Source organism: Erpetoichthys calabaricus, chromosome 1, assembly GCF_900747795.2.
Source record: "Erpetoichthys calabaricus chromosome 1, fErpCal1.3, whole genome shotgun sequence".
Lineage (NCBI taxonomy): Eukaryota > Metazoa > Chordata > Cladistia > Polypteriformes > Polypteridae > Erpetoichthys > Erpetoichthys calabaricus.
The window spans coordinates 173,474,234-173,546,322 of record NC_041394.2 but is presented as its reverse complement, the minus strand read 5'-3'; the positions used below and the strand labels follow the sequence as shown (position 1 = coordinate 173,546,322).

The window sequence follows — 72,089 nt, the reverse complement described above, 5'->3', positions numbered from 1 at the left end:
CTGAAATGTACAATTCAGCAATACATACTACTGCATTTGTGAGCAAAGCACTGAAATTAGGAAACTCTTCCATTGGTTCCCCATAAGTTGTTGCTGACATTGTGTATGGAAAGAAGTCCTTGTAAGTGTAAATGGCAATTATTACAATCACAGTATTGCACAGAAGACTAGGGAATGTACCAAAATACAAAGATGCTAATTTTCCTATTTTGGAATAAGCGTTCACTGATTATAGAATATAAACCAGAACAGTTTTGATGTCCAGTTGGTAAAGTTGCGGAAGAGCATAAATAGACAAAAAAAAAAAAACAAATATTGTAAGATTCTTGCATATATAAGGAACACCATAAAATGTGTATTTAGAAAGTAACAGGCAAGTAACAGACTCCATGACCATTGGTGTTCATGTTTACAGTATATTTTTAAAGAAAAGTGGGTGGGGGATCTTCAGCTTGTGACTTCTTGTCAAAGGGTTTATTCTTCTTCCCTTTGTAGAACCATTGGTATACAGGAGATCTGGTGAAAAATCATGTCTCTTTCAATTTCTGATGAGGTGTCAAGGATTTTAGAGAAGTGTTTGCTCATTCTTAAAATCAGGGACACAATAGTAGGACTACAGAACTAAGGACATAGTTTATTTAAATATTGTTACTGGAAGTTGCAAATGGTTTCACAGAGCAATACTATTTCACCATTAGTGTAGTACAGAGTAATTTCAGGCTGGCCCATTATTAGCCAAGAAGTTACAGACCACAAGGAGGTGCTGTGGTCCAGTTGTTGTAAAAGAATCCCTTAGGCCAGGTTAATACTTCACGTGACACATGCTCCAGCGGACGCTCCTGCTATGCAAGCGTCCATCCATTTACCAACCCGCTGAATCTGAACACAGGGTCATGGGGGTCTGCTGGAGCCAATCCCAGCCAACACAGGGAGCAAGGCAGGAACCAATCTCGGGCAGGGCGCCAACCCACCGCAAGACACACACACACCCACACTAGGGCCAATTTAGAATTGCCAAATCACCTAACCTGTATGTCATTGGACTGTGGGTGGAAACCGGAGCACCAGGAGGAAACCCATGCAGACACAGGGAGAACATGCAAACTTCACGCAGGGAGGACCCGGGAAGCGAACCCGGGTCTTCTTACTGCGAGGCAGCGCTACCACTGCACCACCATGCCGCCCGCTACGCAAGCGTTTTACTGTTTATACTTGTGCGCCTACTTTACGTAAATCTGGAGGAATCCAGCAGGTGACAGTGCGAGATATTATCATGGTGAGAACAGGTTCGGCTTCTCTGTGTTTGGAATTGCCTGCAACAGCCATTAAATTCCGAGGACACCTTACCGCAATATCTCTGAAAAGGATGTTTAATGATTAAATCCATCAGTCCAGGGATGTGTCCAAGCATTGGGCACGAGGCAGAAACAATCCCTGAACGGGGCATCAGTTCATCGCAAGGTGAATACAAATACATACACTGGCGCCATTTTAGTGTCACCAAATCTGCATATGTTTGGAAGGAAACCGGAGCACACTATGGAAATCAAGCAGGAAAACATGCAAACTCCACGCAGGGAATACCAGTGACGTAACTCCATGCGAGACGGCAGCACTACCCCAGCCACTGTGTCACTTCCATGTGTGTAATTATTAACAGTATTTATTATTTAAACGAAATTAATGATTTATCTGTAAAATGTAACATACATTCTTTAATGCATTTCATCATGAAAGTGATATCAAGTGTAAATCTAAGGATTCTTAAATGTGCAGAGAGTTGGAATATCATAAATGTAATGTGTTCTGTGTGATGATCTATTGCTATTTGCCGCTGCTCTTCGGTCATGAGGAAGCCACAGAAAAAAAAGACAGCACAAAAGATGGTGTGAGACTTTTAAAATGAATCGTGTCATTACGATCGGGAATATGCGCTACGAATGCATCTGTATGTCGACATTTTGCTTCACCACATCGAATCATTCATCAAACATCAAAGCACACACATCAATCCTGTAGGATCCGCATAGAGGCTTTCTGTCACATGTAGATAGTAAACAGAGACTCTGACGTCACATTCCAACTTTTATCACACTGCGCCCCCCCCCCCCCGACTTTTTGCTGGGGCTTGTTTATACTTCACGCTCAGAATGCGTACCCATCATGGCTGCCACACGTTCCCAGCGTTCATTTGATGCGTCCTCTGCAGGTCCTCAGAAATTAATGCGATGTGTGCGTGAGTTGCAGTACCTAGCTGGAATGGACACATCCCTGGATTGATGGATTCAATCATTAAACATCCTTTTCAGAGATATTGCGGTAAGGTGGCATCGGAATTTAATGGGTGTTCCAGGAAATTCATAACACAGCGAAGCCGAACCAGTTCTCACCTTGATATCTCGCACTGCCACCTGATGGATTCTTCCAGATTTACGTAAAGTACGTGTGCATGTATAAACAGTAAAACGCTTGCGTAGCAGGAGTGTCTGCTGCAGCATGCATCACGTGAAGTATAAACCTGGCCTAACTCCACAAGAACTGAGTAAAACTCATCGAAATTTTAAAAGGTGTTTCTTAACAATAGAGTATAGAAATTGGAGTAAGTTAAGCATGAGTTCCATAATGGGAAGAAGGCAGTCAGGAACAGTGAGAGAAGCAGAGTTTGGAGTGCATGTGATAAGCAGCCCAACAGCCTTCATTGCTAGATGCTATGTATACTCAGCAAAGAATAAAGTATCTCAGGGCTTTAAAGGAAGTGTGTGTGTGTGTGTTAGAAACAACCTTATTTATTAATAAGAATCCTTAAATAACATCTTTTTGTAGTTCTGTATTTTATTGCAGTTCGCAAAGGGCTGCTCTGTTACAATGGTTTTGAAGTAGTATAGAATACTAGCCAACCCACGGCGTAGCATACGCCGCATAATTATGTATTGATGGGTGAACACTTCCTGAACGACACAGTTGTCCAAATGGGGTGGGTTTGTGGATACCACTGTGAGTGAATGAAAAGATAGACCTCTGGAGAGAGCAATATATAATTGTCCGTGACTGAAAGTGGGATCGTCTGTGACGAAGAAGGCCACGCTGATGAAAGTTACTTCGTCGGTAGGGATAAGTGTCAGTACTTGTAGATTAAGGTGTAGCGAGTCTTTGTTGTTGACGCTTAATATAGCTTGTGTACTGAGATGTTCCGGAGTCACAGTTGAGAAACACTTTTTTAATGTCTTTTAAGCACGGGAAAAAATGAACATGTGAAACATCCGTAATGTAATAAGCCACCAAGAAAAGTAACATTGCAACAATGCTATCTACGACCCGATCTCTGTAAACAGAAGTGAAAACAAAATCGAGCCCGGTGTATTCTTTAACTGCCTTGTGGCGCTGTAGTAGTGCTGCTGCTTTGCAGTAAGGAGACTGTGGAAGATTGTGGTTTCGCTTCCCGGTTCCTCCCTGTGTGGATAGCGCTTTGAATACTGAGAACACCGCTATATCAATGTAACGAAATATTAACAGGAAATTGTCTTCGTGTAATAGTAAAAGGCAAATTATCCACGACAAACAAACTGTTTTACACGCTGCATACCAACCCGCGGCGTAGTATACGCTGCATAATCACGCCGCTTTTTAAATGTTTTTTAAGCAGAGGGAAAAAAATGAACATTTGCAAAATCCGTAACGCTGCTTTCAGTAAGTACAATGCACACTCGTTTAATTTGTCGGCCACATTTTGCTAGCCGTCTTTTCTGGTTTGGGATGCTTTTGCAGTGTTACCGCTTGTGCATATTAAATCTTGAAATCCTTCGAGTAACTAATTAACTAACTAACACCAACCCACCCACACACACAGCTTGTGTGAAACAAATGCGCCCGTACTTTCATAATTTTGTTGCAGCCTATAGTGGAGTCAGGCACAGAGAAGGTCAGCTGCTGAGAGAGCGTCTCGACTGTTGCAGGGCCTGCATCGGTGAAGCAGGTGAGACGCTAATGAAACAGAGGCACAGGGCTTATTGGTTTTTAAAGACTGCTTCCTTCATTGTGTTTTAACCTCAGTTTTAAAGGATTGTTTTAAGGATCCCATGGGATACCCCTAGCAAACTGTTTTAGACGCTGCATTCAGCAATTTATATCCACGACAAACATGCCTCTTCTTACATGGTCCTGCTTTGGTGGGCGGGGAAACGTTTTCCGTGTTCCTGCAGGACCATCTAAGAAGACGCATGTTTGTCGCGGATGAGGTGGACGCAGGCCGGGGAATAAAGAGTGTTGGTGGGCGGGGGAAACGTTTTCCGTGTTCCTGCAGGACTATCTAAGAAGACGCATGTTTGTCGCGGATGCGGTGGACGCGGGGCCGCGGAATAAAGAGTGTTGGTGGGCGGGGGAAACATTTTCCGTGTTCCTGCAGGGCTGTCTAAGAAGACGCATGTTTGTCGCGGATGCGGTGGACGCAGGCCGGGGAATGAAGAGTGTTGGTGGGCGGGGAAACGTTTTTCCGTGTTCCTGCAGGAATATCTAAGAAGACGCATGTTTGTCGTGGATGCGAATTGCTGTATGTAGCATGTAAAACAGTTTGCGATGTTGCACGCGATCGTGCGTTGTAACCGAAAAGTCAACTTGGCTCAGAGCTGCATGTGGACTGTAGCATAGACAAACAGAGATGACGGCATGTTTTCCGAGGCGTCGCGTCCGAGTTGGTGGGCGTGGCTCTGCAAGTTTTTGTCGTATCCAATGGTCTTAGAGTTGGTGGGCGTGGCTCCTTCCTGTGTGCTTTCATGGGTGTGGGCGTGGCTCCTTCCTGCGTGCTTTCATGGGTGTCGTGCCGCTCTGGCGGCGGCTTAGAGAATTATATATATATATATATATATATATATATATATATATATATATATATATAGATAGATGTGAATTATAATATGTGCACAGAAAGGAATCACAAATATACTACACTGTAGATGAACAGCAGGTGCTTATTAGTGTTTGGACTGATGATAGTATTCAGTTTGACTTGGACACATAAGGAGAGACCAGATAGAGGAATATTAAAATGTTGAAAGCAGTGAAAATTGTGTGCAGCATAATTTAATTAACTGTATTGTACCACATATTGTTGGAACCATTTAAGGCTTTTTCTCCCCTAACATTATGTTGAAAACGTCCACGTGCAGTTGAGTAAGCTAAAGCAATGAAAGGAAATGCATGATTGGCAAGAAGTTCAGGTAATATGCGGAATTCAGATGGTGATCTAATTGTTCCAAGACATCACCACCAACCTCTGCCTGTATTAAATAGGATTCAATAGGATGGATCCATGGACGCTTAAGGAATCTACCATATCCTCCTCCTTCCATCAGCATGAATCACCAGGAAGAATGGTTCCATCAGCCCTTTTTTCTATTAAGCTGTTTCTTTATACAACCATGACACTGGCATGCATGAATATCCATGAAGTATGAGTGCTTCTGATATAATGCCAGGTTATGTTGTCAATTGTTTCTCTGAGCAACACATGCATATGATCTGTTGATAACTACCTACTTGTGTTAAATGACTGGAGTATATTGCAAATATATAAAATGTATAAATAAAAATTCTACTGCAAAAATGTATTCATGCCACTATCCATGGGATATTGGAATTCATCCAGTGTGACCGTAACAAATGCTAGTTTCCTTGTAAGCCACTAACACATGAAACTTTAAACATGTATACAGGTATATTCAACAGCTTCATTTATTGGACTTGGGTTGCTAGATAAGCAAATGGGTGGTTTGGATTGAGAAATGTTTAGCAAACAAACCTATGCTGTAATTGTTGCAGTTTCAATGAGATAAGAAAAGGGTTTATGCAGATTTAAGAGGCCACTGAGAGTAAGAATTCCAGGTTGCTGGTGATTGAATGTACTGTTGATCTTCTGTGTGCAAAGTAGCTGTTTATAGAGATGAAAAAAAGGCATAGCAGCACCAGAGAAAGTCCAGGAAAGAGCAACTGGACTTAATCTCTGACTGCAGAGTAGAAACTGTGAGCAAAGACTGAAGGAGTTGCATCTATTCAGTTTAAACAAACAGAGATGAAGAGGTGACATGATCTTCACTTTCAGAATTATAAAGGTTATTAATATGGTGAGTCCTAGCTGTTACATTAAAATAATGTCTTCAACAAAAAACCGAGACACAAATATAAATTAAGGGTAGATTTCATGTAAATGATAGAAGTTTTTTATCACAGACAATAATTAAAATTGGAAAGAGTTACTAAGTAATGTGGTAGAAGAGTTAGGTGAATTGAGACAGATGCGCTATGTTGTGCTGAATGACCTGTATTCTGAAAAAATACATTCATAATCAAGAGAAATCTAAAAATATGCCCCATTCTTCCCACATTTGACAGCTGAAGGATAGAAGATAAGGAACAAATAAAACACAAAATCGGCACTTGCACAATGTAACTGTGAAGAAACTGAAAAACAGATTTACAACAAGGAACACCTGAAGCTGGGATGAGGTAGGTTAGCTAACTTGCTGAATATTTTTTATGGAAATGTAGGCTTTGTCTTTTTTTTTTAATATTTAATATGTTGTGCCGCCTATGATTCTGATGTAACAGAACCCAACTAGTTGTTTGGATTGTAGTATAGATAACATGTAAAATAATATTACAGTAGTTGTGGAGTAAAAACAATGAGAGAAAAAAGAAAAAGACATTTAAATACAGTGGACACTTGGAAGCAGTACTTCTGGGTATGATTGTAGAAGCAAAAAAGTCAAAAGTGTGATAAAACAAACACAAAGAACAAAAAAAGAATGGGTTCAAGAAAAATAAGCAACAACATGATGATGGCCATTAGAAAACATGGGAACCGAGTAACATTCAGCCTGCAGACAGCAAACTCTCCCAGTTATGTAAGCTGATCTCTTTGTATGTGTTTATTTTATTCTGAGTATTTTATAGGCCATCTACAACTAAAAACAGTCGGACAGAACCATCCAGTACCTATAAAATGGGGGGAGCAACAGCTTGATGAAGGTGCTAATGAAAGACAAAGGAGAGAGAAAGATTTTGTGCTCAGGTCACAGTGAGGAAGATATGCATAACAATAACAGGAGAAGCAAAATAACAGGAAAAGATAAGAGACAAATAAAGAACCAATTGTGGTTGGGCCCTGCCAATGCTTTTTTGGTTCAGTCTGGACCTAGAGAGGACTTGTACTGGGTGAGGTAGGTAATATACACTGGGAAAATAACAGGGGGCCTAAGACTAAGAAACTTCATACTCAGAAGGAGTTTGTTTGGAGAGTTGCCTATTTATATTTACAAAAGTAAAATCTCCCAGTTAGATAAAAGAAAAATTGTTCAGTGTTCAGCCCCAAATTTTATAGATTTCCCTTAATGCTTTTTACACTTCAAGAAATTTGAACATTGGATGTAGTGATAATGTTAATAGCAAGGTGGAAATTTTTTATGCTAAGGTTAAGAACTGCAGCTGACATAGTCACCCCTGAAAAGACAGTTAAGAAATCCTTCAGCACTATTATACCCTGGAAAACCCAAAGAGTGTGTGATTTAAAGAGAACATGTCAGAGAGCTGAGCGTAAATGGAGAAAAACTAAATTGATAGTCCATTATGTAATATTGAAGGCTGAAATAACTGAATATAACATTATCCACTTTAAGAGGCAGTCCTATTTCTCTAGAATTATAAATGATATTGCTGGTAATCCAAGCGTTTTACTCACAACTATTGATCATCTTCTAAACCCAGCTCACTCAATGGAATGCCTCCTAAAAACTAAAAAAAAACTAAACTAAAAACTACTACTGCTATATTTTTTAAACACAAAATGAATGACATTAGAAATAATATAGTTAATTTCCCCCAAAGTGAATCCACCTGAACCTCAGTGTTCCATTTTAAGTGAGTTAAATTATTTTGCCAGAATAGATCTACCCAAACTATGTAGAATAATTTCTCAACTGAAACCCCCCATTTGTGTCCTTGACCCAGTACCAACAGGCTTTTTCATAAAAGTCTCAGTTGTGCTAATTGAGAGTGTACTTGACATAGTGAACTCATCATTAGATACAGGGGTCTTCCCTGACTGTCTTAAGACTGCAGTTTTCAAACCTCTGCTCAAGAAAAATAATCTTGACTCCAATGTTTTTGACAATTTCAGACCAATATCTAATCAACCTTTTTTAAGTAAAATTCTAGAAAAGGCAGTAAACATGCAACTAAATGATTACTTGAATAAACATTCTATTCTTGAGAAGTTTCAGTCAGGTTCAGAACAAATCACAGTACAGAAAATGCACTGGTTAAAGGAGTAAATGACTTGCGGATTAATGCGGACTAAGGCCATATGTCTGTTCTTGTTCTCTTAGACTTGAGTGCAGCATTTGAAACCAATCACAGTATTTTTATAAATCACCTTAGTCAATGGATGGGTCTCTCTGGCAACATCTTAATTTGGTTTCAGTCTTACTTAACAGGTAGAAAATTCTTTGTTCGTTGTGGTGATTATACATTGGAGACCTATGATGTTTTATATGGCCTACCATAAGGATCTATTCTGAGTCCACTGCTCTTTTCGATCTCTATGCTTCCATTACCACAGCTATGTAGATGGCACCCAGATGTGTTTATCAATAGCATCTGATGACCCTGACGCTCTTTGCTCTCTGATCCTGTGTCTTTCTTGTATTTTCGAATGGGTGAGCAGTAACTTTCTGAAACTAAATAAGGAGAAAATAGAAATCTTGATTATTGGCAAAAATTGATATAGTGAGGGTATTAGAAATAAACCTGATCCCTTGGGCTTAAAAGTCAAGTCAGAGGTAAAGAATTTAGGGTTAACTATTGACTCTGACCTACATTTTAAATCACATAGTAATCAGATTACTAGGACTGCATTTTTTCACTTAAGGAATATAGCTAAAGTTAGACTTCTCATAACTTTACAAGATGCTGAAAAATTAGTTCACGCTTTTGTTTTTAGTCAAAATAGATTACTGTAATGCATTACAACAGGACTACCTAAGATAGATATCAATCGGTTAGAGTTCGTGCAGAATGTAGCAGCAAGAATTTTAACTAGAAAAATCTGAGCACATTTCACCAGTTTTAGCTTTGTTGCGTTGATTACCTGTGTCATTTAGAATTGATTTTAAAATACTACTAATGGTTTACAAAGCCTTAAATAATCTCACCCGTCCCATCCTATATATTGGAATGTCTGTCCCTTTACATTCCAAGTCGTAACCTCCAATCTTCAACTAAAGAACTGCTTATAATTCTAAGAGCCAACCTGAAAAGAAGTGGCAAAGCAGCCTTTTGCTGTTATGCACCTAAAATTTGGAATACTTTTCCAATAGAAATTCGCCAGACTAATACTGTAGAACAATTTAAAAAAAACTACTAAAACCCATTATTTTAAAATGGCTACATTTTAGTTGTATCATTGCTATATGGGCATTCAATTATCATTTTCCTCTGGGTTCTGCAATTCCCTATTAATCTGTATGATTCTATGCTGTATTTTCTGGTTCTTCTGTGGTGGCATGTCGCCGCCACCACCACCAGATCTAGGTACCATGCTGCCTCCTGAGTTTATGGATTGAATAATGGGTGTCCACATGACCACCATCATCTTCAGGTTTTTCCATGTGAAGTCTGAAAACCATAAGGACTGATTTGGAACATCTATGTTAGGCAGAATGCCCAGTTGGGGCTGGGTGGTCTTTTGGCCTTGGAATCCCTGCATATTTTTTTTTCTCCAGGCTAACTGGAGTTTTTTGTTTATTTCTGTCCTTCTAGTCATTCGAACTTACCTTTTTCTTTGTTACATACAGTATAATATTATGCCTAATCTTGTTTAACTTCCTTTTATTTAAATTTGTATAGCACTTTGAGCTACATTTTACATGAAAACATGCTATAAATAAATGTTCTTGTAGTGTTAAATGAGCTCTGAATTGCAGTTCTTCAAAATTTGGTTTGTTCCTAACATTTTATTAATTGAATTGCTTCTATATCTTTTCTGTTTTCTTGAAGATATGGTTTTGAAAATGGATTGACTGGAATATATTCATTCTCTTTTTTTATGGTGGGGGTAATTTTATGTATGGACTCCCATTATAGGGATGACAAAAGTGGTACAGCTAACTTAGTACCATTAGGTGCAATTACACTGTGGTTGAATTTGATCAGATGACACCAAATCAGAAACTGTGTATTTAAGATATATCAAACTGTCATAATGTGTACGCAGTATGATGAAACAGTTACTTACACATCTTCTCAGAATAGTGACATTAATATGTGCTTAACATATATCTTGAGTATGCCAATCAGAGGTGGCATAGGGATTTGCTTCATTCTTCAGCCTTACTGCAAAGATTAAGTCAGCACTGGATTGAGTGTCTTTTAACTTAATTCATGTAAACATTGTTAAATAACAAAATCAACAGCAAGTAAAAAACAGTATTTTTAGATGTCATAGGAAGTATGGTGATGCAGTGGTTAGTGCATCTGCTTCAGTGACTCAGTGTCCTGGGTTCTAATGCCCCATTCATTCTATGTTTGTAATCTGCATTTCCTCTTCCTCCAGTTTTTTTCATATCTCAAAATCTTGCATGTTAGGTTAATTGTCTCCATTTGGGTGTTACATTAAACTCCAGATTAAATGCTACTACAGCATTGATTCAAATCAGAATTTGTAATATAAGTATGACTATAGATAGATAGTTTTTTATTTGTCTCGAGGGGCTGTTTAGCATTTTACAGAACCTATTTAAATAAATAAATGCATAAATAGGTAGATAAATAAATATATATACACTCACACTGGAGTAAGAACATACAACAGAATGAGTAGAAAGAATTATGCAGGTACAGTATATTACTGTTGGTATAAAAGAGCCCCAACAGCATTTCTTGACACACTTCTGCTGAATAATTTTTTGGCTGAAAGTTCTTAGTGGTGTGTCAGAGAGAGGGTGTACAACATTGTTCATAATGTTTTAATCTTCTTCTTTGTTAATACCTCCAAGGGGTCCAGAGTACATGCTATTACTGAGCCTGCCCTTTTAGTTAACTTGTTGATTCTGCAGGGTTCTCTTGAAGTGATGTTGCCAGCCCAGCACACTACAGCATAGAAAATCACACTGGCTATCACAGAGTTGTAGAGGAGGTTAAGGATGCCACATTAAAGGAAAGCAGTTTTCTAAATTAAAAAAGCCAGCTCTGCCCTTTCTTATATAGTTCCCGTGTTATGAGATGAGTCTAACCAGTCATTGATATGGTCCCCAAGTACTTGTAGTGAACCACCTCTACATCCTGAATAGTGACCAGATACAGAGGCTGTTTGGTGCTGCAAAAGTCAATAACAAGTTACTTGGTACTTGGTTATCATGATGTTAAGTTACAGACCATTCTCTTTGCACCAAGAAGCAAAGTTCTCCACCTGACTCCTGTACTCTGTCACACTCCCCTTATCAGTTCACTCCATAAGTTCAGAGTCATCTGAGAATGTCTTCCAGTGGCATGATGTGTACAGAGTAAAGAGGAAAGGAGAGAGGACTGTTCCTTGTGGTGCTCCAGTGTTGCTCATATCCATATCACAAACACAGTCTTGAGACTCACATAGTGCTGTCTGTCTGATAGTCTATTATGCAGAACACCAATCCACCTGCGTATTTCTGAGCTTACCTGTTAACAGAGATGACTAGATGGTATTGAAGGCATTGGATAAATGAAAAAATGTAATTGTCACAGTGCTGCCAGCTTTGTCCATATTAATTCTTTTATAAAATACATAAAAAAGAGTGGAAATAGTTGAGGAGACTAATTAGCGGTAATGCTATTTCACAGAAGTAATTCCAAATTTCAATATACATACCTCATCCTAGTGGTAAATAAACAGAGCTTCATGAAAGTTAAACAGTCCCTTTGTAGGAGATGAACTGATCAACTGTGGGTGTGTGAAAATAAAAAGCTGTTAATTACAGGGAATCAAAAAAACAATCTGCCTTAATTGTTTCATATCTAGTGTGGGACAAGCATGACTGTCAGGCCCTTATTTATCTTTGTCATGACAAGCTTATCCTCTTAAAGAATAAATTCTATGTTTTTCAAGTTAGTTATTTCTTCAGAAACTTGCCATATGTGCATTTGCTACACATAATTGTGTTCTGAAGTTAATTGGTTTCTATACATTTAAAAATATACCTTGCCTGCATTGATATTTGATACTTTACATTGTAGTCTATTGTGCTTGGATAAAAAGCTTAAAAACCTACCAAATACATTAATTTTCAAGCCAAGATAGTTGTCAAGTTTTGGTCCGTGTCTTGTGATTGCACATACATTGTAAAATAGTTTATACATATAAATTTTGAACAAAATACCCCACCAATATTATGAGATTCAGCCATTTTAAAAGAAGACCAGCCGTGAACAATAGCTCAGCACTTTCTGTGCATCAACCTTTCATCCCCCTGGTGTGTGGCTTCCCTCTAGACAGACCAAATCATATACTTTTTGTGCCAAATGGTTGGTTTTGTTTTGATTTGATTTACTCCCATATTTACGTCAGGAGTGTGCGATATGTGTCCTCTGCAATAATATCTTGATTGTTGTTTTAACGATGTACGAGCTGATATTACCAAGTATGTCACTCACTGTGCAAAAAACAATCAAAAACATTCCTCGAGAGTCCACGCATTCACTGTCTCATGTAACCTAACAGGACAGACTACTGCATGTGCACAAAGCAAGTGCCTAGGCGTGCATGGGCATAAAACAGCCTTGCAATCTACGTCGTTAGATGTAATTGCAAGACGTGGATCATCCTCACTTGCTTGGAGGTGGTTCAGCATTGAAAAGATTGCACAAGAGTCCTGTTTGCTGAAAGGATGATTCTCTGCATAGAGGAAAACACTGGAGTTGTGCAATTTCTCGTGGATGCTGATCAGTGACCAGGGATGCAGAATGATCAGAATATTCCTGCTTCACAAATAACAGATGTTTAACTCTTTTTATAGTTAAACGGCCTCAACTTCAACTTAAAAAACACCAAACTTATCCTTTGAAGGCTGTTATTTTTTTTCCCCTATGAAACCTACACACTGCCTCTAGATGGTGCTGTAACATTACATTTTAATAACCTGCTGGTGTAAACTGGTGCCTAGCTCCTAAATCAATTGTGCCTATAGTAACCTAATTTTAAAATTTTCATGGTGATTGTTGTCATTCAGATTTACTGAGAGTAACAAGAAAACACTTTGGAGTTAGCATGTTGGGGCAGTACCTTTTCTCCCAAGGTGCATCCTCTTCTGCATGTTTACAGGTTTCCTCATGGTATTCCAGTTTTCTCTTACAGTCCAAACTTGCCTATAAGCTGATCGGTTTCACTACCCTGGTCTGACCTGTCTGAGTATAGGCATATGTTAGTTTTGACATGTGAAGTGCTCACTGCTGATGGATATTAAGGAATGGTAGCAGAGATATTAAGGTAAGGTCCATGGTTGGCTTAGCTCCACAAACAATCTTTATTTAACACAGTACCTTTCAAAAGCTTCTGTGGCCTCCTGTCACACTGTCTAAAATTAATCATTAGCATTTATCATAAAATATGTTTAGGGGAGGTTAGGGTCAAACCTGAAACCCCTAATAACCATAGAGTGACTGTATTGCAAAGGATAGGAACACACAGTTGAGCAATACGTTTTACTTTAAGAATGGTATGATCTAATTTCTACAGACAAGAAAACCATATTGATAAATAACCACTTAAACTGGCCAGAGAAGAGTATGCATTTTGTCTCTGAGGTTGATTAAGGTTATATGAAGTGTATTAAAGTGTTCAAAGGAAAATTAGGATTTTTTTTAATCAAAAATGTAAATGCATCTCACGGTAAGGTTTGTCTTTTTTATATTACTGATAGATTAAGTTGGTGTAATTAAAAAAAAAAATAACATTGAAGAATCGGATTAAATATTAAAATCAATAAAACTTTAATTTTCTTATGCTGGAAAAAAAAATCCCACCTTTAGCATTGCCTTAAATGCCTAAAATCAGAATCGGGTGTCTCCGCGCTGACACAAATAGTTACAACATCATTAGACATTTATATGAAATACCCCAAAATATATAAACATAGAATGGCTGTGGTGTGGTTTGGTTGTAGCAGCTGTCACGATCAAAAGAGCTCTTTGAGGGTTTTAGAAAGAAGATTATTGATGCCTAGGAGTCTAGAACATGTTTTAAAGCCAATTCCAAGCAATTTGTAGTTGACCACTGTTTATATATGGAGAAAGATTCAAATGCCAGTTACCAAGTAATCACTCCTAATTCAACTTAAGAATATGCATGGCTGAATGTTACTCAATAACACCGAGGTAAACAGGCTTACTTGAACAGTGTATTCTGGGTGAATGAGGCAAAGTTACAACTGTGTGGGGCAGCTTTAGTGTTTCTGAGCCAGCATGCAATCATAGAGCCAACCTTGAATTCCACTTTGTACCACAGTCTTTGACAAGAATGTGACACCATCTGTGGAAAAAAAAAACCGAAGCTGAAACAAAAGTGGACGTAACACTAGAATAACTAGTAGTTATTCTAGTGTTACGTCCACTTTTGTTTCAGCTTCGGCTTTTGGGTAGTTATTAACTACCCAAAACAGTGTAACAAATCTACAATATAAAAGAGTGTCTCAAAATGAGAAAATAGAGGGTTATATAATAATACAGTCAAAGCCCAGATCTTGACCCCATAAAAGTACTAAGGGGGATGTGAAGCAGGGAATACAAGCCAGAAATATCATGATCTGCTTTGAATTTTTTTTTTTTTTTATTAAACTTTTAATTTTCAATATGGATTATGGCTGGGGATTTGATGACCAAGAAATCAGTATTAGTGTTGTATTTTAAATGTTGAAAAAATTTATAAAAATGTAAAAATTAACCAGTCTCTTGAGATACCATTTTATTTTTTTTGTGTGGGAGTTACCGTTTTGGAGATGTGTTGCTAAGACACCAGTCCTATTTGCTAGTCCAAACACCCTTAAGATATTTCACATGACATCACTAGTTTGTTGTTTAGCTTGTCTCCATTTCCATCCGTGTGTATTCATCAATCACTATTTGGTTTAATAAAGTACTTGGAAGGAAACTGAAGAGAAAGTGAAGAACTGAATATTACTCATCTAGTAGCACTTAGATGCTAACAGAAATGGAAGGAAAAAAAATTACAATATAAGAATGAACTGACATGGCAGAGTTAAAACATTAAAAAGCCATGAAATGAAATATCAGTTATTGGGGAGGATTGGCTTCTAATTAAGCAACTGGGTTGGAACAAAAACCTGCAGCTCTCCACGACTGACATTGATTACCCTTGATTTGCCATGTACAATATATACAGTACTTTATAATTTCTGCTTATTACTATGATTGTTAGTTTTTGCTTTTCTTTTTTATTATGCACTGTTGGCCCTTTATTTTTTTCTTCTGCTATATAAATGTGTAAGGATGCATTTCTTAGGCCCTACAAGGAGAATGGCCAAAAAAGTTTTCCGGACACTTCTGGAACAAGGTGATAAATCCCCAAGATAGATACTAATAGCTTTACTATAACAAAATAAAATTATTGTAAATTTTCAAATAAGGAATTTTTGAAAACCCACAACTACTGGACCCTGGACATCCTGGGGCACCAGATCTGGCTATTACGTTAGTCTCTTGACTTTTATTGTCTATAAACAGTGATGATTGTAGATTTGAATGCTCAAAGCTTAATTACTACAAGTCAAGTCAAGTTGGACAGCATGCACTGGTACAGTGCGTTGCCGCACCCACCACACAGCAAAACAACTCAGGATCTCGGTTGGCAACCCCCCAGGGCAGACATGTGGTCCAGTCCCGCACTCTGGAAATGACCCTCTATCTGCCGCAGCCAGGTGTTATATGGGTGACCCCTTGGCCTGGTCTAGCCACTTGGGTCCCCATCAATGAGGATCCTACGAGCTGGCTCACCCTCAGGAAAACACGCCACATGAACGTAGTGCTGTTAACTGACGCTCCCTCACAATGCAGGTAATGTGCCTCATTCGGGACTCCATGAGCAACTGCTCATTCGACACAAAGTCAAACCAGCTACAAGCAAACTACAAAATTACCATTTGTATCCTAACTGATTTGAGTTGTTGTAGTTATTTTAATTACTGTTGTGGCTTTGAGACATAACTGTAAGCAAATTTATCTTTTCGCGGTGCTATTCTCAGCATTGAAATTGGTCTATCCATGGAGATTATCATCTTAGCTACAAATACAGAGTTTTTTTTAAAATGTCAGACCCATTTTGATGAGAACAGATCATTTAGTCTAACAAGCACACCAATCCCATTTACCTTTTCTCTCCCAAGTAACAATAGGGACATTCAAAACGACTCAAAGTCCTGAGTCCCACTTTATTTGTAATTCATTCCATACTTCTATGGTTCTCCATGTGGGAAAAAATTGAACAGTTGTGTAGAATTTGGCCTTAACAAGTTTTCGTGTTGCTGCATTATTTTTGAAGAATTCATTTTAAAGTAAGCTGAAATTTCTCATAATTTTCAATCTTGGAGTCAGTGTTGTTGCTCTTCATTGGACTTTCTTTAGCACTACTATGTCCAATTATCCTTCTTAATTGTTTCCGGAAGTAGGTTATAGGGTGCATATCCATAACATCACACTTATTATGCTGGCTGCTGAAGCTGTCTTTATCTTTAATAGACTTGCCCTTGCTCATTCATTTCCTTAAAAGGCATGAAACTATCATAATACCTATTTAAATACCTGGAAGTGATGTACTTAACTTTTTTTTTTTTTTTTTAATTCCTTTGCCTTCTTCCTTTCCAGGAGACTTAATTTACTTACAGGAAATGCTGCACATGTCTGCAAAGCTCCTCCTACTGTTTATGTTTGAAAATTACATTGATTCTAAAGCACGCAAAAGTGTACTGTAATTTGATCTAAATTAAAAGAACAAAACAAACATCAACTACACTGAACATATTTTAAAGTTTACAAAACCATGTGCAGTATGACAAAAAAAAACCTCAAAACTATGGATGTTTTGACAAGCCAATGATTTCACAAACGACTCCTGTATTACAACTCATAGTGAATCAAAATGCTTTATAGAAAACAAATATTTTTTCAAAACACCTTCAGATCACAGAAGACGTTTATATTGCTACAGATTGTTCAAAATGGTTGTAATTCAGCATGCAATAAATAATTATTCATTGGGAATGTCAATGACCAATTCAGCTTCCTCTCCCTCTCCTCTCTCTTCCTCTCGATCACTTTCACCATCACTCTCTTCCTCAGGTGCATCTCCACTCAGCATTTGCCGTGGTACAGAAGTGAAAGGACGTGGTGGCATTGGAGGAGCTGCCACAGGAAAAGAAACTGCAGCTGAAGTCGGTGGAGTAGGGACAACAACCTAGATACACAAAAGTTCAAAAAGTCAGACCGAATAGTTGGCTCTCTCTACTTATTAACAATAACCTCTAATTACAAGCAGAAATTAGATGCAATATGCCAGTACCTAAAGCAAGAATTAGAATATGAAGAGTCAAAACACTACTAAGACGCCATTAAAACCCATTAACACTGAATTTCTACATTCTAATTTTAAAGCAGCTAACCAAATGAAAACACATCCAAGCAGCTTATAAATGATCTTGCTTTTTAGTGCCTTGTACATAAAGCAAAATGAATGGATGTTTCACTGTACACAAAGGATTTATAAAAAAATTCCCAAGAAAATAATTCACAATAATGCTATATTGATGGCTGGGGCAACCATCTGCTACTAAATGCAATCCAAAGCATTCAAGGTATAAAAAAAAAAAAAAATTATGCTATGAATGAGGACACCAAAAGGTCATAATATTACACCCAGTGAAGAATATCAGATTTGGAGATAAAATTTAATTATACATATTCTGAGCTTTCTATATTTATCATCCATATGCAGATGTATATACAGTCATATGAAAAAGTTTGGGAAACCCTCTCAGCCTGCATAATAATTTACTTTCAACAAAAAAAGATAACAGTGCTATGTCTTTCATTTCCTATGAACATCTGAGTACTGGGGTGTTTTCCTAACAAAGATTTTTAGTGAAGCAGTATTTATTTGTATGAAATTAAATCAAATGTGAAAAACTGGCTGTGCAAAAATTTGGGTACCCTTGTAATTTAGCTGATTTGAATGCATGTAACTGCTCAATACTGATTACTTGCAACACCACATTGGTTGGATTTGCTCGTTAAGCCTTGAACTTCATAGACAGGTGTGTCCAATCATGAGAAAAGGTATTTAAGGTGGTCAATTGCAAGTTGTGCTTCCCTTTAATTCTCCTCTGAAGAGTGAGGGATCCTCAAAGCAACTCTCAAAAGATCTGAAAACAAAGATTGTTCAGTATCATGGTTTAGGGGAAGACTACAAAAAGTTATCGCAGAGGTTTAAACTGTCAGTTTCAACTGTAAGGAATCTAATCAGGAAATGGAAGGCCACAGGCACAGCTGCTGTTAAACCCAGGTCTGACAGCCCAAGAAAAATACAGGAGAGGCATATGTGCAGGATTGTGAGAACAGTTACAGACAACCCACAGATCACCTCCAAAGACCTGCTAGAACATCTTGCTGCAGATGGTGCATCTGTACATAGTTCTACAATTCAGCGCAATTTGCACAAAGAACATCTGTAAGGCAGGGTGATGAGAAAGAAGCCCTTTCTGCACTCACGCCACAGAGTCGCTTGTTGTATGCAAATGCTCATTTAGACAAGCCAGATTTGTTTTGGAACATAGTGCTTTGGACTGATGAGACGAAAATTGAGTTATTTGGTCATAACAAAATGCACTTTGCATGGTAGAAGAAGAACACCGCATTCCAAGAAAAACACCTGCTACCTACTGTCAAACTTGGTGGAGGTTCCATCATCCTGTGGGGCTGTGTGGCTAGTTCAGGAACTGGGGCCCTTGTTAAAGTTGAGGGAGTCGGATGAATTCAACCCAATATCAACAAATTCCTCAGGATAATGTTCAAGCATCAGTCACAAAGTTGAAGTTACTCAGGGGTTGGTTATTCCAACAAGACAATGACCCAAAACACAGTTCGAAATCTACAAAGGCATTCATGCAGATGGAGAAGTACAATGTTCTGGAATGGCCGTCACAGTCCCGACTTGAATATCATTGAAAATCTATGGGATGATTTGAAGCAGGCTGTCCATGCTCGGCAGCCATCAAATTTAACTGTACTGGAGAAATTTTGTAAGGAAGAATGGTCAAAAATATCTCCATCCAGAATCCAGACACTTATCAAAGGCTATAAGAGACGTCTAGAGACTGTTATATTTGTAAAAGGAGGCTCAACTAACTATTGATGTAATATCTGTGTTGGGGTGCCAAAATTTATGCACCTGTCTAATTTTGATATGATGCATATTGCGTATTTTCTGTTAATCCAATAAACTTAATGTCACTGCTGAAATACTACTGTTTTCATAAGGCATGTCATATATTAAAAGGAAGTTGCTACTTTGAAAGCTCAGCCAATAATAAACAAAAATCCAAAAAATTAAGAGGGGTTCCCAAACTTTTTCATAGGATTGTATTGTGCCATTTGAAATACTTCTCATTAGGGAACACGCCTTGCTTCCCACTTGTCAAAGGGCCAAATTACCATGCACAGGATGTGCAAGATTTGTTTAGAGAATGAAGCAATGCTTGCTGTGCTTGGTGTTACAAGTTCACTATTTTATTCAGCCTGATAACACACTTAACTATGCCAAACAGAGTATGATGCCTATAGTTTATAGTGTTAAAGGATAAGTTCAGGGTTTTTCAAATTGAAGTTATTTCTTCACAATCACGGTATATATTAATTTGCCACATGAAGTTGCATTCTAAAGTGAAGCATTTTATAAATAAAAAAAACAACTAGGCTGCTCTTGTATTTTACAATGTAGCTAATGGGTACTAGAGCCCAAACATGAATAAAAAGCATTAAGACCTACCAAATACATCAATTTTTCAAGCCAAAATTGTTATTGAATATTGATATTGCGCACATATTCCAAACAAAGTATTCATATTGTTTTCAGAAGAAAAAAAGCAAAACATTTAGTCATTTTAAAGTAGACCACCTGTGTGCTTCACTTAGCTGCTCATTATCCTATGGAGCAAACATTTCAGATCCAGGGGTGTTAATTTACATCAAAAATTATCACCAAGTGTTTCACAGTTGAGAGTTGATGTTTTTGATCTGTATAAAACTAGACAATAAATCACTGAAAAACGTAATAATGACCACTTATGTTCTTTCACTATAAGGAAGCTTATTTTGTTATTCTGCAAAGATATTGTCTCCTGGAATGATAACACAGATGTGTTTTGGTGATATATTGTGAGAAGCATTGTAATCAAGTGAGAAGAACTGAACATCCATTACATGCACACATTTAGTTTTAATCACGCTGAAGTTTAGCAAGTTTAGTACAGATGTTTTAGCATATACAGAGTAATACTACAGAGCTGTAATTTCTGCCACATATTCTGAATGGAGGTTGAACATTCTCTCTCTGTGTTTATCTTTCAAAAATCTAAGCTTTTATTAAAAATACAATGCAGCATACTCAGTATGGTCCAGATTCATTATGTGTGTAAAGAACAATGAAACTCATGTGGCATTCATTATGACATGGCCACTTGTGAATCTCACTCAATTAGCTATGCAAAACACAAAATGTAAAGTGAAAACTAGGCACTGTCTAGGAAAAAACAAATGATTTGAGTGTGTATGATAAAAGGCAGAATACAGCTTCACAAAAGGGGTTAGGGAGTGGATTGTTCTAAGCCAGTGTTTCCCAAACTCGGTCCTGGTGAACCCCTATGGCTACAGGTTTTTGTTCCAACCGGATTCCTAATCAGTGACAACATCTGATAGCACTGATCTCCTTTAATTAGCTGGTATTTTATTTTCTTTTATTCAACATTCAGAAAAGCATAGCAGCATGATTTTTACATTTATAAGACATTTAGAAATATTTCTGCTTTTACTATATATTTAAATGCTTAACTCTCTTTTGTTGATATCATTATACTTTGCCCTTTCTCTGTGCAGTTTTTCCCCCTTTGTTGTATCTTAATAATGACAATTTAAAACGAGCAGAGCAGACACGCAGGCAAACAACACTAAATAATCAAAGGCTACAAGTACTTTAGCAACCGACCCACTAATGAGTAAAAAAATGGATTAATTAAACAATTAGAAGACCTAGAAAAGTAGAATGAAAATCAAGATGAAAATACAACAGTATTTGAAAAAGAAAAAAAAACCATTCTTATATAACTGCTTGGTACATTTTAAATTTTTTTTTTTTTTTTTTAAGCAAACTTAGTTTTCTAATCCTCTTTAATAAAATCCCTTTGTGCGTCCAGGTGTCCGTGTGTGTGTGTCTTCTGGTGAAGTGCGCATGTGCGGGGCATGGTGTGATGCGCGATATTACTGTCAGAGAAAGTTAGAGGCGGTTTACGGAAATACAAACCAGTATCACTGCGAGAGGAAATTAAAGGTACACAATACAGTGACGCATATTACAGCCACATACAAGCCAGTATTACTGTCAGAGGAGATTAAAGGCATATTACTGACGCGCACTCCTGTATTACCGCCAGAGAAAATTAAAGGTATATTACGGACGTACGAACCAGCGGATGTACAAGACAGTATTACTGTTACAGAAAATTAAAGACACACAATACACGGCGGCAGCCCACAAAGAACGGTCAGCTCAGCAAGTAAACATCAACAAAAGAAAGGCTGAAAGAAAGAAAAATACGACCAACAAAAAGAATGAGGTCAAAGGCCCTTGCCATTTAATATAGACTGTTCCTACTAATGTTTATGTACTACTGTTCTAGCACCCGTTATTGTAACGGGCTAAATGACTAGTTTCTATATTGTTCCCTAAACACAGAACTTGGGAAATATCAGTTCACTTAATTAGCCCAGGAGTTCAATTAAAAACAGAAGCTGGTTGGAACAAAAACCTGCAGTCACAGGGGTTCACCAGGACCGAGTTCGGGAAACACTGTTCTAAACTAACAAATATATCTTTACCTCGAAAAAATAGTACTAAGAATCTATGATAAAAATTATTGTTTCCAGTTAGCTTTGGTGGTCACAAGCAAGCCTCAGAAACAGATTTACTCAGTAAGTCTGTTTTTATTTATTTTTTTATTTACTTTAAGATCCCAATACTAATTAGCTCCATTATAAAACACAACAGGCAAGTTATTTATTTATAAATTTGTAAAATATCCTTTACTTTAGAATACAATTTCACGTGGCAAATTAATATACATTATGACTGTGAAGAAATAACTTTGACTGGAAAAACAGTGAACATATCCTTTAAGGAACATATTCATAATGAAAGGGCAGCATGACTTGTACATAACTGTACATTTAGTGAAGATACACAGAGCTTATATTACTATTAATGTTATATCCAACAGGTAAGCTTCCCACCAAATTCTGACTAAATCTTTACTGCTTAGCAACAAATCTTCTCATGATCATAATATTTTTTGTATGTACAAAGAGTATACTGGTACTAACTTAATGAATTAATTTAATGCTTGAAATGGCTTATAAGAACTAATGGCCATCCCATGGAGTATTAGCGTCCCATTTAGTCCCAGTTTCAAAAAGACAAAAACCGGGTATTTTTTTTAACAAATTTGAAAGAAAAAAAATGGAAAAATCAAAGTACACTCCAACATCCATGTCACCATTTTGTGTATGTGGATAACTGTGTGAGGATTTAGGTTGATGAACAAGTTTACTTTGAATGTTTGGCTTGGAGATAATTTGATACAGCCATCTTCCACCAGATTTTAGGTACTCGTATCCTTTACTGAAATACTAAATTATATTTTGAAAATGGTGCTCTAACTGGCACAGACCTGGGGCCTCATGTATGACGCCATGTGAAGAACTCCCACTATAATATGGCGTAAGCACAAAAGCAAAAATGTTCGTATGCACAAAAAAATCCAGATGCATAAATCTGTGCGAACGCCAACTTCCACGTTCTTCCACTATATAAATCCTGGTCAGCGTGAAAAGTAACACACGTGCACGCTCCTGCTGTACCGCCCCAACTCCTCCCAGAATTATGCCTCTTTGAATATGAAAATCAATATAAATAGCCCTTAAGCTCAGCCTTCTGTGAAAAGACAATGGCAAAAGCACGAGGGAAAATGGAAGAATTTCAGCGACTACCAAGTGGAGGAAAGGAAAAAACATACTATTTGTTGGTTTAAACAGTGGTATAAACAACAAAAGTAAGTTGATCAAGTGACATAGCGTGTCGGAGAAACTCAAAAGCTCAAGTTCACAAACTCGCACAGTGCCCGAAATAAAAAAGTTGTCAGATATCAAAGTCGTCGTGAAAAGGTGAGTCGTAGCCCACCGTCTGAGTGTCATATGAAAGCTTATTATGATACAGAGAAAAAAAAAAAGGCACACAGTGGGGGGAAAAAAAGCACAAAATGTCAAGTTTAATCTCGACATTTCCACTTTAATCACATATTTTATTTTGTCAATAAAGTAGATCATCATTAACTTCATCTTAAAATAGTTTAATTTACTAGTTTCTCAAATCCCATCGTAACTAAAGTAACATGTTAAATGCTTTGTTTTGTATTTGATCTTCTATGTGCTCTGTGTGTGTGAATCACTACGTGCTTCCGGGTTTTCTCTTCCTCCGACAGAACACAGAATCCATTACATTCGTAATATTACAGCTCTCTGAATAATTAAAATACTGAGATGTATATGTGATATCATTTTCATGATGATAGGAGTTAAAGCATGTTGTTAAACATGGGAACACGGTGGTGCAGTGATTGTTCATGTCTCACGCAAGATGCTTGCTGCGCCATGTGTGACCTTCGATGAAATACATTATTGTAGCAGAACTGTCTCTTTCAAACATACTAACCTCCAATTCCTGTCCTTACTTTTCTTTCTCCAAATACCCAATCGCCGCACAATCATCTCTGTAATAGACATTAAGCCATCTGTAAGCTCAGAACGCCCATTCTTCAAAACTTTTAAGGAACATTGAAATATCTTTGTAGTATGTGTTTAATTATTCTATCGATCTATCCTTCCAGTTTCGTGCCAGCACCAGCAAGAATACAGCGCGAGGCAGGAACAATCCGTGAACAGAGCACCAGCTCCTCGCTAGCGCTGCGGCACCGTGTCCTCACATGTTTAATTATTAACAATATAGATTATTTAAATGAAGTTAAAGTTTTATCTGTATAATATAATAAACATTTTGCTGCATTTCATCTTAAAAATGATGTTGTCATCATATGTAGATATGCGCTTTATAGTGGCTCAGGTTGTGCAATATTATAAATGTATCGCAAGTTTACAGTGAGGTAATTGTACTTATAGGTACAAACAGTTCTACAAGGAGCACTTGGACCGAGTGCGTTTATAGTTCTTGGGATGAAACTGTTTCTGAACCGCGAGGTCTGTACAGGAAAGGCTTTGAAGCGTTAGCCGTTGAGAGCAGTTCAATAGTCAGCATGGCTGAGGCAGCATGTGCTTGATGCTGTATACCGATAATTCTCTTTCCGATCAGCTACTGTAGATCTGTGATTCCCCACTCAGATATAGTGATATAAATACTCTGAGTGGTGCAGTGAGAGTAATATGGAAAAAGATGATCCGCTGTGGCAACTCCTAACGGGAGCAGCTGAAAGAAGAAAAAGAAGGTGCAGTGAGAGTAACAACGCTAAAGCAGTTATGGTATTTGGAATACTTTGGCTATTCCCTGGACCATTATATTGTTACAGGTTAATTACAATCAGATGTCTTAAACTAATAAACAATATGCAGTTAGTTTCAGTGTATATGATAAAGCCGCGTCACGGATGTGGATCAAAAAAAAAAAAAAAAAGGGGTAACCACACAGGAACAGTAGCACTGCTTTGATGCTGGGTGCTGCCAGTTTCTAAAACTGAGCGGAGAACTTGCGTACACCAGGGTTGGAGCTACCATGAAAATGTGTGTGGCTTTACACCAAGTTTAGGTTTTATACATCGCGATTTGTTTATGGAAATGTTCATACACAACATTTTTGTGCGTACACACCGTTTATACATGAGGCCCCTAAAGCTCTGAAAGACTGATTTTTAGAGTTAGTCAACCTCTAGAAGATCTTATGATTTTCACCCTGGAGCTCCTCAGAGACACAGACAATGATAAGACAGTAATGAAGAGATGATAGTGAAAGTACAGCTTCTGCTGACTAGATCAGAGTCAACTTCCAGTTAAAAAGATAAAAATTAACTAGCCAACCCGCGGCGTAGCATACGCCGCATAATTATGTATTGATGGGTGAACACTTCCTGAACGACACAGTTGTCCAAATGGAGGTGGGTTTGTGGATACCACGGTGAGTGAATGAAAAGATAGACCTCTGGAGAGAGCAACATATAATTGTCCGTGACTGAAAGCGGGATCGTCTGTGATGAAGAAGGCCACGCTGGTGAAAGTTATTTCGTCGGTAGGGCTAAGTGTCAACACTTGTAGATTAAGGTGTAGCGAGTCTTCGTTGTTGACGCATAATATAACTTGCGTACTGAGATGTTCCGGAGTCACAGTTGAGAAACACTTTTTTAATGTCTTTTAAGCACAGGGGAAAAAATGAACATGTGAAACATCCGTAATGTAATAAGCAACCAAGAAAAGTAACATTGCAACAATGCTATCTACGACCCGATCTCTGTAAATAGAAGTGAAAACAAAATCGAGCCCGGTGCATTCTTTAACTGCCTTGTGGCGCTGTAGTAGTGCTGCTGCTTTGCAGTAAGGAGACTGTGGAAGATTGTGGTTTCGCTTCCCGGTTCCTCCCTGTGGGATAGCGCTTTGAATACTGAGAACACCGCTATATTAATGTAACGAAGTATTAACAGGAAACTGTCTTTGTGTAATAGTAAAAGGCAAATTATCCGCGACAAACAAACTGTTTTACACGTTGCATACCAACCCGTGGCGTAGTATACGCCGCATAATCACGCCGCTTTTTAAATGTTTTTTAAGCAGAGGGAAAAATGAACATTTGCAAAATCCGTAACGCTGCTTTCAGTAAGTACAATGCACACTCGTTTAATTTGTCAGCCACTTTTTGCCAGCCGTGTTTTCTGGTTTGGGCTGCTTTTGCAGTGTTACCGCTTGTGCATATTAAATCTTGAAATCCTTCGAGTAACTAATTAACTAACACCAACCCACCCACACAGCTTGTGTGAAACAAATGCACCCGTACTTTCATAATTTTGTTGCAGCCTATAGTGGAGTCAGGCACAGAGAAGGTCAGCTGCTGAGAGAGCGTCTCGACTGTTGCAGGGCCTGCATCGGTGAAGCAGGTGAGACGCTAATGAAACAGGCAAAGGGCTTATTGGTTTTTAAAGACTGCTTTCTTCATTCTGTTTTAACCTCAGTTTTAAAGGATTGTTTTAAGGATCCCATGGGATACCCCTCGCAAACTGTTTAAAACGCTGCATTCAGCGATTCTACGCCGCTTTTTAAATGTTTTTTAAGCAGAGGGAAAAAAAATGAATATTTGCAAAATCCGTAACGCTGCTTTCAGTAAGTTCAATGCACACGCGTTTAATTTGTCGGCCACTTTTTGCCAGCCGTCTTTTCTGGTTTGGGCTGCTTTTGCAGTGTTACCGCTTGTGCATATTAAATCTTGAAATCCTTCGAGTAACTAATTAACTAACTAACACCAACCCACCCACACACATAGCTTGCGTGAAACAAATGCGCCCGTACTTTCATAATTTTGTTGCAGCCTATAGTGGAGTCAGGCACAGAGAAGGTCAGCTGCTGAGAGAGCGTCTCGACTGTTGCAGGGCCTGCATCGGTGAAGCAGGTGAGACGCTAATGAAACAGAGGCACAGGGCTTATTGGTTTTTAAAGACTGCTTCCTTCATTGTGTTTTAACCTCAGTTTTAAAGGATTGTTTTAAGGATCCCATGGGATACCCCTCGCAAACTGTTTCAGACGCTGCATTCAGCAATTCACATCCGCGACAAACATGCCTCTTCTTACATGGTCCTGCTTTGGTGGGCGGGGAAACGTTTTCTGTGTTCCTGCAGGACCATCTAAGAAGATGCATGTTTGTCGCGGATGCGGTGGACGCGGGCCGGGGAATAAAGAGTGTTGGTGGGCGGGGAAACGTTTTCCGTGTTCCTGTAGGACCATCTAAGAAGACGCATGTTTGTCGCGGATGCGAATTGCTGTATGTAGCGTGTAAAACAGTTTGCGATGTTGCACGCAGTCATGCGTCGTAACCAAAAAGTCAACATGGCTCAGAGCTGCATGCGGACTGTAGCACAGACAAACACATGACGGCGTGTTTTCCGAGGCGTCGCGTCCGACTTGGTGGGCGTGGCTCTGTGAGTTTTCGTCGTATCCAATGGTATTAGAGTTGGTGGGCGAGGCTCCTTCCTACGTGCATTCATGGGTGTGGGCGTGGCTCCTTCCTGCGTGCTTTCATGGGTGTCGTGCCGCTCTTGCAGCGGCTTACAGAATATATATATATATATATATATATATATATATATATATATATATATATATATATATATATATATATATATATATGTAGATGTCTTTCAATAAAAGTTTTCATCTAAAGGCTCAGTCATACTACATGACCTTTCCACATTTTTTTTTTTTTTTTAAAAAGTTGTAGACCTCATGATCTTGGAGAGTTGGGGATACTCTCGGCATGCTCCAGTGACCAGAAGTCATGAAGTTTAAAATTCCCAGCCACTCAATCATACTGGTCTGTGATTTCATTTTAAGATGTATTGGGAGACTCATGTGTGAGTGTCTAGCAACAACCAAGGTGTGGTTACCTACAAGGACAATGCATACAGTGTGTCCTTGAGGATATTGGAAAGCATGCTTATTTTGTGACCAAATGTTTATTGGAAAAATAGCCTAGTGTAAATACACAGTGACAATTATTGTGAATGAAATAAAATTTATGAATAAAAAAAAAAAAAAAAAAAAAAAAAACCTTAAACCCTAGCTCTTTGAGATTTATATTTAAATGGCCTATGATGTCCAAGCCGATCAAGGAGAAGAAAGGAGGCACCATGAACTAAGCAGGATCCATACGTCATGGGATACTGCACAAAAATGGTTGTTCTGGACAGCGCAAATAGAATGGAAACAGGGAAAGAGACAAGACTGTGACTGAACTCCCCATATCTGGAAAACATTTATACAGTCAGCTGGCACTGTCAAAGCTGCACATCAATTGGTTTTCACAACTGATAGTAACTTTTCAGTGTTATACTGATTTTCATAAGAGTACTAAGAATTGAAGGTAATTGAACCTGTAATAGCTTTTTAACTTTTAAGTTTTATTATGGTCATCTCTAAAGGGTGAATTGTCACATAAATTTGTTGAAATGCCACATATGGTCTTTTCTTTCCTTGTATTGTCCTTTAATTGTGCATCGTTATTGCTTGTATAGTTATTGTTTTTAAGAAAAACTAGGGGCTCCACCCCCTGCTCGCCAACCCCCGTGTTTGATTAGTCTGATATACAATTTTAAAGGCTTGTTTTTTTATTTGGAATTGTTTCAATTTCATTTTTTGCACTTTTACTTTAAAGCTTCAGTAAAAACAATATTTGGAATTACCTTATCTTCAAGATCGCATTGAATTTTGATTCCATTTTTGGACTTAAATCGTGACAATGCAACGTATACCTGCCGATGAGTGAATATTGTTTTTTTCTCTAATAAATAATCCGACTTTTTTGAATGTTTGTCCCCATTATTTGTTAATTGTCATAGCAAAAGTTCTTCTCACGGGAAACTGTAAACATTTTGATACGAATGGCCTATCAAGGTCTCCTTTGGTGTCTAATGTTATTCGCAGAATAGATACTACATTACCTTTCTTTTCGCCTGTTGAAATTTGCATCATTTCTCCATGATCTTAAATATACACCTGACTGAACTGTGGTTTCTTCAAAATTAGACTTGTCATTGCTTTAATTGTTGCGGGACCACAGATTCTCATAGCGTATGGTCCATTATTGTGTAAATCTACGTTTTGAACACTGAATGATGCAAAGGCGAAAAGATTATTGTAGACGCGTATGTTTTGCCTGTAGTGTTTGTGGATTCTGCGGTGGGCTGGTGCCCTGCCCAGCGTTTGTTCTTGACTTGCGCCCTGTGTTGGCTGGGATTAGCTCCAGCAGACCCCCCGTGACCCTGTGTTCGGATATACCGGATTGGGAAATGACTGACTGACTGTTTGTGGATTTCACTTTCCCCAAACATCAAATCTTAATTCTTGTGGATACGCTTCCTCATTGTGTAGAAACACTACTTTTCCCTGATGGCAACACGAATTAGACGATCTACAAGTCTTTGACTTAAACTTCAAAGCCTTATAATATTTCCATACTTCTGACATATCACCTATGTCCATGTATTCAATCTCTATTCCCCTTTCTGTTATTTCACAGAGTAATAATTTCTCTTTGTTAGCGCTAATGCAATCTTTACTATCTTTTTTTTTGATACTTTTGAATTTTTCTGCTTTTATATTCTGTAATTTGCTCTGCATGTGTATCGTGCCATCGTTTTTTTTGAGCCTTTTGAATTCCACTGCTTTCATAAAATCTTATCTGCATTTTTTTCTCTCCATTGCTTTTAGGTCTCTTTTCTCCGCGCTGCTTTCTTCTTCGCTTAGTTGTTGACGTTTCATCTAGAACATATTGTCCTTATACGCTTTATACGAGCTGAGAGCAGAGAATCTGCATCTGCTAAAAGCCTTTACACAACTGAGAGTTTTGATGACCGTGGTCTTATTTTAAAATGGTTGTAAGTAGTGCGTGACTTGCAAGAATCTCATGTTCCACGTCCCTGCGAGATGGTCCTGGGACAATCTCTTGGCACCAAGTCTCATATTTAAGGTCCCCGCAAGACATTCCATGACCAATCTCTTTCGTCTCGCAGGTCTATTAAGTGTCTTCCGAGAAGATCACGTCTCGTCTCCCTTCCAAGATTTTTTTTTATAATAGAGAGAGATAGGAGCCTGTTCTGTTAAAAAATCTCCAAGTGCGTGATGGATCAGAGCTATATGTGGACAGAGCTATACATGGAGTTCTAAGTGTGCAAGTGGTCATTTGCATAACATTACTTAACCTGAAGATTGTGCAACATGGAGTTCTTTTTTTGCTCCACTTTTACAACAATGTGTGTTGCTGCCTCCAGAATAACTGAGATAAGACAGTGGCCTCTTCCAGCAGGATAATGCCCCTTGCCACACTACAAATTGCTCAGAAATGTATTGTAAAAAATTAAGGCTCCATCTTGCAACTTACAGGACTTTAGAGGATCTCCTGCTAATATAACAGTTCCAGACATCATAGAGCACCTTCAGAGGTCTTGTAGAATCCATGAGCTATTTTGGCAGCACAAGGGGTTCTTACACAACTGTTGTGGCTGACTGGCGTATATTACCTGAATATTCTTAAGGAGAATGTCTGGTCACAAGCAAATCTTCAACCGAAAGGATGAGAAGTGGGTCACCACTTAATGCTTCGCTGCATGGTGCGTAGCATACTGATCACCTATTACAAATTTCCATCTGTTTAGATTGTGGAGGACTGAGTGATCCACTAACATTTAAAAGACAAAATAAGTACTATGTGTAAGACAGGAAGCCAGATTTTTGAGAAGAGAACATAAAGTCGGATGACATTCAAGGGTGTTCTATTTGCATGAAGATTATGAAGTGCATATTACAGTGTACAGCATGTGAAGGTATAAATATATTATGACTGTGCACACAAAATACGAATTAAGAGACAATCAAAAGGTAGAAGTAAATAAATAAATGTAAACTCTGCATTGTGTTGCTAACAATTGAAACAGTTTAACCCTAGAATCATTTAAAAAATTTATGCTACTCTTTCTATTATAAAGCCTAATGGGAGGAATCAGTTTTTCATTGTATTTATATGGTATTTCAACATACACTTCTCCTTTTACAATGAACAACAGATTTGCAGATACACAAACAAACCACTAGAGCTGGACTTATGATGGCTGATTTTTCCTCAGCACTGTAAATCATACTTTACAAAGCAAAGAACATAACATTTTATTGTAATTTGGGAGAGAAAAAGAAAATCACTTACCCTGATACTTGCCACAGAAAGATTTCAAAATATAATAAGTATATTGCATAATGTTATATTTAAAACAAGACCATTATGACTGAACTTTGGAGAATCAATGATAATTATAATGAAGAGAACATATTACCTTTGCCAGCTGTGGTTTCTTGTGTTTGTTGGTCTTATTTTTTTTCTCCTTCCTGTCTTTGTCAGCAGGAGGTGCTAGATATTCAGGAGGGAAGTGCAGCTGATATACGGAAGCCAATCAAACGTGGGCAATAAGTGCAAGGTCAATCAAGAATCAACCCACAAGAATGCACATTGAATGTATACCAAAAAAAAAAAATGGAAAAAATAAAGAAAAATACTAAACAAAAATTGTAATGAAAAAGAATGAGAAATTAAAAATAATGTATAAACCAAAAAAATGTAACAAATATAACAATTACTAAAGGTTTACTCACCAGTAAATAACTTTCCTACAGCGTGGATAAACCTTGTCTTAGCTACTGTTTTTTGGAACCGGGAGGTGAGAGAACATATGGCAATGTTAAAGCATTGACTTTTTTCCAAGTATGCTCCTTAATCCCTTGCAAAAATTTGTCCCACTGACCTACATAGACCACTTAATTTCAACTCATGCCTATTTCATAAAATCAAACTGGAAACAGGGTTGGGGGTAAGGGTCAGGGTGCAAGGAGTACCACAGCTAGAAATAATGTTACAGGTGTGGAAATCTTTTTTTTCTTGGCACTTGTGCCAAATATTACAACAGCTGCATATATGAATATGAAATGTCTTGTCAGTGATTGAGGATTGTGTTTGTTGGTAATGGCAGGACTGCCTTGAATGTTCATAAACAAACACACATATACATAAAATTTTACACACATACACACTGTATATATACACATGCATACACACATAACATGTCATAAGTTTTAGAACACCTAAGTATTTCCAGTTTTTCTTTGTCAGTTGAAATGCAATGAGTGACCTAAAATGGTGAAACTGTAAGCAGTAAACTGACAGAGGTTTAAATTTAAAGTTTAGGTTAGCAAACATGGAAAAAGGGAAATTTTAGAAAATTACAAATGGGCCTTCATCAGGGAACACATAATAGGTTACAACCTAAAGGTTCTGAAGCAGTTAAAGTAAATTAAGCCTTGCAAGTTGAAGCAAACAATATGCACAAGTGTCCCAGTATCTGTGTCTTAAAGCAAAGTTGCAACAGACTGTATTACTACATCCTCTGAAGTACTACTTGGAAAATAATACACTGTAGAAAGTTGTAAATTAATGGCTAGAAAACAGCAATTAACAAATGAAATAAGACAGAGACTTATTACCCTTAGAAGTGCTGGCCTTTCATTTAGGTAAACTGCAAAAAAATAAAACTCTAATGTGTCAGTGAGTATGGATGGTGTCCTACACCATCCAAATGGAACTGGAAACTAGAGACACTATGATAGGAATGAAGGAGGGCAACCAGTTTGCCTGATGGACACCTAACAGCACAACAGCTTTAAACACAGCTTATTAACAGTGGTCAAAAAAGCAAGTCTCATTTCTACTGTGAAGAGACTTTGTGCTGCAGGTTTCCTTTAAGGACAAAACAGAGCCTTGAAATATCGGCTGTGGACTACTGCAGACTGGAAGAAAGTCTTAAGGGCTAATGAATTTATTTTTGAAATCTTTGGTTCAACACTCAGGGTGTTTGTACGCCATCAAGTTGGTGAAAGGATGGTTCCTCAGTGTGTGACACAACTGTCAAAAAATGGAGGAGGAAATGTGATGGTCTGGAGTTCTTTTGCTGGAGGCAGAATTGCTAACTTGCGAAGAGTGACTGGCATTCTAAATCAAAATTGTTACCACAGTTTGACTTTTATATCAGCAAAAGGTGGCTACTTTGATGAAACAAAAATCTACAATTTTGTACACTTGAAGATTTCTTGACTATTTGTTTTATTCGCAACTATTTATTTGTTCTATGCTTTGATTTCATGAAACTTTAAGACATTAAACTGCATGCATTTCCATATATATAATACACACACAATCACAGATGCATACATACATATACAAAGGCCGGAGAAAGTTAATGTTGCCTGTTTAACACAATAGAAAATATTGTCTCATCCAGGGCTGACAACAAGGCAAACATCTAAGGCAGTGCTCTGGACAGGGATGCATTTTCAATTATTTTTTTTTTTGACATTATTGAACAATAACACAAAAAGGTTAAGGATGTACCTAAAGAATTACATACACATCCAGTGCAGTATTTATATACTATCATTTAAAGGTTTAAAGTTTTGTATTACGTGGTTCACAACAATATGCCACATGACAATACATAGCCCTGGTGTTCATTTTCTTGATTTATATATACTGACATAGGTGCAGGGGAGTGGGAGGAAAGGTGTATCTAGTATCTCTGCATTTAACTCACCGGCCTGCCAGGTAGCTTACAGTGCTGACTGCACTAAGATAATAAAAAAAATTCTACAAAACAGAAGTATAATGATTATCCCTACCCATTATTCCAGTTTAGTATCTTCGCTAATTTATGCAAAGAATGCAACATAACCATCCAAGTAATGTATGGTGTCAGGTTTAGCGAGATAGCAGCACATAGTAAGCACTTTGGAGACATTTCCCAGCTGTTTCGTCCTTTGCCCACTCAGACAGGCAGTCCTCGCTCAACCACCTGAGGAGTGTGTCTCTCTCAGGTCAGGACTCCGGGGCACTACACTGTTATTTTACAGCGCACCAGTTGAAAAACACTTCTGTAGAGTAGAATTATCAAGTCTTTGATGATGAGGAAAAATTGAGGATAGTATTTGTGGAGTTTTACCACAGGTTTTGATGAATGCCGTTTTAAGAGAGGAGTATTCTTTCATTTCAAGTCAGTCTTTAGCAGTGCATTCAAAGTCAAGAGTTATTTTGATCGTATTTTACTTTTACACGTTTGTCTCATATCCTATGCCAAATTCAGAATTAATACATTGGCCTAATTTTCTTATTGTCTTTTTTTCAACTTGCCTTTTAAGGCGGCATTCAAATTCAGGGTGTACTTGCTCAAGTAGTATTTTGTTAAAATTTCAAGTTTAAACTATGCCATTATTTTTTAAAAAATCCTTTGTGTTGATTCTACATTAATTTTTGATTATTTTAATCCATTTATATCTCTCTATTATAAAGAAAATCTTGAGACAAGACTACTGCCAAGAGATTTTTTTCAAGTCCCGCCCTGCTCTCAACCATTTTCAACCACACCCACGGTCCTCTCACCTCTCATTCATGTGAATGCTTTTGTCAGACTAGTTCCTGTGCTCTCAGCTCTTATAAATTTTTACGTTTTCCTCACTTTAAGTCCCCAATAAAAGAAGACTTATTATGTCCAAATCTTACTGAAGAACTTCATCCTGAAGGGTTATCAACAGAAGAAAGGAGTACAGAGGGAAATCCTAGCACCAAGAAACAAATTAATGCGGAAACTGTTGATCAGTTACCCTGCAAATAGATTAAATAGACTATGCTGAAACAGTTGGTGGTGATGGTGTGGAAGTTGAAAACATCAACTTACAATATCCCATAGAATATCTACAACTATTAACACCATTTGGTCTTCCACTGGCTGAATTACTGTTGAAAGAAGGATGTATCATAATGTTATTGCGTAATTTATGTCTGAGTGATGGGCTATGCAATAGGACAAGATTAGTTGTATTCAAAAGTGGTCGAACAATTCTGACATGTAAAATTTTAACAGGCGACAAGAAAGGTAATGTAGTACATCTTCCGGGGATAACATTAGACAACAAAGGAGATCTTGATATGCCATTTGTATTAAAACGTTAACAGTTTCCTGTGAGAATAGCTTTTGCCATGACAATTAACAAATCACAGGGACAAACATTCGAAAAAGTTGGTTTATTTATTAGAGATAAAGAAACGATATTCACTCACACCTTGGGGCGTATCTTACATCCGCTTAGCTAGCGAACAAAATTAAGATTGTTTTTTTTTCTAGAATTTTGTTGAACATTCCGGATGAATTTGTGACTTTTCTCATCACTCTAAGAATCATAGTTCGCTTGCCGGAACAATATATTCGCGATGATTCAAGACAGAGGCGTGACGTCAGGAGTGGGGAGTCAGTCTACCTCTGTATTTTGGAGTGTACCTTTCCTCTGCTTTGCTAGCAATACCTTTTTGCTTATTGATTTTTAAACTTTGTCCTGTTTCACTACTACATGGGTGGAGCCGTGGGGAATGGCTAGTGTGTGTGTATGTGTATATTATATATATTTGTGGCAGACGACCAGGGACCTTGCCCCACCAGGACGCCTGGAGAAGGGAAGGACCGGGAGAGTGGCAATATCTTTCCTGGGGCTCAAAAGGACAGCAAACCCTAAATGGCATCAGGGCCACGGATACGGAGCTGGGAAGCTCAACCCTGTAGGGGTCCGTAGCCACCGCCAGGGGGCGCCTAGACAGCTCCGGAGCCTTGGTATACAGCACTTCCACCACACCCGGAAGTGCTGCCAGATGAGGAGCTAAACTCACATGCAGCAATTCCACCACACCCGGAAGTGCTGTCGGATGTTAATTAGGAAGCACCTGGAGCACTTTCGGTGCAGTATAAAGGAGGCTGCCTCACTCCACTCAAGGAGCTGGAGTAGGGTGGTAGTAGACAGAGCTTGCGAGAGAGGAGTGGAGGCGGCAGAAGAAAAGGAAAAGGACTGTGAGCTGAGTTTATTATGGAGGTTCGTGCACTGTATGTTGCATAAAAGAAAATAAATAGCGTGTGTTTGGACATTTGGCTGTCTCAAGTCTGTCTGTGTCCGGGCATCTTTCACAAAATATAATAAAAAAAAATCTTGGGTCGAGACGTGATCATCTTCGAGAGACACTTTGGCATTACGAGAGACTAGACATTACAACCTTAGGAAGCAAGACCCGTGAGACGGTGACTTTTGCACACCACGCCCTACTTACAAACAATTTAAAACAAGTTCACGGACATCTAACCAAGCAATTGTTGGGATGCTTTTGGCAGACACACTTCATGTGTTCCCAGCTCTTAAAAATGTTATACATTCTAGATGGCACGTGAACGACTAAGCAAAGAAGAAAGAGCAGCGCATTGAAAATAGTCACGAAAGCGTTGGAGAGAAAAGAAGGCAAAAAAGGATGAACAAGAGAACAATAATAATCTATGTGCAAATTCAGAAAATAAGGAAAGTAATAATCAGCCCGGACATCCCACAAGAGACACTTTAACGTGCCGCAAGACAAAGCAGTGAGAAAAGGACAGCTGCTGTACAGGCTTTTAAATGATCAAAGCACAGCTCGGCAGCAGCAGCAGAAAGACAGCAGCTGATCTGTCTGCATCTCCTTAGCATGCGTTCAGCCCCCCCTCACAACACGAGCAGCAGAGATGTGAAGTGGCAGGCACTTAGTGCACCCCAGAAATGGGTGGTTAGATATTTGAGGAAGCGAGCAAAGTGAGGATGTGGTATTGCGGGTCCACAGCTCCCATTCTAAGGCCAGCTTTAAATAAATAAGCACCGCGCACACGGCTTGGTGAAGGGGCGTGGTGGTTGTATGGCTGAAGCGGTACTCAGGGCGATTCGCGATGTGGGCGTTTCTCGCCTAAGTGCAAAGATGAGAAACCGCCCGCATCCGTGATTGTTCCTGGGGCTGCTGATTTGCCACAGCTGCCATGCCCTCTTGATAAATAAGAAGTGCGAGTTGGCTAAGGGGGAGAAAGGAGAATGAACAAAGGTTGCAGGAGAAGGCAGGAAGCAGCAGGAGGAGAAAGTCTGTGTGGGACAGCGAGCGAGCGCAGGCTCGTGTTGCAGCTGTGTAGGAAGCCTGGGTGTTGGGCCGACACCCGGGGAATAGTAATAGTGGTCACTCCCGCTGAGTGATCATGGAGCGGGAATGACCGGAAGGCGGATGACTCTATGCATAAGGCCACGGGAGTCGGGACTTGGGGTGTGTATTCCCCAGCGTGAGTGCCCTGGTCACTGTGGAACCCAAGCCGCTGTATGGAGGAGTCTACATGAGCCAGGAGTCGGTAAGGCGATCCGAACAGTAGGACAATGCAGAGAAGTTCAGCTGCATGTAGAGCGACTCCCCTGTTGAGAAGCCCAGATGGGAGACGCGGGGGGCCGCCACTAGTTGAAAAAGGATGCACCGGATTTTTAAAAAGGACTGCTTCCAGCTTTGTGTTTTAACCTCGTTGTTTTTAGAAGACTTTTTTCTATATTTTTAACCTCCACTTTTCACTCTTGTTTTATGGATTATTTATTTAATGCAGACTTTTTGAATTACTGCACTTTAATTTGAACATTGTTTTGATTGTGTTTTAATAAAAGCACTTGACACTTTTTTGTACACCATCCTCTTGCTCTATTGCTGTTGCCTCACTGCCTAGCTCATCGGTAGCATTACCAATGGTGACGGGTTCAAGGGCTCCCGTACAGAAGATGGGAGCATGCACGAACCCGCATCGTCACAGAGGACAGTTGCTGTACAGGCTTTGAAATGATCGACGCACAGCACAAGAAGCAAAACACACAGCACGGCAGGAAGAGCAGTAAGCAAGCAGGTGATCCATCCACATCAACCAAAGCGTGCGTTCAGCCTTATAACGCGAGCGGCAGTGACACAAAGTGGCTGGTGTATGGCGCGCCCCAGGGTGGGTAAAGCCCCCTAGTGTGTATATATACAGTTAGGTCCAGAAATATTTGGACAGAGACAACTTTTTTCTAATTTTGGTTCTGTACATTACCACAATGAATTTTAAATGAAACAACTCAGATGTAGTTGAAGTGCAGACTTTCAGCTTTAATTCAGTGGGGTGAACAAAACGATTGCATAAAAAATGTGAGGCAACTAAAGCATTTTTTTAACACAATCCCTTCATTTCAGGGGCTCAAAAGTTATTGGACAATTGACTCAAAGGCTACTTCATGGGCAGGTGTAGGCAAGTCCGTTGTTATGTCACTATCAATTAAGCAGATAAAAGGCCTGGAGTTGATTTCGTGTTTGTCGTTTCTATAGGAGGGTGACAATGAGTTAAATTCCAATGGATGTTTTTCAAATGTTGACGAGCAAAAAGCCATAGGTATCACTGAAAACCACCGAAAACAAAAACAGCAAAACACAGTACGAGGAAAGTTTGAAGAAAGAATTTTTTTTTTTTTTTTTTTTTTTTACAATGTTTCTGTTTGGGGATCGTTGTGCACAACTGAGCTGCGACCACAAAACTAACTGCTCTGGGAATGATTCATTCAGGCATTTCAAGGTCTTTTGGGAACTTCGTTGTAATGAAAGTATCTGCTACATGTAGGGATGGGAATTGATAAGATTTTCACGATTCCGATTCCATTTTTGATTCTGTTTAACAATTCGATTCTTTAATCGATTCTCCTATCGATTCTTATTTTTAAAAAAGGAGAACACACAGGTCGATTAGCTTAGAACTTTGTTTTATATCTTATCTTTGAACAAGATAGAAATTTAGGAGTAGCATGACCTTACAAACCCAACAGTGAGATCTTAAGAGATCCACAGCCTACAGCTCCTGGATGGGGTGCCACGGGGTCCCCAGAAAAAAATGTGTAAATGTAAAATAATAATAAAATAAATATTCTTCTGTAGCAATAACAAAGTATAACATAAGTTATTCTGTGGCAATTACACAAGAATGTCCAGTAACATTTACACTCTCCTTTTTAAAAGTATATATGAGCTGAGCACTCAAACTACATCAGCCAGTAACAAATACAATCAACTCAAGTCCAATGGAACTGTGCATAGTGCAATTCTGCAACCATCAACTATTTTGACAGCTACATCCATGTTGGCCGCATTATCAACAGTGGCTGCCACAACCTTGTCTTTGATACCATACTCCTCCAAGATCTCATCAGTCTCCTCTGCTACAGCTGTCCCTGTCTGTGCCTGGTACACTGGTTTGGTTTTGAGGACTTTTTCTTGAGCCTGGCCATTCCTGACATAATGCAGCGTTACTGTGAGGTAATGATCTTGACTAAAACTTGCCCATCCATCTGCAGTGACGGCTGCCTTCAACACATGTTTCAACTCAGAAATGGAAACGGATGAAACATCTGGTAAGAGGAGAACACGCAAATTTGACATTCCCTGACTTAGCCTACAATTAAACACATTCACTTACCGAAAATGGGAGGCATCTACTGTGGCAAATGGGTGCAAGCCTTTTACCACAAACTTAGTCACTGCTCGGTGACATTCGTCTATCCTGGCCTGTGTCATTTTTTCTTTTCCCCGCCTCTGTGAAAGGAGAAGCTACCGGTAGACTGCAGCAAGAACTGCCAGCATCTGAGACAGTCAGACTCTGTCTGTCTCTCTCGTCATGGTCATCTAAATGCAGTGCACAGTAATAGCAGGTTTTGCAATAAGGCAAATCGCGCTAACATAATATGCAATGTTAGTTGATTAGTTACATGCCGTATTAACGGGAGAGGACCTGCAAACGTTACCGCTGCTGCTGGGTTGAGATTCACTAGTCCGGAGCGGATCAAAAACACAACATTCATTTAAGGTTATCGCGTGTTTTGTGTGCAAATGCTTTTGCATATTCGTAGTGTTTCCTCCCTTTGATGAAATATCTACTTTGCAAGTATTGCAATTTGCCCTGTGGTTATACTTTAATGTTGTCATCCTTTCTCGTAAAGTATAACCAAACTTTTGAGCATTTGTGCCGCTTAGGCGCCATGTTTCCTGCTGGGTAAATGACGCTACGCAACGCGGTGACGTCATTCGAGGCGACTGGAATCGATAGGGGAATAGTTTGCAAAAATGGCAAACAATTCCAAGGAATTGAAACAGTGGGAACCGGTTCTCAACAAGAACCGGTTTTCGATTCCCATCCCTAGCTACATATTTTTCGTAGTAACGAGATTTCATTAGACTCGTGTCATATGGGGAACCTGTCAGGACCATAAAAATACTTCGTTGTAATGAAAATTTTGTTGTAAAGATATTCGGTGTAATGGAATTTTACCTGTATATATATTTTATTTATATATTATATATCACACACACACACAGTGCAAGTCACATTCCAGTGTTCTGCTCATACTTATAAAATAGGTATGCTGGTCAAAAATGCAGCCACTGCCACCAACTGCATTCTCATGTTCTATTTTACAATTTGATTTTCTATTAATAAGCATATTATGATGAATTAAGGCATTATTGAAATTATCCTTACAACAATGGAATTTCCTGTAAAGTGCCAAATACCACTGGTATTGGCTTCTGCCCTGTGAGCTTCAGCTGAATTAAGTGGGGTGGAAATTAAGATTTTAATTGTAACTGCTGTAATGCTTTACAAAAGTTTCTCAAATTATTCCATATTTATCATGCAATTTAATCTGCACTGTAGCCCCCCCCCCCCAAAAAAAAACTCTGTAGTGATCTAAATGCTAGTGTGAGGAATGTTTCACTGATCTCAGCATTCAAATACAGGCTGAAGACCCTCTGCTTTGGCATAATTTAATCTAATTAGAGGTGCTAATTAGGCTGTTCATACTGTTCATGTCTGTTACTCTTTCAAATTTTCTACTTTCATTCGTATTCTGCTATGCCATGTGTCACAACCTGTTACTTCTGGCCAAACGATGACAGCCAGAACATCATATTAATTTACTAAACCTACTTAACCTAATGCTCACAAAATATTAACAGGGTGGTAAAGTCAGATCAGAATATAACTGGCACACATCTTCCTTCTGTTTAGGATGTACACAGCCCTGTGCCAGTAATATTCTGAGCCAACCTTTCTGATCTCCTTTCTGATTCCACCTTAGCCATCCAGCACAGTTTTCCTCCTCCAGAGCTGTGGCAAAAATACAGACTATTAGCACTGTCACCACTAGATTTAGTGACAGTTTCTACACTCAGCTTACAAAACTATTTAAAACCTGCTCGTACCAGCTTTTGCATGTGTGTTATTTATATACACTGTCATCTATTGATGTATCTAATGTCTATTGTATATACAGTGCATCCGGAAAGTATTTATAGCGCATCACTTTTTCCACATTTTGTTATGTTACAGCCTTATTCCAAAATGGATTCATTTTTTTCCTCAGAATTCTACACACAACACCCCATAATGACAACGTGAAAAAAGTTTACTTGAGGTTTTTGCAAATTTATTAAAAATAAAAAAACTGAGAAATCACATGTACATAAGTATTCACAGCCTTTGCCATGAAGCTCAAAATTGAGCTCAGGTGCATCCTGTTTCCCCTGATCATCCTTGAGATGTTTCTGCAGCTTAATTGGAGTCCACCTGTGGTAAATTCAGTTGATTGGACATGATTTGGAAAGGCACACACCTGTCTATATAAGGTCCCACAGTTGACAGTTCATGTCAGAGCACAAACCAAGCATGAAGTCAAAGGAATTGTCTGTAGACCTCTGAGACAGGATTGTCTCGTGGCAATACAGAAAAATTTCTGCTGCTTTGAAGGTCCCAATGAGTACAGTGGCCTCCATCATCCATAAGTGGAAGAAATTCGAAACCACCAGGACTCTTCCTAGAGCTGGCCGGCCATCTAAACTGAGTGATTGGGGGAGAAGGGCCTTAGTCAGGGAGGTGACCAAGAACCTGATGGTCACTCTGTCAGAGCTCCAGAGGTCCTCTGTGGAGAGAGGAGAACCTTCCTGAAGGACAACCATCTCTGCAGCAATCCACCAATCAGGCCTGTATGGTAGAGTGGCCAGACGGAATCCACTCCTTAGTAAAAGGCACAAGGCAGCCCGCCTGGAGTTTGCCAAAAGGCACCTGAAGGACTCTCAGACCATGAGAAAGAAAATTCTCTGGTCTGATGAGACAAAGATTGAACTCTTTGGTGTGAATGCCAGGCGTCACGTTTGGAGGAAACCAGGCACCGCTCACCACCAGGCCAATACCATCCCTACAGTGAAGCATGGTGGTGGCAGCATCATGCTGTGGGGATGTTTTCAGCGGCAGGAACTGGGAGACTAGTCAGGATAAAGGAAAAAATAACTGCAGCAATGTACAGACACATCCTGGATGAAAACCTGCTCCAGAGCGCTCTTGACCTCAGACTGGGGCGACGGTTCATCTTTCAGCAGGACAACAACCCTAAGCACACAGCCAAGATATCAAAGGAGTGGCTTCAGGACAACTCTGTGAATGTCCTTGAGTGGCCCAGCCAGAGCCCAGACTTGAATCTGATTGAACATCTCTGGAAAGATGTTAAAATGGCTGTGCACCGACGCTTCCCATCCAACCTGATGGAGCTTGAGAGGTGCTGCAAAGAGGAATGGGTGAAACTGGCCGAGGATAGGTGTGCCAAGCTTGTGGCATCATATTCAAAAAGACTTGAGGCTGAAATTGCTGCCAAAGGTGCATCGACAAAGTATTGAGCAAAGGCTGTGAATACTGTGATGTGATTTCTCAGTTTTTTTATTTTTAATAAATTTGCAAAAACCTAAAGTAAACTTTTTTCATGTTGTCATTATGGGGTGTTGTGTGTAGAATTCTGAGGAAAAAAATGAATTTAATCCATTTTGGAATAAGGCTGTAACATAACAAAATGTGGAAAAAGTGATGCGTTGTGAATACTTTCCGGATGCACTGTATCACACTACTAGCAATAGTCTTTATGAGACAAGACTGTAATTATCTAATTGTATTGCACGCATGACACAATGAAGCTGAACATACAGTTATGGATTCAAAAGGTTACTGGGAGAGGTAGGGCAGTTAACTGGCCTAAGCTCCATGTATATTATTATGTGCACATAAGTGATAGTCAAGCCATCCATTTACTTGGTCTTTTTATTACAATTATAGTGTGGAAGAAATCAAGCATTAAATTGTGTACTGTGTGTATTTGTTCAGATGCTGGAGATTTATTACTTATTAAATACATTAATGGTTAAAAAAATATACATAAAACAAAATTTTCACAAAAACAAACCTTGTGATATAAATGAGAATATATAATGTTAAAAATCTCAACATCTTGAGAATTTCCCCTTGGGATTAATAAAGTATCTATCTATCTATCTTTAATTTCGAAAGTAAGCAATGACTTCTTAATGCAATTTGAATAGCTTTGGGTGTCATTTTCATCCACAATTAGACATCACATGACTGATGCAGCTGCTGAGCATTCTATGTCTGCTAAAGTCAGAAGTTACACAAGCCATTAAATCCTAGAAAGGGGAGATCAGGCAGCAGTGGCTATTATACCACAGGATACAACTTTGGGAGGAAAACATTTTTGGAGAGAAGGAGTCTTCAGTGAGTCATGTACGCAAAATATGAAACAAGCCTTATAAAGGATACTCTGGATCACCAACAGTCTTGTTTTTTAACATTGTTGCTTAGGTGCATGCGGAATACACAGAAATTTGAAGCATTCTGTTCTGCATGACCTTAAACAAGACCCCTCTTCAGCAACATCTCTTTGGGAGAGAAGTGATTTAGGGGATGCAGTGTAAATAGACTAACAGTTTGGCAGAAATATTTTCTAACAGATGCAAGAAAGTAATAGTAGCAATAATTAAAATAAGGTGGCATTCAGTCATGGCCAAAACATTTGAGAATGACACAAATATTGGTTTTCACAAAGTTTGCTGCTTCAGTGTTTTTAGATCTTTTTGTCAGATGTTCCTATGGTATACGGAAGTATAATTAGAAGTATTTCATAAGTTGCAAAGGCTTTTATTAACAATTGCAATATCTGCAATGTTGGCCCTTGTTTCAAGACCTCTGCAATTCGCCCTGGCATGCTGTCAATCAACTTCTGGGCCAAATCCTGACTGATGGCAGCCCATTCTTGCATAATCGATGCTTGGAGTTTGTAAGAATTTGTGGGTTTTTGTTTATCCACTTGTCTCTTGAGGATTGATCACAAGTTCTCAATGGGATTAAGTCTGGGGAGTTTCCTGGCCATGGACCCAAAATTTCAATGTTTTGTACCCCAAGCCACTTAGTTATAACTTTTGCCTTATGGCACGGTGCTCCATCATGCTGGAAAAGGCATTGTTCGTCACCAAACTGTTCTTGGATGGTTGGGAGAAGTTGCTCTTTGAGGATGTTTTTGTACAATTCTTTATTCATGGCTGCATTCTTAGGCAAAATTGTGAGCGAGCCCACTCCCTTAGCAAAGAAGCAACCCCACACATGAATGGTCTCAGGATGCTTTACGGTTGGCATGACACAGGACTGATGATAGCGCTCACCTTTTCTTCTCCGGAACAATCTTTTTTCCGGATGCCCCAAACAACCAGAAAGAGGACTCATCAGAGAAAATGACTTTACTCCAATCCTCAGCAGTCCAAACCCTGTACCTTTTGCAGAATATCAGTCTGTTGTTGATGTTTTTCTTGGAGAGAAGTGTCTTCTTTTATGCCCTTCTTGACACCAGGCCATCCTCCAAACGTCTTCGTCTCACTGTGCGTGCAGATGCACTCACACCTGCCTGCTGCCATTCCTGAGCAAGCTCTGCACTGGTGGTGTCCTGATCCCACAGCTGAATCAACTTTAGGAGACGGTCCCGGTGCTTGCTGGACTTTCTTGGGCACCCTAAAGCCTTCTTCGCAACAGCAGTGGAAATGGGTTTTTTGGGATTAAGTTCATTTTCATGCAAAGAAGGACTTTGCAAGTAATTGCAATTCATTTGATCACTTATAGCATTCTGGAGTATATGCAAATCGGCATCATAAAAACTGAGGCGGCAAACTTTGTGAAAATTAATATTTGTGTCATTCTCAAAACTTTTGGCCATGACTGTATATAATGAAAGAATAAACAAATTACTGACCAAGAGCAAACTGGGGGAATAGTTAATGTTCAAATGTTACAGCATATTTGCTTTCTCTCTCACTCCTGTGATTGGTCTCTGAAACCAAGAAGTGCAACTAAAGCAAGGTTCAGCACAAGCTGGTAAGAAACAGTACTTCTCAAAAACAGAATTCAAAATGTATAGGACTTTAAAAAGATTTTTTTTTATATATATATAAAGGTAATGAATGTCTTTAACAAACATGCAAAGTTTAACCAAAAAAAGCAAGTCTGTTATTTACGACTTTTTAAAGAATGTTATATATCCTTGGCTTAAAAAAAAAAAAAGGCTACATATTTTTTTTAATATGAGAATGAAAATGAAAAAACTTGCATTGTTTAGTTCATTTTAAGCACATGCAGTATTTCACCAAGAATCAGTCCCAATTTTAAATGTTCCTCTCAGTTAACGGTACATTTTAAAATCAAAAATATTTTTACTAGTTCTACATGATGACACAGCATCAGAATCATACAAAATATAAAAAATATAAGAGTGAATGATCAAGAAAAATATGTGGCATTGCATTAGTCATAACCAGACTAATTTTATATTGCACCAATTTTTAAACTTGTATAATTTCAGTTTTCAACAATACAATAAACCAGATTCACACCAATAATTAGTGTTGTGCCAATAGGCAATTTATCTTATTTACATAACTAACAAAATATACTGATTGCAATCATTTATACTTGTGTTATCACGCTTGGGGTGCATTGGGGGGCTTGTTTGTGGTGTAGTATATACTGTTGCAGTCGACATTTCATTTAAACATGGCATTTAAATGTGTTTTTATTTAGAAACGTAATTTATTTAAACAAATGATACAATTTTCTTTATTTAAACAATGCATTGCTTCACCACAAACAGTAACCTATTGGATATGCAGGAGGTTTTGTTTCGTATTTAAAAAAATAACAATTTTGTTTTGGTTTAAGCCAACAGTGTAAATAGTAGCCTATGAAGAAATTAAAAAACGCTACACATGGTACATGCTAATAAAAAAAAAAAAATCATAAGCAAAGCACAATTGGACATTTTAAGACCCTAAGGCGATTGAAAGTGAATGGTGAAGTGGGGGCATTTACAGAGCAAAGCATCAGTGTGATTGTGTTTTAAATTTGTCCACAATCGACAACTTAAAAGCTAGGTTTTTGAAGCAATGCTGTTAAATATCAGGGTTTTCAGGCTTTCCTTTATCCCGTAGTTTAGATCCAAAATGAGCCCAAACTGCTACATAAGTTATGATTGGCTCTGAAACATTATTGACGTTCAATGTCACTCTTTTTGTTTTATTATTCCTGTATAAGAGAATTATTTATTTACTGTTTATCTCAATGCAGTGTTAACTCTAGCTAAGGGCAGAAACTCTCCAACCATGACTCAAAACACAATTGGAATTTTGGTATATGGAGGTAGTATCTGTGATACCTATAGGTTGTTTAGTGTTGTTTGTGTATTCTTAATGCCTTTGCTAATTTCTGAAATTAAAATTTTCATGGCTGTTGCTTGATTATATTTACACTGCAGGTTGGTCTGATTTATTGTTCAAAATTTTCCAAATGACATACTGTAGATGAGATTTTACATGAACAATGGATAACCGTCTACTGGAACAAGCCTACCAACACCTATCAGAAGAGTTCAACACATTTACACAATGATTTATTATAGGTAACAGAAGCTGAAGAAAAAATCTTGACAGAAAGAGAAACATACACTCTTAAAAATAAATGTTACAGCAGTGAGGAGAGAGAAGGGGAGCAAAGCAACAACAACTATAACTACAACTTTACAGTTGAACTAACACTTACTGTGCTGAGGTAAGATCCACTTGTCCCACTCTGTAGAGCATTGTACCCAGCAGAAGGTAGCAAAGATATTGTGTCAGAATGTGGAGGAACGCTCGAAAGATGAGGGCTGCTTCTCCTTCTGGATTGTATTACCAAACAAAACAAAAAACTTATGAATAAAAACATTGCATGACAGGGACTGATTGAGAGAAAAGAAAACACAGTTTTTAGACTTTTGTTATATAGACACAATGTTAGGTTTAAAATATTTTTTTAGTATTTCTCGATGAGTGTTGACTTGATTAATGTAAAGCCAAAAGATCCTCTGCACCAGTGAGTGATGATTTTTCTCCTCTATTTTTCAATCTTTAGCTTTTTTATTCCAAAAACTCTTATTCAGCTCTAGATTCCCTATTAATTATGGGCACCTCAGGTGTTTGTACTAGTTAATAACTTTGGGCCAGTTCAGGCCATGAATGAGAGGATCCCAGCTGCAAGAATAGTTACATCAGATTGATTTCCCAAGCTACCTTGATCAGATGAAACCTACACTTGAATCCTGGCCCTAAAAATATAGATGGGAACCTTTAATAACTTAATTATCATTTCAAGCAGCTTTAACACTCCAACTCAGCTGTGCTCTTCCAACACCATAAAACATGACTTCACTAAATATTAAGAGCTCTAAACAGCAATACATTTTACATTAATGATCAGTGATGGGAAAATTGACTTTCTTACATTAAGTGAAATGTGGCTCAGCACTGATGGTGCAACAGTGTTAACTGAAGCAGCACCTCCAAATTACAATTCTGTTTATTCGGTTTGACAGGGTAAAAAAAGGTGGCTGTTTAGAGAGTATTTACTTGAGCCACTTAATCTTTAAAGATGACAGTTTTGGTACATTCGTGTCTTTCAATTATCTTGTCATGGTTATTCAAGGAGTGTCTTAGTCTCTTGTACTGACCGTTTATGAACATCAAAAATGTGTCTTTTATTGAGGAATTCTCAGACTTATCTCTCTATTATAAAAGGAAATCCTGGGACAAGACTTCTTGTAGGAGATTTTTTTCAAGTCCTGCACTCCTCTCAACTAAATTCAACCACGCACACGGTCCAATCACCTCTCATTCAAGTGAATGCTTTTGTCAGACACAATTCCTGCACTCTCAGCCCTTATAAATTTTTATGTTTTCCTCATTTTAAGTGATTTATGAAAAGTCCTCCATTTCATCCTTTAAAGAAGTTTTTCTGGATAGTATTGATATATACAGTGCCTCCGGAAAGTATTCACAGCACACCACTTTTTCCACATTTTGTTATGTTACAGCCTTATTCCAAAATGGATTCAATTAATTTTTTTCCTCAGAATTCTAAACACAACACCCCATAATGACAACGTGAAAAAAGTTTACTTGAGGTTTTTGTAAATTTATTAAAAATAAAAAAATTGAGAAAGCACATGTACATAAGTATTCACAGCCTTTGCCATGAAGCTCAAAATTAGGCTCAGGTGCATCCTGTTTCCCCTGATCATCCTTGAGATGTTTCTGCAGCTTCTTCAACAAACATTGAACTCTTTCGTGTGAATGCCAGGCGTCATGTTTGGAGGAAACCTGGTACCATTTCTACAGTGAAGCATGGTGGTGGCAGCATCATGCTGTGGGGATGTTTTTTTAGCGGCAGGGACTGGGAGACTAGTCAGGATAAAGGGAAAGATGACTGCAGCCATGTACAGAGACATCCTGGATGAAAACCTGCTCCAGAGCGCTCTTGACCTCAGACTGGGGCGACGGTTCATCTTTCAGCAAGACAACGACCCTAAGCACACAGCCAAGATATCAAAGGAGTGGCTTCAGGACAAACTCTGTGAATGTCCTTGAGTGGCCCAGCCAGAGCCCAGACTTGAATCTGATTGAACATCTCTGGAGAGATCTTAAAATGGCTGTGCACCGACGCTTCCCATCCAACCTGATGGAGCTTGAGAGGTGCTGCAAAGAGGAATGGGCAAAACTGGCCAAGGATAGGTGTGCCAAGCTTGTGGCATCATATTCAAAAAGACTTGAGGCTGTAATTGCTGCCAAAGGTGCATCGACAAAGTATTGAGCAAAGGCTGTGAATACTTATGTACATGTGATTTCTCAGTTTTTTTATTTTTAATAAATTTGCAAAAACCTCAAGTAAACTTTTTTCACGTTGTCATTATGGGGTGTTGTGTGTAGAATTCTGAGGAAAAAAATTAATTGAATCCATCTTGGAATAAGGCTGTAACATAACAAAATGTGGAAAAAGTGATGTGCTGTAAATACTTTCCGGATGCACTGTATACACAATCTATTCGTTTCATTCGTAATTGTCCAATTCTGGACAATAATTCTATAAGTTCTATGTCAACGACTAAGCGGAGAAGAAAAGGCATCGCGTCAAAAAGAGGCCCAAAGGCATTGGAGAGAAAAGAAGTCAAAAAAGAACAATAATAATCTAGTGCAAATTTGGAAAATGAGGAAAGTAATAATCAGCACAGACCAAGTGGAATTGAAAACCTAGCAGGTCCAAGCGGGTACAGAAGTAGAAGGCAAATTAGAACATTGTAAAGAGGTTCAAAAACGTTGGTGCGATACACATGCAGAGCAGGTTAAAGATTATGAAAGTAGTAAATTTCTAAAGGCATGAAAAACTGATAGTAAAGATCGCATTAGCACTAACAAATGGAAAATATTACTCTGTGAAATAATGGAACGTTGAAGAGATCGAATATATGGGCATGGGTGATATGACAGAAGTATGTAGATATTGTTCGGCTTTAAAGTTTAAGTCGGAAACTTGTAGATCGTCTAATTCGTGTTGCCATCAGGGAAAAGTAGTGTTTCTTCCCAACGAAGACGAGCATCCGCAAGAATTAAAAGATTTGTTTGGTTTATGTTTTTACTGAAGTGTTAATTTCAAAGCCAAACCGAACAAAAACGTATAAATCAACGAATACCTCTAACGCAATATGAAACATCATTTTCTTTCAATTTATTACATTTTACTATTTTTTTACTATGGTTAATTACTTGCTGTAATGTAAAAAGTTGGTTTATTTATTAGAGAGAAAGAAACAATATTCACTCACGGGCAGTTTATATGTTGCGTTGTTACAATGTAATTCCAAACACGGAATCAAAATTCAATGTGATATTGACGAAAAGTTAATTCCAAATACAGTAATCCCTCCTCCATCGCGGGGGTTGCGTTCCAGAGCCACCAGCGAAATAAGAAAATCCGCGAAGTAGAAACCATATGTTTATATGGTTACTTTTATATTGTCACGCTTGGGTCACAGATTTGCGCAGAAACACAGGAGGTTGTAGAGAGACAGGAACGTTATTCAAACACTGCAAACAAACATTTGTCTCTTTTTCCAAAAGTTTAAACTGTGCTCCATGACAAGACAGAGATGACAGTTCTGTCTCACAATTAAAAGAATGCAAACATATCTTCCTCTTCAAAGGAGTGCGTGTCAGGAGCACAGAATGTCACATAGATAGAGAAAACAATCTCTAGCAAACAAATCAATAGGGCTGTTTGGCTTTTAAGTATGCGAAGCACCGCAGCACAAAGCTGTTGAAGGCGGCAGCTCACACCCCCTCCGTCAGGAGGAGAGAGAGAGATTTAGTTTGTTTTTCAGTCAAAAATCAATACGTGCCCTTCAAGCTTTTAAGTTTGCGAAGCACTGTGCAGCATGTCGTTTCAGGAAGCAGCTGCACAAAAGATAGCAACGTGAAGATAATCTTTCAGCATTTTTAGACGAGCGTCCGTATCGTCTAGGTGTGCGAACAGCCCCCCTGCTCAATCCCCATACGTCAGGATCACAGATAGTCAGCGCAAGAGAGAGAGAAAAGTAAGCAATCTAGCTTCTCAGCCATCTGCCAATAGCGTCCCTTGTATGAAATCAACTAGGCAAGCCAACTGAGGAACCATGTACCAGAAATTAAAAGACCCATTGTCCGCAGAAATCCGCGAAATATATTTAAATATGCTTACATATAAAATCCGCGATGGAGTGAAGCCGCGAAAGGTGAAGCGCGATATAGCGAGGGATCACTGTATTGTATTTACTGAAGTGTTACAGTAAATGTGTAAGTTTAAAAAAATATTTGTGTGTTAATTTCAAAGCCAAACAGGGTGAAAACATTTAACTCAACGAGTACCTCTAATGCAACATGAAACAAATTTCTTTCAATTTATTACGTCCAACTATTTTTAACTATGGTTAATTACTCGCTGTAATTTAAAATAGTTAGTTCTATTATGCATATATAACAATTACCATGAAAATAACAATTGCTTTAAACTGTACATCCAGTTACCTATACCTGGGGGTTGGCAAGCGAAGCGAGCAGACGGCAGAGCCCCCTAGTTATTTATAAAAATAACTATGACCAGTTTCTAATTGTGGATATCAATTTTCATGTGGATAACCTTACCAGTGTGACTCGAAAGCAAGAGAATTCATGAACTTGCGGCACTCTTTTGATTCCAGTCAGCACATCAGCCAGCTGACACATAAGGGAGTACACATGCTTGATGTAGTAATTTCAAAAGTTTGATGTGCAGCAGGTCATGGGTATTGGTATAACTGACTATTTCTGCACATTATTTGATGTAGAAATACTGGTAACTACAAATAATGGGAAGTGTATTGTTAAAAAAATGTTATTTTGATTCAACTGCAGTGTCAAGATATGCGAATATTCTAAACAATCAGTCCAAATGTAGTTCTTGCGTTAATACAGCTACTAATGCAACCATGAATGCAAAGGTAAAAGCTGTAGCCGATATAGTGGCCCCTGAAAAAATTGTCAAGACATCTTACAGCACTACAATACCTTGGAAGACTCAATAGAGTGTCTGAAAAAAAGAACATGCTGGAGAGCCGAGCATAAATGGAGAAAAACTGAACTAACAGTCCACTATAAAATATTGGAAGCACACATAACTTAAAATTAAAAAATAATGCTGGCAATCCAACACCCACACATAAATTAAAAAAATAATGCTGATAATCCAACAGTTTTATTCTCAACTACTGATGGTCTTCTAAACCCAGCTCAATGGAATACAAATTCATTTTTTTTTCCACTGAAATAGATCAACCCTACTAACAGTCTTTTTCAAAGAAGTCACCTGTGATCATTGATAATGAACTCATCATTAGATATGAGGTCTCCCTTGACTGTCTAAAGTCTGCAGTTTTTAAACCCCTGCTCAAGAAAAATAATCTAGACTCTTGTCTTTTGACAACTTTAGACCAATTTTTAACCTGCCTTTCTTAAGTATAATTTTAGAAAAAGCAGTTTTTAACCAGTTAAATGATTACTTGCATAAACATTCAATTCTTGATCAGTTTCAGTCAGGTCTTAGAACAAACTACAGTACAGAAACTAATTATTTGTGTGTCAATACAGATAGGACAGAGGCCATATTTCTGTTCTTGTTTTCTTAGACTTGCAAGTAGCATTTGACACTATAAACCACAGTATTATTATAAATCGCCTTAGGCTATGGGTGGGCCGTTCTGGCAGTGTCATTTGGATTCGGTTTTACATAACAGATAGAAAATTCTTTGTTAGTTGTTGTGGTGATTGTACTTAGCACATCCATGATATTGTATATAATGTATCACAAGGATCTATTGTGGATCAACTGCTTTTTTGTAATCTATATGCTTCCATTAGGCCAGATATGTCTCAAAAACACAATGTGAACTAACACTTTTATTCATCTATAGCGCCTGATGACCCTCGATGCTCTTGGGTCTTTGATCCTAATCAATGTCTTAGCAGTATTTCCGAATGGATAAGTATAGTAAATTTCTCAAACTAAATAAGAGGAAAAAAAAATCTTAATGATTGTCAAAAAAGGAAATAGCGAGGGTATTAGAAAAAAACTTGATCCCTTAGGTTTAAAAGGGAAGGTGGCGGTAAAGAATTTAGATGTAATCATAGACTCAGACCTAAAATTTAAATCACACATTAACTAGATTACTAGGACTGCATTTTTTCACTTAAGGAATATTGTAAAAGTCAGTCCTCTTATAACATTACAAGATGCTGAAAAATTCACACTTTTATTAAAATTAAGTCACCTATATAACTAATGTACTCATAACAGGACTACCCAAGATAGACATCAACTGGATGCAATTAGTGCAGAATGCAGCAACAAGAACCTTCACTAGAAAAAGAAAATCTGAGAGCATCTAATCAGTTTTAGCACTGTTACACTGGTTACCCGTTATTTAGAATTGACTTTAAAATACTATTAATAGTGTATAAAGCCTTAAATACTGTTCTTATATTTTGGAGTGCCTGATCCCTACACCCCAGGTCATAACCTTAGGTTTTGTAATGGTGGACTACTTCCAATTCCAGGTAATTCCAATAATTCCAAGAGCCAAGCTTAAAAGAAACAGCAAGTTGACCTTTTGCGGTTATGCACCCAAAAACTGGAATACTTTACCAATAGAGATTTGCCAGGCTAATACTATGGAACATTTTAAAAACACTGCTAAAATATTTTTTTTTTGTCTCTCTCATAGCTATATTTTAGTTGTATTCTTGATGGATTATATAGGCAAAGAATTACCATACTATTCAGGGATTTGCAGTCTTTACTACTCCCTCTCTTTTCTGGTTCTTCTGTGGTGACAATTTGTGCCACCACCACCACCACCACCTGATTAAAGCACTGTATAGCCACCTTTGATGGTGGAATTAAAAAGCAGGTGCCCCAGCTGACCACAAGACCAACTGCATCAAGTCCTCTCTGATGAAGCCTGAAAACAATGAGAAATTACTGGAGTCATCTTTAGAGATTTACATTAAATTATTGAATATACAGATACTACCTTTCCCCTAATTATATATCTACATTTTATAAGAGTGTAAAGATTTTTTTTTCTGTTAGATTAGATAAGAACATTCATGAATAACTAATTTGTTATTTCTGTTAACTTTCTCTTTGACATTTTGTAAAGCACTTTGAGCTACATTGCTTGCATGAAACTGTGCTGTATAAATAAATGTTGTTTTGTAAGTGGTGTTTCTTACAAGTGTACCCTCACATAATTAATACTTTAAGTATCAGTGCACATGCTTCCAATTTAATGTACATGATGACAGAGAATTTATGTATAACTAAATTATATTTAGTTACACACATAATCGGTACTATCAACTGAAACAAGAATTATTCTAAAAGTAATCTTGTCAATGATAGTCATTTTCCAAATTGGTTAAACTGTATTACCACAGGTCACAGTCAGACGTAGTTGTAATAAAATAAAAGCTAATTTTCTGTCCAACTCAGACTTTTAAAGATTAAAAATAGAAATAATCATCAAGTACTACTTGGAACAGTTGCCAAAAACTGACAAATGGGAATTCTGAACTGCCATGTGAATTACCTACAAACATTATCAATACAGATTTTAAGTTATCAATAAAATTTATAAAACAATATCCCAATTTCTCCAGAAGGAGTTTTGCATGGACATCTCTCTCTTTGTACAAACTGCCTTGGAAATCATAACTTTAAATTCTGAAATGAAGCCTGTCCTTTAGAACTCTCAGTCTTGTAAAAAAAATACTTTTTATCAGTAGATTGTTATTGACAGGCACAGATCCTAGAAGTAATACATACAAGTGCAGGTTCATGGCACCATTTCTCCTGACATAAAGATGTTTTCCAGTTCACAACCACCATGCTGGGTGGATTTTTCATTTAAATAAGGAAGTAAAATAGTATAAAGCATGCACATATCTACAACTGTCACTTTACACGAGTCATATTTTCAACTGGAAGAGCAATGTCATGCTAAATAGTTTGTCTAAAAGCAGAGGAAGTATATTACCTTAGACAATTAAATCACACACAAAATAATAAAATGGCAACTGCAACATTCATGAAACAAGCTAAAGAAACACACAACTTTTAGTGGGTCAAGGTGTGGAACTGAGAGGTTGCTTTGAAGGGAGATGAGTAACAGATGTCTTTTAAAAGCGACAGAATCTCACAAATATATCCTCCTCCCAAAACAATATGGATATGCTGTTTACAACATGTATAGAGCATATTTTTTTTAAACTGATAAAATACTTAAGAAAAATGTATACCATGATTGTCAAAAAATACTAGGATAAATTATACCTTTAACTGATTAGTCAATCCATCCAACTCACATTTCAACTGGGATATTACAGTACAGTTTAAATTGAACAATCTTGTTGACTACAAAATGGATTAAAGTTTGCATTGGTAAATGTAATTTCTATGCTGCACTGAAACACCCATCAAGACTTGCTTTGAGACACATTGTTTGTATAAACAGCCACATGGATAGATAGATAGATAGGTCAGTATGCAAGGTACAATTCATATTTAAGTTATTTAAGGTAAAGTTCAGATTGTTCTCATTAAAATGACAAATGCCTTCACCAAAAGTGAATGTAGTGAATGTGAAATGTAGTTTGGGACAGCAGTATTTCTAGTAAAATTGTGATAAGGCAACCTGACTCAAATAGCTATATAACAAGGGAGCCCAATAAATTTGTTACTAGTGTAGAATAGTACAGAAAATAAAATGTTCAGCCCAGTGCCAACAAACTTACTTTACAATTACATTAATGAATTCTGGAAAAAAAAAAGATCCTCATAAAGACAACTTCTTGTTCTTTTTTTTGAATTTTGAGATAATATAGAATGCTTCTTTACCAACATGTGGATTAAAATTCTCCCAGTTAAGGGGAAAAAAAACAAGTAGTGTGGTATATGATATTGCTTTTAAAGCGTTAGAAATCATTTTAGATACAAGGCTTATGAGAGAGAGAGAGAGAGAGACAGACAGCGAAATGTTTGTCCAAATGTGTAGGTGTAGAATATTTTCAAAATAAATGATCTACTGATGTTGATGCTTGACAGCATTGCTCACATGGCGAGACTTTACCTGGATACATTTTAAATAATATTACCATGTACTGTATGTGATGAACAATTTTAGTTGAATTATTGTACATTTAGAATGTAACAAATTAGAATGTATCTGATGAGTGGCTGAATTCAATTTATTTTTCCTTAGATTTTAATAAAAAGATTGCTTTTCCATTATTCCATATGATCATTAAGGCATACTGTAGATTCCTTGAAATCTGCTGATATGCTCTAGAGATACTGCCTGGAATATAATACAGATTAGCAAGCAATACCCCAATAGTTCTTCACTACAACATTTTCAAGGATTTCCCCATGGGGCAAGGAGCAGGCAAGACTCTTAGTTGGCGCTTGTGCACCCAGCAGAGTCATACTTGATTTGGCCAGTTCCCAGGAGAGTCCTGCTGGCTTCTGGGGAAGCAGGTCCTCCAAAACAGGAAACTGGCCACAATAACTAATAAGTCGCAAAACGCTAGCAAATGTTCCCAAATGAGAAAGAATCACTGTAAACCTTTGGCTATATATAAGGGGCGGACAAAGAATCTTTATAAAAAAATAAAAGATTTAACTTCAAGAATGCTCTGGAACACAAAATGCTCAAAAAAGACTGCAAAAAGGCAAAGTCATAACTAAAAGTCCCAAATACATTAATTCAAGCATTGCTGCTGAAAATAGCGCAGAGATTAGAAATTCAGAAAATAATAAATAATATATCAGAGAAAACACGAGAACTCCCCACAACAAGCATGAAAGAATGAATTGCATTTGATCAGTGGATTTCCCCAATCTTTATAGGGCTGGGGCTGGTTCAGCACAGAGACGGACAGATGTCCCTGCTTTTGGCGAGCCATAAAAAATGCACAAGAAGCATAACAGAACATGAATAAGCACATAGATACTTAACTTAGAAAGGAAATATTTTGAATATAAAATAATAATATGAAAAGCACTTAAACAGAAAAGACATAAAAAATAAGCATAAACAGAAAATACAGAATATGAACTGGTAGACACACAGCAGAGGGATGTTGTGCAGGTTGCTGTCAATGAAGTACAGTTGGGTCCACAAACATTTCAACACAATGACACAATTTTAATCGTTTTGGCTCCGTACACCACCACAATAGATTTGAAATTAAGCAATCATTATATGAATGAAACGTAGACTTTCAGCTTTAATTTAAGGTATTTACCAAAAATATTGTATGAATTGATCAGCAATGACAGCCATTTTTCTGTACAGAATTTTCCAGAGGCTCAAATGTATTTAGACATTTGATTGAAAAGTCGTTCAAAGCTGTTCCATAGCCAGGTTGGAGCAGTTCCCTCATTATGTCATTATTATACAGGTAAAAGGTGTGGTATCGAAAGGTGTGATAGTCCATCATTAGGCTAAGAAAACAAAACAAACCCTTTAGAGTGATAGCAAAAACACGAGGAGTGGTCAAACCAATCATCTGGTACATTCTTAAAAAGAAGAAACACACTGTTGAATTCAGCAACACCAGAAGGTCTGGAAAACCACAGAAGACAGCTGTGTTGGATAATTGCAGAACTCTGTCGTTGGTGAAGAATAACCACTTGACAACATTTAGTTAAAAAAAGAACACTACCCAGGAGGTAGACCTATCATTGCTAAAGTCTAAAATCAAGAGGAGACTTCATGAAAGTAAGGACAGAGGGTTTACCACAAGGTGCAAACCACTGGTAAACCTTAAACATACAGTTAGGTCCATAAATATTTGGACAGAGACAACTTTTTTCTAATTTTGGTTCTGTATATTACCACAATGAATTTTAAATGAAACAACTCAGATGCAGTTGAAGTGCAGACTTTCAGCTTTAATTCAGAGGGGTGAACAAAACGATTGCATAAAAATGTGAGGCAACTAAAGCATTTTTTTAACACAATCCCTTCATTTCAGGGGCTCAAAAGTAATTGGACAATTGACTCAAAGGCTATTTCATGGGCAGGTGTGGGCAAGTCCGTCATTATGTCATTATCAGTTAAGCAGATAAAAGGCCTGGAGTTGATTTGAGGTGTGGTGCTTGCATGTGGAAGATTTTGCTGTGAACATACAACATGCGGTCAAAGGAGCTCTCCATGCAGGTGAAAGAAACCATACTTAAGCTGTGAAAAGAGAAAAAAAACATCCCAGAAATTGCTACAATATTACGAGTGGGAAAATCTACAGTTTGGTACATCCTGAGAAAGAAAGCAAGCACTGGTGAACTCAGCAACGCAAAAAGACCTGGACGTCCACGGAAGACAACAGTAACTGTAGAAGGGCAGATCAGACTTTGCCAGAAGACATTTTTTAAAAACCCTGTCCAGTTCTGGAGCAATTTTCTTTGGACAAAGGAAACAAAGATCAATACATACCAGAATATTGGAAAGAGAAAAATATGGAAAAGAGAAGAAATGGCTTATGATCTGATGAAAACCACATCATCTGTGAAACATAGTGGAGGAGGTATTATGGCATGATCATACTTGGCTGTGAATGGATGTCAGTCACTAATATTTAATGATTATATGACTGCTGACAGAAGTAGCAGGATAAATTCTGAAGTGTATAGGGTTATACTATCTGCTCAGATTCAGCCAAATGCTGCAAAACTTATATGATGACGCTTCACAATACAGAAGGACAATGAGTCAAAACATAAAGCAAAAGGAAATCAAGTGTTTTTCAAAGCAAAGTAGTGGATTATTCTTCAAAGGCCAAGTCAATCAACTGACCTCAACCCAACTGGACATACATTTCACTTGCTGAATACAAAACCGATGGCAGGAAGTCCAACAAACCAGCAGCACCTGAAGACAACTGCAGTAAGGGCCTGGCAAAGCATCACTAAGGTGGAAACCTAGCACCTGGAGATGGCCATGTGTTCCAGACTTCATGCAGTCACTGACTGTAAAGGGTTTTCAACCAAATACTGAAAATGATCTTTATACTTACGATTATGTTAGTTTATCCAAATACTTTTGAGCCCCCAAAAATAGGGGAATCATGCATAAAAATGTCTTCTGTAAACAGCTCATACAATATCTTTGGTAAACTCCTTAAATTAAAGCTGAATGTTTACATCTTAATAACATAACAATTGCTTAATTTGAAATCCATTGTGGTAGTGTGCAGAGGCAAACTTATAAAATTTGTGTCACTGTCCCAATACTTATGGACCTAGCTGTAAACAGTACACACCCCTTTTTCTCTGTAACAGCTTAAAAGGCATGTGTATTTTCCGGTCCACAAATCACTTACATACATGCTTTACCTTCATATGCAGTATTTAGTGATAAAAAGAACAAAATGATTATAACATTTGTTAACTAATGACCTTTTTAAAATAAACAAATACTGCCACATGGAATGTGAAAATGAAGTAAGATGTGCGTGTGGTGTTTCGGTCATATGTTTTGCACCATGAACGAAAATCTACTCACTTCTTTACCCCAGGATTTTCAGTAGCTCTTTGACCTTCTCCATCACTGTTATCTGAGGATGCTGTGGCTTCTGAATCTAAAAAATAAAAATGCACTGTAACAGTAATTTATCAGTTGAATTTTAACAAGTTGGACAATCATACTGAAGAAAAGCATAAAAATTGCCACACCACAAATAAGGGGTCTCAGCTGCCTCGAAAGCTTGCATATTGTAATCTTTTTAGTTAGCCAATAAAAGGTGTAATTGTTCTTGACTTCTCATTGGATTCATAAAGGCTAACATGGTACAACAACCCAGTACTACACACCACACATAGATAAGCTGCATTATATAAATTCAGCCTATTCTAAAGCGGTTTTATATTGTCTTGCAAAAGTACTCAAACCTTTTGATAGTTATGTTTTTCTTTAATGTGCATGATCCTCACATTGATGTTTCATTTAATATTTGACATATAGCCAACTTAATCCACAAAGTACATCAAAATAAAATAATAAATAAGCAAGATTAAAGAAAATATAAAGTCACAATTGAGCAAGCTGAATAATAAGTGCAGCATGGTAGAGGAGATTACAGTGTTGTTGACTCACAGGACAATTAATAGGCAGAGTATGCTTGTTTGACATGGGGCAGTTTGGGTTTTCTTTAAGAACCATATGCTTCCACCCATATCCCTGAGGTAAACGAGTGTAGTTAACCAACAATTCTAAATTGGTCCTATGTAAATTGAGTGTGTGCACATTGCATGTTAGTGTCTGCATTTTAAGTGAAGCTGCCAGTTTAACCTCCGCTCTTCCAAAAACGCAATGAATTAGCAGGTTCGGAAAATGTATGGATAAATCCCTTATTTTTGTCTTAGGCACAAAACATGCAGCATTTTCACTGGCCTCACAGGTACAATCCTGGCTGATCAGTATGAAAGCCCAATCCAGGCACTAAAGATTACAGTTCACCATCTTTTTAGTGGTAAGCATTTGCCTGATAGAGAACTTTGGTGCCACATCACCATTTCCCCTTCTCTTGAAATATACTTCCTATCAAACTCAGTTCTAGTTCTCATGGACTAATTCATATACTCATACACATTTATCAAAGTCAATATTCTATATTATAAAAAAATATCCCACTTATTAAATGATGCCAAAACAACTGATACTGCCACAAGTGTGCTTTTTTCATAGTATATTCTCTGAAGAACTTTTTCAAAATACTGTACCTATTCAGGAGTATTATTTTTGTAGCATAAAGTTGTTTGTAAGTACAAAAGAAATAAAAAAACCTTTCACTTAGCTTAGTGTGGGACTACTACACTTGGTAGGATAGCTCCCATCTTATGCTAAAATCCTCCTTGTCCTGAAGCATCTGTATGCTTCCCATTTTAAACATCACTTTTAGGTTTCTTCAGATTAAAATTCAACATATCAATGTATACTTTTTCCTACATTTTATTATTCTGCTTTCAAGATTTAAATAGAATATTAACATTTTTATTGTTTCATATTTTTTTTTGGAATTTAATGTACTGTATACAGAGACTGTATACTAGTACTATCTTAGGTATATAAGATAAAATAATGAAATATTTCATTGAGAAATGTTGAAAAAACAAAGCATCACTGGACAGTGTGATTTACTACTTTTAATAACTGCCATATTATAATTACCTATATTTAAAAGATCGACATTTAGGACGTACCTGATGAATCATCATCCACATTCTCATACTGCAAAAGTCTATCTAATAAAAAACTGAAAAAAAGAAAAAAAAAGTACTTTATTAAACACAGTATTACCTTTTCAATATTTTACACTTCTGCAGAAAATGAGTAATACTACCTTTTATCTCGAGAAACTTTCAGTAATTTTCTCTGCGCTCGGCGTAGTTCTTCTTGAAAGCATTCCTGTTCCTAGTATAAAGATGTACAGTTCAATTTCATTTAAAAAAAAAAGTTAACCTCTTTTAAACTCATTCAGAAAAACCTCTAGCTCTCCCACGTTATGGCACAAGATATATCAAAACTTCAAACACAATTGGTTTAAGTTTTAGAGAAGAAATGGTTTATTTGGACTTTACAAATAATAAGACAGGTTTTAAGCACAGGTCACAAGGTTACTCAACGGCCCCTCAGTACATTAACTGAGTTTTACTGAGGTGGATCTGCTACATCAGTCTAACATTGGTCATAAAATTAGGTGTATTTCCACAATATCTACTGTAACTGTGCTTGGTAATCTGAGTGATCATTTTCCCTGTGACAGTAAATGTGCACATAATACAACAGGATAAATGACATATGGATTATGGAACATGTGTAATCAAGTATTTTTCCCCATGAACGTTTTACACATTGTCATTATACAGCATCGGTCACGTATTGGCATCTATCATATCACAGACTTTTTTTCTCTCTTCATTCTGCATGAAAACATGAGACTAAACATTTTTTGTGGTCATTGTTACAAACAACATGGGGTAAATAAATAAAATATAATTCTGGGTGGAGAATTATTTTAAAGAAAGGTATATAGTGTAAGCACTAAATACAGCAACAACACTTGTCATGACTTATCTTTATGCGTTTTACAGAAGAGATGCAAAGATTCCAGTCAAGCAAGATGAACACTTCGCACAATTGTACATTTACTTTTATGTTACATATTCATAGTACTGGTATGTCAAATTTTAATACTATATATTACATTATATTCTATTTTCAACAAAAGTGTAAAGGAAAATGCTCCTTAAAATAACATTTTTGACTAATCAAGGACTGGAATTACAGTAAACAAAACTGTGGCAATGCTTACAGATGTATCTACCAATTATTTTGAGCTCTTTAGGCTGCAAAATCATTTGTTATTAAGTAGATAAATTAATGCAACCAAATGACCTAAAAATCTAAATCATTATTCTTTGAAATCTGTGTCACAAATATTCAAATCAAACCGCGGAAAAAAAAAAAACGTGCTACTAAAATGATAACAAATCTAAGCTTTTGAAGACCAACGGACCATATATATATATATATATATATATATATATATATATATATATATATATATATATATATTTCATTATACGCGCGCGCACACACACATACTTGCCTCTCAACCTTAAGATGCAGGACCAGTTTAGAGTCACCAAATAAACACAGATACCTTTTCAGACTTCTCTACTATAATAATGTTTAATAGGTATAAATGTGTAAAGCGATATTATATGGGTTTCCATAATTGCAATATTTATGCAGTATAAGTACCAATGTTTAAGAGGACAAATGTTACTAAGAAAAAAGAATTACGTCCATACTCACATAGACTAAAAATTTCAGTTTTCGCTTCTGATTTTTATATTTCTTCTTATAATCAACTTCAATTTCAGGTTGGCCATTCATTTTCTAAATAATCAGAAAATAATGTAGTAGGATTGAATAAGCCGCCTTTCTCAAGTAACATTTAAATGGGAGATAAAATCATGGTGTTATTTTTAGATTGCTCATTACTGCAAAATAATGAAAACTTTTCCCTTCGCGAATCACTTAAAAGTACTTTACCTACCTAAATATATGCAGCCAATAATAACCACGACGCCATAAAGGCAATGTTTTATGTTGTAGCTGAACGAAATTACCCACTATTTAATAAATATATTGTTTAAAACAACTAAACACACAACACTGCGTGTATACGTTATTATAACAGTAAACCTAGACGCATTGTTTTTGCGTTTATATATGTACTTCCGGCGCATACTAGTGACGACACGCACACGTCTTTTGCAGTGGGAACCTTAGTTGATCAGTTTGGAAAACTACCTGTTGAAATCTTTGAAAAACTGCTTTTTATTTTTAAACGTATTATTTAGTCCAGTTATTTACTGTGCGGGGTCATTCCCAAGGAGCAGGAAACTGAACAGAATAACAGGCTGTTGAATACAATAAAAAAACGTTTAGGTAGACATTAAAAGGACAGGCTCTTCTTGTGCACATTAACCTGAATCTCCTTTGCAGTTACAGTATTCCGTGAATGTATATTTGCAAATATTTTGGTCCGATGTATATCCAGTATTATTAAGGGGTATGTCTTTTGTATTTATTGTGTATTCTTTAAAAAGAAAATAAGCGATGTTAAAATTATATTACTAAAAGTTAGCATACACGCTATTTTATACATTTTAAAAACTTGATTGCAAAGTAGCATATTCATAAATTTAACAACAATGCTGGGTAAAAGAAACTGCTATAGTTGTTAAAAAAAATGCGGTGAGGGAAAAAAAGTGATTGTGACAAACTTTAAGGTAAAAACTACTCCGGCAGTTAGATTTATATGAAGGTAATCTGGATGAGATATTTGGACATTTTGGGTGTTGGCTAAACAAACGGGCTTGATGGACTGGATGGTCTCCTCACGTTTGTCATTTCTTATGTTCTTATGTAACTGAAGCACACTCATTTTAAGAAACAGAATACTGTAATACAATTTATTGATCAACACAAAGGTTATAGAAACACAATAACTACATACTGAATACACACACACACACACATATATATATATTTGCAGCTGGAGATCCACAAAGGGAGAAAAAATGAATCACGTATCATAAAGTAGTTTTTAGAGCTCAGTAATAAAAACTACATTATGATACGTGATTCATTTTTTCTCCCTTTGTGGATCTCCAGCTGCAAATATGCAAACCGTATCACAGACATTCTCTTCCATATATAGATATATATATATTCTACGCACACTTGATGGATCTGCCCCTCACGTATGGGGAAGCAGATGTACAATTTAAACAGATTGATATTTTAATTGGAATTGTTACATATGCATAATAGAACTAACTATTTTACATTACAGTGAGTAATTAACCATAGTAAAACATAATAAATTCAAAGAAAATTATGTTTCATGTTGCATTAGAGGTATTCGTTGCATTATACGTTTTCATTCTGTTTGGCTTGGAAATTAACACGCAAACACTTTTTAAACTTACACTTTTACTGTAAAACTTCAGTAAAAAACTATTTTTGGAATTAACTTTTCATCAATATCGCATTGAATTTTGATTCCGTGTTTGGACTTACATTGTGACAATGCAACATATAACCGACCGTGAGTGAATATCGTTTCTTTCTTTCTAATAAATAAACCATTTTTTTTGAATGTTTGCCCCTGTGATTTGTTAATTGTCATAGCAAAAGTTATTCTAACTGGAAACTCTAAACGTTTTAATACGAATGACATATCAAGATCTCCTTTGGTGTCTAATGTTGACTGCTGAAGATGTACTACATTACCTTTCTTGTCGCCTGTTAAAATTTTACATGTCAGAATTGTTCGACCAATTTTGAAATCAACTAATCTTGTCCTATTGCATAGCCCATCACTCAGACATAAATTACGCAATAACATTACAATACATCCTTGTTTCAACAGTAATTCAGCCAGTGGAAGACCGGACAGTGTTAACGGTTGTAGATATTCTACGGGATATTGTAAGTTGATGTTTTCATCTTCTGCAACATCACCACCAACTGTTTCAGAATAGTCTATTGATACTCATTTAACCAATTTGCCGTGTAACCGATCAACAATTTTTGCATTCATTCGTTTGACTTCATTGTTTCTCGGTGCTAGGATTGCCCGTGTACTCATCTCTTCTGTTGATAACCCTTAGGGATGAAATTCTTCAATAAGATTTGGACATAATAAATCTTCTTTTATTGGGAACTTAAAGTGAAGAAAACATAAAAATTTATAAGAGCTGAGAACGCAGGAACTGTGTCTGACAAAAGCATTCACACGAATGAGAGGTGAGAAGACTGGGGCGTGGTTGAAAATGGTTGAGAGGAGGGCAGGACTTGAAAAAATCTCTTGGCAATAGTCTCGTCTCAATATTTTCTTTTACAATAGAGAGATATGTACAGTATATACATTATACTGTATATATATACAGTCATGAAAAAGTGTGGGAACCCCACTTACTGTAATTCTTTGCATTTTTGTTTATTATTGGCTGAGCTTATGTAGCAACCTGCTTTTAATATATGACATGCCTTATGAAAACAGTAGTATTTCAGCAGTGACATTAAGTTTATTGGATTAACAGAAAATATGCAATATGCATCATAACAAAATTAGACAGGTGCATAAATTTGGGCACCCCAACAGAGGTATGACATCAATACTTAATTGAACCTCCTTTTGCAAATATAACAGCCTCTAGACGCCTCCTATAGCCTTTGATGAGTGTCTGGATTCTGGATGGAGGTATTTTTGACCATTCTTCCATACAAAATCTCTCCAGTTCAGTTAAATTTGATGGCTGCCGAGCATGGACAGCCTGCTTCATATCTATATATATATAGATATGAAAGATAGGATGAAAGACAGACAAATACACAGAAAGATAAAGTGAAAACACAGAAGAGGCTGGTTGTTTACTGCTATTTAGACGTCTGATTTATCTTGAGGTCTAATTTATCTTGGCAGAGAAAAACAATTTTACAAAAACCAAGTCTTTAAGGATGGTGTCCAATGTTGTGTGGAGTTGTTGCTGTAGTGTATACTGTAGGTAGAAGCAGGCCTAGGTATCTTATGTCTGCACTAATGAAGCAATGAAAAACACCTGAGTGTTCACAAGCACCTATGATTCCAGTTGTCACAAATATAATGGTGCCTTGAAATAGGGGGACCATATAAAAAAAGTGTAGTATTCTACCTGATGTGACCAAAATATATGTAAATACCCTTAAAGTAAAGTTGGTAAAGTTCACTTTAATTAAGTCTGAATTGTTTGATTTGTATTTTTAGTAATAATGGTAAGGCAAGGAAAAATGTGTCTTTGTCCCAAATATTATGGTGGGCACTGTAAAAGAAGGCCTTGAGAGGAGGTTGACAACACTTCATAGTACAACACCCTGGAGGCAACACTGGTGTTCCATTTGTGTGTGTGTGTGTGTTTTTTTAATATATTTTTTCAATTACCAACAGCATCATGGATTCTAACTCTGTTGTATTTCAGCTAGGGATGGCTCAAATTCTATATGTATGTCTGTCTTTCTTATTTTTGATTCCTTTGTCAAAGTTAGCATTGTTGATTGTGTAATTTCCTTACGTTTTTAACTTTTTTTTTACTTATTTACAATATGTTTTGTAGGTGGCTTCCCAAGAGGTGGGGCCACTTGCCCATAATCCTGCCCTCAGCCCTGTAATGGGTCAGGATCAACCCATAGTCCCTTGCAATTCCCTCAAGTGCACTTGGGAATGGCGAGTTCATTGTGCATTGTAATTTACTTGAGTTTTGTTCTTTCTACTCTGTTTTTGGATCATTCTTTGGATTTATGATTGAGACTTGTTTGCCTTAGATTGCCTTTGATTTTTCAGGCAACTCCTTCTTCCCTTTTTTACTCTACTGAGCATAATTTTTGTTTAAAAAAACTTTCTGAAGAATGCACTTAATTGATAAAGGTTCTGTGTTTGCCCTTGTTACTAACCAGTTCTTGATGGTTTCTCCATCTACTGAGTATTTTGAGCAATTATTAGGGCTTGTACTTTGGGACTTTCAAGTATACATAACACTCTCATTAGCTTTCTTGTTTATTTTACAGCATTTGATACCATATTAAAAATCCAACCAACTTCACATTAATTTATGAAAGTCAAATTTGTAATAACTGAACAATTCATGATTATTTTATGATCATATTTTTATTGAGAATAAAAAATGATACATAAGGTAAACTATCGCTAAATTGTTAACACGCCCACCCACAACACACCCACCTGAAAAACAACCTTGTATAGAAAAGTTACACAATAATATTCTGTGCTTGCTGAGTTAAGCTCCAGCTTCCCCACAACCCAGCTCAGAATAAGCAGGTTTGGAACAAGCATGGATGGATAATACTAGTAGTTCAAACATACCATAAGACAAGGGTTGGTTGTCACCTGCTCTAGCTGTTGTAGGAGGAAAGAAAGAAAAGAAAAATACAACAAGAGAAAAAGATTTAGCTGGGAGGGGAAAAAATTAGGAAGAAGCAGTTAGGATAGCAAAGATAATAAAGTACAGTAAAGGTCTAGTAGTGCTATCAAGATGCAAGATTCCTCTAAGAAACACAGATCACCCAGGTCCTAACCAGGTTTAACATTTCATTTCATTTATCTATATTAGAGCAAATGCTCCTCCAATTCTTGTGCCTGAGAGCTGCAAGAGTATTTATTTGGTTATAAGGGGGACAAGGGCTGGAGGATTTCCAGTGAGTAAATGAAAGGGGATTAGTAGAGATCCAACAGGAGGCTATTGCACGTTTTGCAGCAAGCATCCCCAAGGCAAACCATCTTCCCTGTTTAATAGTAACACAAGGAGCATGAGACCTTTAGAGCAATCCAGATGAGAGCAGGTCATTCAGCCCAACAAAGCTCGCCAAGCCTATCCACTTATTCTTCTAAAAAAACATCGTCTAGTTTTGAAAGTCCCAAAAGTCGTACTGTCTACCACACTACTTGGTAGCTTATTCCAAGTATCTATGGTTCCCTGTCTAAAGAAAAACTTCCTAATGTTTGTGCAGAATTTACCCTTAACAAGTTTCCAGCTGTGTCCCTGTGTTCTTGATTAACTCATTTTAAAACAATAGTCTCAATTCACTGGACAAATTCCCTTCATAATTTTAAACACTTTAATCATGTCTCCTCATAATCTTCTTTTGCTTAAACTCAAAAGGCAGCTGTTTTAATTTTTCCTCATAATTCATCCCCTGTAGCCCTGGAGTCAGCCTAGTTGCTTTTCTATGGACCTTTTCTAGCACTACAATGTCCTTTTTGTAACCTGGAGACCAAAACTGCACACAGTAATCCAGATGACACCTCACCAGTGCGTTATAACGCTTGAGTAGAACCTCCTTGGACTTGTACTCTACACATCATGCTATATAACCTAACATTCTTTTGGTCTTCTTAATGGCTTCTGAACACTGTTGGGAAGTTGATAGCATAAAGTCCACTATGACTGCTAAATCCTTCTCATAAGGTGTACTCTTGATTTTCAAACCTCCCATTGTGTATTCAAACCTAACATTTTTACTTCCTATGTTTAATACATACATTAAATTTCATCAGCCACAAATCTGCCCAAGCCTGTATACTATCCAAGTCCTTCTGTAATGATTTAATGGATTCCAAATTATCTGCTAATCCACCTATCTTGGTATCATCTGCAAACTTAAGCAGCTTGTTACTTATATTCCTATCTAAATCATTTATATAAATATTAAAAATAGCAGCGGCCTAGCACTGCCCCCTGTGGAACACCACTTTTAACATCAGCCAGTTCTGATGAGGTTCCTCGCACCATCACCTTCTGCTTCCTGTTCTTCTGATGCAATCTACATATATCACACTGAATTCCCACTTCTTTTAATTTGATGCCCAACCTCTCATATGGCACCTTATCAAATGCTTTCTGAAAGTAAAGATAAATAATATCATATGTTCCACTGAGATCATATCCTTTTGTTGCTTCCTCATAGAATTCCAGCATGTTAGTAAATCACGATTTCCCTCTTCTGAGCCCATGCTGGCTGTTCAGAAAAACTGTACTTTCCATGTGCTGTTCAATCTTATCCTTAATAATTTCTTCCATTAATTTTTACGTGATGCACGTTAAGCTTACTGGCTTATAGTTGCTTGGATCTGCACTGTCACCCGTTTTATATAACAAGATATTTGCCATTTTCCAGTCCTTCGGAATCTCCCCAGTGTGCAGTGACTTCCTAAAAATATGTGTCAAGAGTTTATATGCAGTATGTTCTCGCTAGCCTCCTTAAGGAGTCGAGGGTAAATATTATCTTGTCCTGATGATTTGTTTGATGTCAGCCTATTTAATCTGAGCTGTACTTCTCCCTCTACAACTTTCAAATCTTTCAGTACCTCCTTATTAGTCCCGTTTCCCACTAGGAGGTTATCCACTTCCTCACTTGTGAAGACCTCAGAAAAATGCAAGTGTAGAGCGTCCGCTATTTCACTGTCTGTATCTTTTAATTCCCCTTTACTGTTTCTGACGCACTTCATCTCCTTCTTGACTGTTCTTTTACTGCTAAAATACTGAAAGAATCTCTTTGGGTCGTCTTTCGCCTTATCTGCCATATTCCTCTCCATCTGTCTTTTAGCCTCCCTAATATCCTTCTTAATGGTTGCCCTCATGTTCTCATAGTGTACACTCTAATTTTCACATTGGAGTTCTTAGTCTTATACAGCTGTTGTTTTCCTTTGCATTTTTTTAAAACTATTTATTAACCCACTGCAGAGCTTTTTAAAATTTCCTATTAATTCCAAATTTAAGTATGTACCTGTCCTGCAGTATATGTAAAACATTTTTAAACCTGTTCCACAGCTCTTCCACTGTCTCCACACTTAAAAGCTTATCCCAGTCAATCCTCCTTAGACTTTGCTGCATCTGCTCAATATTTGCCCTACCAAAGTTAAACTTAACAATTTTAGTCTTTGCATCTGCACTCTTATAAAACACTGAGAACTGTATTATATTATGGTCGTTTGCCCTTAGTGGTTCAACCACCTTTACACCCTCAATTCTGTGTTGATTATTACAAAATACTAAATCTAGACAAGCTTCACCCCACATTGGTGCTTTAACATACTGCGTCACTGATTACTTCTAAAAACTCCTGCTCTTCTGCTCCTTCATTTGTAAGGTTATGCCAGTTAATATTTGGATAATTGAAGTCCCCCATCGCTATAATGTCCCCTTGTAATCTTGCCTTTTTAATATTACTAAAAATATGTGTGTTGAAATTACTGTCTCCATTGGGTGGCCTATAACACACTCCTAAAATAAAGCGTCTTTCCCTAAGGTTTTCCAGGCAAAGCCACATGTCCTCACTAAGATGGGGCTCATTGTCCAACTGAAGAGGACTTGCATTTAAATTCTGTTTGACATAAACAGCACCTCCACCTCCTTTTCTGTTTAGTTTGTTCTTCCTAAAAAATGCGTATCCCTCTGTTACACTCCTCCCCATTCAGCCAGGTTTCTGTTATTGCTATAATATCATAATTATGCTCGCTACATACAACTCCAACTCACTTGCCTTGTTTTTGATACTTCTAGCATTAAGGCAAGCTATTTTGAATGTGTTACTCCTTCTATATTTCAATGTTGGGTTAGAATTTACATTACTATGGCATTTTTATTTTTACACTGTTTTTTGTTCCTCTATGTGTAGTTCTAAACCTGGCCTGTCCTGAACTAACCCCCCCCCCACCCAATCCCTTACCCTAATTAAATAGTCCTTGAATAACTTACTTATATGCCTACCCAATACATTGGTGCCTCCCTGGTTCAGATGTAACCTGTCGCAGCGGAACAGGTCCCATCTTTTCCAAAAGGATTCTCAATGCCTCATAAACTATACCCTTCTACCCTGCACCAAGATTTGAGCCATGCGTTAAGCCTTCTAATCTCCTCAATCTTACCTGGACTGGCATGTGGCACAGGCAGAACTTCAGAGAAGACTACCTTGTCAGTTCTGCACCTCATCCTGCACCTAACTCTTTAAATTTGGATTGCAGAACTGACAGACTGCCCTTATGTATCAACATGGACAATGACAACTGGATTCACCCCCGCTCTGGCCAAGAGCCTACCCACCCTACCAGGGAGGTCCCCCACCTGTGCACCCAGAAGGCAACGCACCATGCAAGACTCTCCATCTCTGCAGCAAACATGTGCTTCAATCCCCCTAATGACTGAATCCCCAATTATCACTACCTCTTGCTAAATTAATATTTGTTGCTAGTTAATTTCTTACTATCCTATCTGCTACTGCAGTCCCTTGTGCCTGATCGGGTGTGTTAATGCTGGCCACTTTCCTACACAGAGCCATCCCCTTTATTGCTTTGAAGTCAGCCGTGGCCTGTTTTTTCTTCTTAAACTAAGGAATCACTGCTTCAGTTACTTATTAACTATTCGCAGCAGTGAAGTACTGCCTTAAAATTGTTATTAAGAAGAAAAGTAACCATTTTTAAACTGAGGGAAAATATACAAATAATTATTTGTTAAGGATCTCTTTGTATTCCACATTGTCAGTTCGGCCCTCCGGTTGTAATATGACCAAGCTGTGCACTGAGCTTTCTCTTGAGCATGCAACGTACAGTTGGCCATGTGAAAAGCAATCTTGCCTCAAATCAATGCCAACCTTTTTTAGGGTCTGTCCCTGAGACTTATTAATTGTCATTGCGAAGCAGAGCCCTACTGGAAATTGGAGGCGTTTGAATTGAAATGGGAGATCAGAGGGTATAACGGGGATGCGAGGAATAAAAACTCTCACCTGAGCCACTGCCAGTAAAAATAGTTGCCTCAATTAGATTCTTTTGCAGACACGTGACCTGAAGTCTCGTGCCGTTACAAAGTTTCGGTGGCTGTACACAAATCCACAGTCGTCTTTTTTGAGCCAAACCTGTTGTTTTCGTATGAGCCGCTTTTTATTATTGGGATCGTACCTAGAAACAGAAGCTCTATTAACTTGTGGATTTACGTGCGAATATTTAGCGGAAGCATTTCTATTAACTTGTGGATTTGCCTGCGAGTATTTAGTGACAGCATGTCTATTAACTTGTGGATTTTTCTGCGAGTTATTTCCGTCTAGCTGCATCAGAAAATGTACCA

At 37.6% G+C, this 72,089-nt stretch overlaps 1 protein-coding gene across 4 annotated transcripts; it reads right to left on the bottom strand.

Moving 5' to 3' along the window:
- Positions 1 to 16,769: 16,769 nt before the first annotated feature.
- Positions 16,770 to 63,138, bottom strand: ino80e (INO80 complex subunit E). Of its 4 annotated transcripts, XM_028808497.2 has the most exons (8): positions 62,963 to 63,138; positions 62,719 to 62,802; positions 61,241 to 61,311; positions 61,101 to 61,153; positions 59,404 to 59,479; positions 47,001 to 47,118; positions 31,440 to 31,538; positions 16,770 to 17,482 (listed from the first exon to the last, which is right to left on the bottom strand). In XM_028808497.2, exons 2-8 carry the CDS (start codon positions 62,797 to 62,799, stop codon positions 17,276 to 17,278), a joined length of 705 nt encoding a protein of 234 aa, XP_028664330.1. In that variant the 5' UTR covers positions 62,800 to 62,802; positions 62,963 to 63,138; the 3' UTR covers positions 16,770 to 17,275. The 4 variants fall into 4 exon arrangements, with proteins under 4 accessions (XP_028664330.1, XP_028664338.1, XP_028664346.1 ...); XM_028808505.2 differs by having other exon boundaries at positions 16,770 to 17,479; positions 62,719 to 63,138; XM_028808513.2 differs by lacking the exon at positions 31,440 to 31,538 and having other exon boundaries at positions 62,719 to 63,138.
- Between the last annotated feature and the right edge of the window lie 8,951 nt (positions 63,139 to 72,089).

Bases quoted from the DNA above. Each gene is read 5' to 3' on its own strand.
- ino80e (XM_028808497.2), bottom strand. From the start codon at position 62,799: ATGAATGGCCAACCTGAAATTGAAGTTGATTATAAGAAGAAATATAAA. The intron at 61,154-61,240 runs GTAGTATTACTC...TCTTTTTTTCAG, and splicing joins AAAGTTTCTCGAGATAAAAG to TTTTTTATTAGATAGACTTT. The intron at 59,480-61,100 runs GTACGTCCTAAA...TTTATTTTTTAG, and splicing joins TGTGGATGATGATTCATCAG to ATTCAGAAGCCACAGCATCC.